The 72,089-nt window shown below is 40.2% G+C and overlaps 1 protein-coding gene across 1 annotated transcript; it reads right to left on the bottom strand.

Annotated features, from left to right (window-relative positions):
- Window positions 1–28,189: 28,189 nt before the first annotated feature.
- Window positions 28,190–28,558, bottom strand: LOC132613015 (uncharacterized mitochondrial protein AtMg00860-like). Its single transcript, XM_060327077.1, has one exon. The coding sequence runs from the start codon at window positions 28,556–28,558 to the stop codon at window positions 28,190–28,192; it is 369 nt and encodes a 122-aa protein (XP_060183060.1).
- Between the last annotated feature and the right edge of the window lie 43,531 nt (window positions 28,559–72,089).

Raw genomic sequence — 72,089 nt, 5'->3', positions numbered from 1 at the left:
GGTTGGAATAAGTGCGGATATGTGGATTTCATTTTCTCTTCCGTCTCCCAAGTCATTTCTTCTCGGTTGTTGTTTCGCCACAAGACTTTGACTGAAGCTATTTCCTTATTTTGAAGTCTTAGTACTTGCCTGTCTAAGATGGCAATAGGCACTTCTTCATATGCCTTCTTTTCTGTCACTTGGACATCATCAATCTGAACAATTCTCGTAGGATCCCCAACACACTTGCGGAGCATCGAGACATGAAAGACTGGATGAACTAATTCATGTTCTGAAGGCAATTCCAATTCATAGGCTACATGACCCACCTTGCGGATAATTTTATAAGGTCCAATGTATTGTGGACTTAACTTCCCTTTCTTGCCAAATCTCATCACTCCTTTCATTCGCGACACCTTCAAAAATACCCAATCATCAACCTGAAATTCCAAGTCTCGCTGGCGGTTGTCCGCATAACATATTTGGCGACTTTGGGCTGTCAACAATCGATCTCGGATCAGCTTGACTTTTTCTACTGCTTGCTGAATCAATTTAGGGCCTATTAGCTGTACTTTTCCTATTTCAAACCATCCAATTGGAGACCTACACTTCCTGCCGTATAAGGCTTCATACGGAGCCATTTGGATACTGGAATGATAGTAATTGTTATATGCGAACTCAATTAGAGGTAAGTGATCATCCCAACTACCACCGAAATCTAGTATACAGGCCCGTAGCATATCTTCCAAAGTCTGAATGGTACGTTCAGCCTGTCTATCGGTCTGCGGATGAAATGTCGTGCTAAGCTTCACTTGGGTATCTAGACCTTCTTGGAAGGATTTCCAGAACTTGGCTGTAAACTGTGCTCCTCTATCTGTGATAATGGATATCGTTATACCATGGAGTCGCACAATTTCTTTGAGATACAACCTTGCATAGTCTTCTGCTGAGTATGTGGTTCTGGCTGGAAGAAAATGAGCTGCTTTCGTGAGTCTGTCCATTATCACCCATATGGAATCACACTTGCCTCGGGAATGAGGTAACCCCACAATAAAATCTATGTTGATCACCTCCCATTTCCAAGTAGGGATTTCCATTGCTTGCAATAATCCTCCTGGTTTTTTATGTTCGATTTTCACTTGTTGGCAATTTGGACACTGAGCTACAAATTCTGCTATGTCTCTTTTTATGCCATCCCACCAATATATCAAATTGAGATCATGATACATCTTGGTTGCATCTGGGTGAATAGAATACCGAGAATAATGGGCTTCTTTTAGAATTCGACGGTGCAATTCCGCGACATCCGGAACACATAGCCTGCCTCGTATCTGAGAATTCCATCCATAGAAGTTTCAAATGGGGACTTCTCTTTTTCATGAAATACGTCTCTGTAATGACTCAACTGAGGAGCTTCGTATTGTCACTCTTTCACTTCCATATTCAGGGACGAAACTGTGGGATCAGTAATACCAATTCGAGCACTACCTGAATCAATTAAACATACTCCAAGATTAGCTAGCTGGTGGAGCTCATGAATCATCTCTTTCTTTTTCAAACAAACTTCACATAGGTCGCCCATTGATCGGTGGCTAAGCGCATCAGCTACTACATTTGGCTTTCCGGGGTGATATAAAATATTTACATCATAATCTTTCAATAACTCTAACCACCGCCTCTGCCACAGATTTAACTCCTTTTGCTTGAAAATGTATTGAAGACTCTTGTGATCTGTATAAATATCGACATGCACTCCATACAGGTAATGTCTCCATATTTTCAATGCATGAATAACCACAGCCAATTCGAGATCATGAGTTGGACAGTTCTTTTCATGTTTCCGCAGCTGTCTCGAAGCATAAGAAATGACTCGACCATGCTGCATTAACACGCATCCTAACCCAACGCCGGAAGCATCACAGTACACAACATAGCCATCTGGCCCTTCTGGAAGTGTTAAGACTGGAGCTGAGGTTAATCTGTTCTTCAACTCTTGGAAGCTGCGTTCACAAGCATCATTCCACTGAAATTTAGCTGACTTCTTAGCTTTGTCAATCGGGCTGAAATAGAGGAAAACCCTTCAACGAACTTTCTATAGTACCCTGCCAATCCCAGAAAACTACGGACTTCTGTAGGCGTCGTCGGCCTTGGCCAAGTCTTGACAGCTTCAATTTTTTGAGTGTCCACTCGAATACCATCATCTGAAATAGCGTGGCCCAGAAATGTTACAGAATTCAGCCAAAATTCGCACTTTGAAAATTTTGCATACAATTCTCGGGTTCGAAGAATCCCACGAACGATACGTAAATGATCGGCATATTCTGATTCTGTGCGAGAATATACCAGAATATCATCGATGAATACTATCACGAATAGATCCAAAAGTGGCCTGAATACATTATTCATCAAATTCATGAACACTGTCGGAGCATTAGTCAACCCAAACAACATCACTAGGAACTCATAGTGGCCATATCTCGTTCTGAAAGCTGTTTTGGGAATATCTTCTTCTCTAATTCTCACTTGATGATAGCCCAACCTCAAGTCTATTTTATAAAACCACTTGGCACCATGCAGTTGATCAAATAAATCATCAATCCTTGGAAGAGGATATTTGTTCTTTATTGTCACTTTATTCAACTGCCTATATTCGATGCACATTCGTAGGGAGCCATCTTTCTTTCTCATGAACAAGACTGGTGCTCCCCACGGTGATGAACTGGGTCTAATAAACCCCTTTTTAAGCAAATCTTTCAACTGTGCCTTTAGCTTTTTCAATTCTTCCGGAGCCATTCGATAAGGAGGAATAGAAATAGGCTTGGTGTCCGGTAACACATCAATAGCGAAGTCAATCTCTCTTTCTAGAGGAAGGCCTGAAGTTCATCTGGAAATACATCCGAAAATTCATTCACTACTGGAACAGATTGGAACGTTGGCGACGTTGCTTCGGTGTCATGTACTCGGATTAAGTGATAAATATAGCCTTTGGCTATCATCTTTCTTGCCTTAAGGTAGGAAATAAACCTACCCTTTGGAGATGCTGTATTACCATTCCATTCAAGTATGGGCTCTCCCGGAAATTGAAATCGAACTATTTTCATTCGGCAATCGACACTAGCATAACATGAGGCCAACCAGTCCATACCCATAATCACATCGAAATCTAGCATTTCCAGCTCAATTAAATCAGCTTTGGTCTGGCGATTGCATACCACAAGTACACAATTTTTATACACTTGTCTCGCTATCACGGAATCACCAACTGGCGTAGATACCTCAAAAGGTTTAATTGGCTCAGGTTTCACCCCAATACAACCAGCAACATACGGAGTAATATAAGAGAGTGTAGAACCCGGATCTATCAATGCATATACATCATGAGAAAATACGGATAATGTACTTGTAACCACATCCAGGGAGGACTCAAGATCTCGTCGTCCGGCTAAAGCATACACTCGGGGCTGAGTGGCACCTGAAGTAGATGCTCCCCCTCTGCCTCTGTTAGATCCCGCATTTTGTATAATCGTATAATTCAAGACAATCGCGGGAAAATGACAAGCAAGGCTTTACTTTTATCTTGTTGGGCATATGAGTCGTTTACGAAGAATTTAGAAGTGAAGATAATGAGAAGGGTCAAGAGCATAAACGGAAGCTGCAATATGACTCGTGGAAATATGGAGAAAGAGGAAGGGAAAATTTGGAAGTTGGAAGAATTGCTTCATAAATTACAAGAACTAGTCAATAATGCAAAGTGGGCTTGAAAGTAATTTTTTGGAAAATTTCTAGGCCCAACCGGCCATATATGGGACCAAGCCCACATGGGATAGAAATTTATGAATTAAATAGGTAATAAATCCATAGTTATCTCATAAGTTTCTAGAAAATTCAAGGAGAAACAAGAACAAAAGAAAGAGGAGAAAACCCCTTAGGGCTATTCGGCCATAGTGAAAATCCAAGAAACAAATTGCAAAAATTCCCTCAAAAATCATTTTCTACCAAGTAGAGGGTGCTTAACAAGGTGGAGTTGTTGTTGAAGGAAGAAAGCTTCATAATCATACAAGTTGCCAAGACATAGGCAAGTGAGAAGTTGAAGAAGAAAGGTGAGTTTTGATCTTGTTTTATGAGTTATGCATGGTTTATATGTGTTGTAGTATGCCAAAATGAATGAAATTCATGAAGGAGAGGAATATAGTATATGGCCGTGTATATATATATATGTGTAGGAGTCATACTTTAATTATTTTAATTAGTGTTTGGTGGTTATGGTTGTAAATGATATGTGGAAAATGGAAGTTGAATGAATTTGGATAGAATGTAGTTGTGTGTTCAGGATATGGCCGTGTAGTGTGTGGTGTGTATGTGGCCGTGTATACTTGATGTATAGTCGTGTATATTGGTGAGTTGTGAAAGAATAATGGGCGAGTTGTAATTAATATCTTAGTCGTTGTGTTGTAGATGTTATATCGCAAATAAAGACTTGATAAGTTTGGTGAAGTATTGGCAATTGGAAGATTGTGTATATTGAAAAATAATGTTCTTGCATGGATAGCATGTAATGATATTAGTATGATGTTGATGGAATATATTGTAAGTTTGCTATTGTGTTCATTGAAGTTGGAAGGCTTTGAAGAAAGTGGTAAATTGAGATCATGCATCTTAAATGAAATATGTGAATCGCGAGTGTAGTTGTTGAATTATGTTAATAGTTTGGCCGGGTTTGAATTCCCGGATTGTGATTGATTAGAAATTGGTTGTATTGAATGTTGAGGATGGTATATTTACAAAGGAAATGCTGCCGAAAATTCGGTAGCCAAATGTTTCCTTAAGATTCTAACTCTAAGTATCCTAATAAGGGTTTTGGTAAACATGACCAATTCGCAGATTTTGACGAGATTGCAACGTGAATTTGGAATAGCAAAAGGAGCGGAAAGAGGTATGTAAGGCTTCACCCTTCTTTCTATGGCATGTCTTAGTTGTAATAAGTTGGGTACGAGCCTCGGGGACAACTCGGTTCCCCGGAATCCGCACCTAAAGTTTTCCACTTTTTGTTAAATAGAATTGAACTAGAAAGTGTGCCAATTGTTGGAAAAACCTCCTACACCCTTAGAACTTGTATAAATGGGACCCGATTACCCTAAGACCCTCACAAGTAACGCTATGACACGTAACATACGTAAATCGTATACGCTACCTCATTCGGCCCGAGGTGGGCCCGTTACTCTCGGATTTTCCTATAGTCGTGGTTGACTTACTTGAAGTAAATCCAAAGAGGACTTTTGATCCCAATCTCGTTTCCGAATGATAAGTACTATGACTACTCTAACGAGAATGTTCTATGAGAATAATGATAATTACAATGTTAGACAAGAGAATGTACCTTTGATAAGTACGACCGGAACGACTCTATGACTAAGATGACTAAGCTAAGTATCTTATGTAAACATGAAAGTGATACACTAATTTTTGAATCGTATTTATATTTCCTAGCTATATCTTTATTTTTTTCTGACTCCAAAGCCTATGACGGTCATCTATGATGCCCACGATTTCATTCTACGGTTACTGTAATACTATTCTCCGTTGATAGTCTCGCCTTAAAATACTTGTTCCTTCAAGGTGAGACAAAGCTATAACTAGCATTCCATAACGTAATCGGAGGTCACCGACCTTACGTCACTCCGATGGATACATGATTTTCCTTGGCTCTTGTGTGCTTATATGATATATGTATATAAAACAGGTATATGTGTATGGATATGTATATATAAATAAGATAAGTAATTGTATATGAGACGTGTATATGTATAAAAAATAAGCAAATGTATATGTATATGTGTATGGGGAAAGGGGAAGGGTCACTGTTATATCACCACCTGATTCAGCTGGATTCCATCCTGGACGCGGGATGCCCGGACGCGGGATATGGGAGAGCCGTACGCGGCGTCTGTATATATATATAATGTATGCTACCTATATATGATGTAATGTGTTGGGACACCGTTGGGGAGGGGGCTTGGGAGAGCCGATGTATTCGGCGTCTGTAAATGTGAATAAAAGATACTGTTCACTGAATTGTACTGTTTTCTGTATACGAGAATAAGGGACACCGTGGGGGTGGAGCCGATTGTATTCGGCGTCTGTAAATGTGAGCAAAAGGTACTGTTACTGAAATGTACTGTTTTCTGTACACGAGAATAAGTAATATATAAATGTTAATTCCTATGCTTATGAAAAGAAACGTTTCAAAGACGAAAGGACAAGCCTACATGACAGCCGGCCTGAAAAGGGGCCTTCCTATGCACAGGTTACTTTCTCGCCTCGTTATATGCCCTGTGACTCCATGATATTATTAATCGTACTCTATGTTACTGCTTGTATTATTTTCTATGCCTTACATACTCGGTACACTATTCGTACTGACGTCCCTTCTTGTGGACGCTGCGTTCCATGCCCCGCAGGTCAGCAGACAGGTGGACTTGATCCTTAGGAGCTCTGCCAGCAGTACTCTACAGCGCTCCAGTCGTTCCGGAGCCTTATTTCAGTGGTACTATTTTGTGTATATATAATCTCGGGCACGATAGTACTCGGCCCTTTCTATGTATAAGTGTACTATGTCTAGAGGCTCGTACGCAGATATGTACAGTCAGTCAAGTATAGTTAGATATATGGTGTTTTGGCATGTTAATGTTGTTGTATAAAGTGCTAACGAAGTTTATTAGCCTATGTTCAGAATGACGCTGCTAATGTTAATGTTCAAAAAAAAAATATGGCTCTGTTTACACGGCTTGTTAAGAGGTAAAGGTAATATGATAGATAAGGAGTGCTCGGTACAAGTATTGGGTACTCGTCACGGCCCCTAGTCGGGTCGTGACAGAAGTGGTATCAGAGCAGTTCGGTCCTAGGGTTTGTCTAAGAGCCGTGTCCAGTAGAGCCTTGTTTATGAGTGTGTAGCGCGCCACGCTTATAAACAGGATGCTACAGGGCATTTAAGAAATGTGACCTTCTTTGCATTCTGAAATCGTGCGATAGAGCTAAGTTGCCAGGCTTCCATATTCCTTTTCCTAAACCTATGTTATGGTTTCAGTAATGCCGCCGAAGAGAAAGGCTACGATGGCCGAGAAAGCCAAGAGGGTGGCGTCCAGCAGAGTTGAACGGGAGCTAGAAGAAGAAGAATCTCATAATGAGGCTCCCCCTCAGACTGTTCCTGCTCCCCCTGCACCGGCAGAGCAGGGAAGAGCTCCAGCTCCAGCCCCCGCACCTCCAGTTCCACCGCCAGCAGTTCCGGGCCAGCAGATGGCAGATGCCATCCAGTTATTGACCCAGATAGTTGCCGCACGGGCTCAGCGGCAAGATGTAGACCTGGGAGATAGGGCGGTAAGCGCAGGGGCCCGTGACTTTATTACCCTGAAGCCTCCAGAGTTCTATGGATCAAAACCAGAGGAGGACCCGCAGAGTTTCATAGACGAGATGTTGAGGACACTGAGAATTATACATGCTTCGGATACGGAGTCCGTAGAGTTGGCTTCATATAGGCTGCGGGATGTGGCAGTTCTGTGGTACGGTAACTGGGTATCATCGAGGGGAGCAAATGCACCCCCTCCGGTGTGGCAGGAATTCACTGAGGCTTTCCTACGACATTTCCTACCGCCAGAGGTTCGACGCGCTCGAGCCGATATGTTCTTGAACCTGAGACAGGGAAACATGAGTGTCCGAGAATACAACCTTCGTTTCAACTCGCTAGCCAGGTATGCCCCTGCCCTGATAGCTGATAAGAGAGACCATGTGCACCGGTTTGTAAGTGGGCTAGGGCCACATTTGGTTAAGGAGTGCTTGACGGCTTCACTCCAGGACGGGATGACTATTACCCGCATCCAGTCCCACGCCCAAAATCTGGAAGAACAGTACCAGTCACGGAGAGAGGAGCGTTATCCAGATAGGGGTCGCAGAAAAAGGGGTAGATCTTCTGGGGCTAGAAGCGAGTATAGAGGGGGGCATGCATAAGAGAAGTCTAGGTATTCAGGCCAATCAGTGGCCAGTGCACCACCTCGATTTGCGGATAGAAGATTTGACCGCTCCGCCTATTCGGGATCGGATCAGGGTACTAGAGCTTCAGGATCCCAGTACAGAGCTGATTTTAGCGGGACGGGGCTTCCCCCGCCACGATGTGCTCGGTGTGGCAAGCCACACTCTGGGCAGTGCTACCTAGACACCGGTGGTTGTTTTGCCTGTGGTCGAACTGACCATTTTGTACGTGATTGCCCACTAAAGGATGAAGGAGGCCGAACTCGGCCAGCCGGATCAGCAATCGGTTCATCGTCGACCGTGCGCCCTCGTGGACAGACTTCCCAGGCTCCAGTGGGCCGCGGCCGAGGTAGAGGAGGGGCACCTAGTTCAGCCGGTCCTCCGCACCGCCTATATGCACTGACAGGATGACAGGACCCTGAACCTTCCGCAGACGCGGCCACAGGTACTTTTTCAGTATTTTCTATGATAACCGTGTGTTAATTAATTCGGATTTTATTTTACTCTATACTGTCCTCTGTATTACTGAACATATTAAGAGTTTGGAAATTTGGACGAAAAGTGGCCATACGCGTAGGTAAAAGGCGGATACTGGAGATTGCGGAGGTTAGAACTGTAAATAAAAGAAAAGATGTGTTACGCGGACGTTTCGAAACCTGCTAAGACCCCAACGCGTCCCATATTATGCGACATAAGTAGTACGGGGAAGCGGAGGTAGAAGTACTAACACCGAGACACTGAAATGCATTAAAGTTTCAAGGTTAAGCGTGCTCAGGTGGGAGTAATTCCATGATGGGTGACCCCCTGGGAAATATACTAAAAATTTCATAAATGCGGAAATAAGAGACGAGTGTAAAATTAGGCAGCCCAGAGTAAATTGGGGTGTGGAAAGCGGTTACAAACCCCACACGAGTCATATAGGCCGAGACAGACTAAACTAACAGAAAAAGGGAAGCCATGACAACAGAAAGCTTTGGGAGTGAAGGAGAAAAGTACAGGTGTCACAGGGTGAGGCCAATATTGAGTCCACACTAGCTAAGGCAAGGAATCCCTAATATGGCGGTATACGGGAACGTGTCTAGTGAGGGGATAGGCGCGGAGGATGCCAAGAAAAAGGGATTATAACTGTGAAGATCGCAAGAGGCAACCTAAGCTCCTAAGATGAATATGCTAAGTGACATGAGGCATCTACAAAGGAGACCTCCCCGAAATAATATACTACGCTATGAGGCCAGTTCAACATTCGAGGACGAATGTTCTAAAGGGGGGGAGGATGTTAGATCCCGCATTTCGTATAATCGTATAATTCAAGACAATCGCGGGAAAATGACAAGCAAGGCTTTACTTTTATCTTGTTGGGCATACGAGTCGTTTACGAAGAATTTAGAAGTGAAGATAATGAGAAGGGTCAAGAGCATAAACGGAAGCTGCAATATGACTCGTGGAAATATGGAGAAAGAGGAAGGGAAAATTTGGAAGTTGGAAGAATTGCTTCATAAATTACAAGAACTAGTCAATAATGCAAAGTGGGCTTGAAAGTAATTTTTTGGAAAATTTCTAGGCCCAACCGGCCATATATGGGACCAAGCCATATATTAGTATGATGTTGATGGAATATATTGTAAGTTTGCTATTGTGTTCATTGAAGTTGGAAGGCTTTAAAGAAAGTGGTAAATTGAGATCATGCATCTTGAATGAAATATGTGAATCGCGAGTGTAGTTGTTGAATTATGTTAATAGTTTGGCCGGGTTTGAATTCCCGGATTGTGATTGATGAGAAATTGGTTGTATTGAATGTTGAGGATGGTATATTTACAAAGGAAATGCTGCCGAAAATTCGGTAGCCAAATGTTTCCTTAAGATTCTAACTCTAAGTATCCTAATAAGGGTTTTGGTTAACATGACCAATTCGCAGATTTTGACGAGATTGCAACGTGAATTTGGAATAGCAAAAGGAGCGGAAAGAGGTATGTAAGGCTTCACCCTTCTTTCTATGGCATGTCTTAGTTGTAATAAGTTGGGTACGAGCCTCGGGGACAACTCGGTTCCCCGGAATCCGCACCTAAAGTTTTCCACTTTTTGTTAAATAGAATTGAACTAGAAAGTGTGCCAATTGTTGGAAAAACCTCCTACACCCTTAGAACTTGTATAAATAGGACCCGATTACCCTAAGACCCTCACAAGTAACGCTATGACACGTAACATACGTAAATCGTATACGCTACCTCATTCGGCCCGAGGTGGGACCGTTACTCGCGGATTTTCCTATAGTCGTGGTTGACTTACTTGAAGTAAATCCAAAGGGGACTTTTGATCCCAATCTCGTTACCGAATGATAAGTACTATGACTACTCTAACGAGAATGTTCTATGAGAATAATGATAATTACAATGTTAGACAAGAGAATGTACCTTTGATAAGTACGACCGGAACGGCTCTATGACTAAGATGACTAAGCTAAGTATCTTATGTAAACATGAAAGTGATACACTAATTTTTGAATCGTATTTATATTTCCTAGCTATATCTTTAATTTTTTCTGACTCCAAAGCCTATGACGGTCATCTATGATGCCCACGATTTCATTCTACGGTTACTGTAATACTATTCTCCGTTGATAGTCTCGCCTTAAAATACTTGTTCCTTCAAGGTGAGACAAAGCTATAACTAGCATTCCGTAACGTAATCGGAGGTCACCGACCTTACGTCACTCCGATGGATACATGATTTTCCTTGGCTCTTGTGTGCTTATATGATATATGTATATAAAACAGGTATATGTGTATGGATATGTATATATAAATAAGATAAGTAATTGTATATGAGATGTGTATATGTATAAAAGATAAGCAAATGTATATGTATATGTGTATGGGGAAAGGAGAAGGGTCACTGTTATATCACCACCTGATTCAGCTGGATTCCATCCTGGACGCGGGATGCCCGGACGCGGGATATGGGAGAGCCGTACGCGGCGTCTGTATATATATATAATGTATGCTACCTATATATGATGTAATGTGTTGGGACACCGTTGGGGAGGGGGCTTGGGAGAGCCGATGTATTCGGCGTCTGTAAATGTGAATAAAAGATACTGTTCACTGAATTGTACTGTTTTCTGTATACGAGAATAAGGGACACCGTGGGGGTGGAGCCGATTGTATTCGGCATCTGTAAATGTGAGCAAAAGGTACTGTTACTGAAATGTACTGTTTTCTGTACACGAGAATAAGTAATATATAAATGTTAATTCCTATGCTTATGAAAAGAAACGTTTCAAAGACGAAAGGACAAGCCTACATGACAGCCGGCCTGAAAAGGGGCCTTCCTATGCACAGGTTACTTTCTCGCCTCGTTATATGCCCTGTGACTCCATGATATTATTAATCGTACTCTATGTTACTGCTTGTATTATTTTCTATGCCTTACATACTCGGTACACTATTCGTACTGACGTCCCTTCTTGTGGACGCTGCGTTCCATGCCCCGCAGGTCAGCAGACAGGTGGACTTGATCCTTAGGAGCTCTGCCAGCAGTACTCTACAGCGCTCCAGTCGTTCCGGAGCCTTATTTCAGTGGTACTATTTTGTGTATATATAATCTCGGGCACGATAGTACTCGGCCCTTTCTATGTATAAGTGTACTATGTCTAGAGGCTCGTACGCAGATATGTACAGTCAGTCAAGTATAGTTAGATATATGGTGTTTTGGCATGTTAATGTTGTTGTATAAAGTGCTAACGAAGTTTATTAGCCTATGTTCAGAATGACGCTGCTAATGTTAATGTTCAAAAAAAAAATATGGCTCTGTTTACACGGCTTGTTAAGAGGTAAAGGTAATATGATAGATAAGGAGTGCTCGGTACAAGTATCGGGTACTCGTCACGGCCCCTAGTCGGGTCGTGACAGCCTCTACCTCGACCTGCTGACATCTGGGGAGGCTGACCTACCGGGCGCACTGACGATGAACCAGCCACTGATCCTGTGGGCTGAACCCCAACTCTACCACTCATCGATGGGCAATCTCGCATCATATGCCCAACCCGGCCGCAGGCATAGCAAGCATCCGAACCCTGGGGGTCTCCTCTGGCTATAATCTCCCCCAAACTGAGAATCTGGGGCCCTCGAACTCTTTCCCGATCCTGAACGAAAGGAGCGATCAAATCTCCTACCCGTAAATCGAGGAGGTGCACTAGTCACCGACTGGCCTGAGTATCTAGAATGTGTCTGCCTTGATCCCCCTCTATAATCACTGCCTGCCCCCATAGATCTGGCCCTCTTGCTTTGCCTCCTATCAATATCACGATCACCCCTTTGTGGTTGTTGTCGTCCCTCTAAATTCTGGGCATGGGCTTGCATTTGGGAAATGTCCATCCCTTCTTGTAACGAAGTCGTCAAACAATCCTTGAACAAATGTGGCCCCAAGCTACTCACAAACCTATGTACCTTATCTCCCATATCGGCCACCATAGTCGGGGCATATCTAGCCAATGAATTAAACTGAAGGATGTATTCCCGGGCACTCATATTTCCTTACTTTAAATTCAAGAACCTATCTGCTCTAGCTCGGCGGACCTCGGGTGGCAAATAATGGCGGATGAAAGAATCTACAAATTCTTGCCACACAGGAGGAGGTGCATCCTCTTTTCTTGATGCTAGCCAATTATTGTACCACAATACCGCCATATCCTGGAGTGTATAAGATGCCAACTCCACCGATTCAGTCTCGGAGGCATGGATAATCCTCAATGTTCTCAGCATCTCATCAATAAAACCTTGCGGGTCTTCCTCCGGCTTTGACCTGAAAAACTCCGGAGGATTCAAGCTCATAAAGTCACGGGCTCTGGTACTAGCTGCCCTACCACTCGGACCCGCATTATGGCGCTGTACCTGGGCGGCAACTAACTGTGTCAATAGATGAATGGCCTCGGTCACTTGTTGACCCGAAGCAACCGGTGGAGGAACTGGAGCTGAAGCTCCTCCTTGTTCTTCGACATTGGGCGGGTTGGAGGAAGTACTAGATGGAGCCTCATTATGTGACTCGCCTTCTTCTACATTCATTGGCGGCTCTCTTTCTACCTGCCTTTTCATCGTAGTATTGCCCTTCTGGGCAGCATTAGCTTTTCCCTTTGGCGGCATTTCTGAAATCATAACACACTATTACGAGGGGAAAATCCTATAACAAGCTCTATCGCACGATTTCTTAACATGAAAGATGGTCATTTTTCCTAAATGCCCTGTACCCTCCTATTTATTAGTGTGGCGCATAACACACCATAAACAAGACTCTACTAGACACGGCTCGTAGACACTTCCTAGGACTAAACTGCTCTGATACCACTTTTGTCAAGACCCGATTAGGGGCCGCGACTGGTACCCGGGGCTAACCACTAAGCACCACTCATTCTACTACTCATCATACCCATTAAGAATTATTTTATCAATTTCATACTCAATTCATAGGAAAAATCATTTTTTCATTTGAGAACATAAATACTTTTATATACATAAACCTTTCGGCTATCAAAATGATAATATGTATATCTACAGTAGTAACCTTGTGAGACCATATAACCCACAACTGCGTATCTTCAAGCCTCTACTAGAGTGCTAGACATTGGAATGGGACAGGACCCCGTAGTGCCCAAAGTATACATACATATACAAAAGAATAATCGCGGCACCTCCGGAACAATGGAGTGCTCTCAAATTAGCTACTAGCTCCTACGAGTCTTGATCAAGATCATCTCCTTGTCTACCTGTGGGCATGAACACAGCGTCCAAAGAAAACAGACGTCAGTACGAACATTGTACTGAGTATGAGAGGCACAAGTAATAATAATAATACATCAATGAGAATAAGAAAGCATCAAATAAGGAGCAACTGTAACAGACCGTCCATCACAAAGAAATGATGCATGCTGACTTACTTCATAATCGTCGTCATTTCATGTATGCATAAATGTAAAAGTGTATAAGCTGCCCGTCCATATAGGCACGGTGTGATAATAATTAACCTGCGTCCAAGCCTCCCGCGTCCGGGGTATAAGCTACCCACTGCAGTGGTGTGTCTGCCCGTGCCATATAGGCACGGTGTAATATCATCAACATATACTCATCATAATGCATGTATATATTACTCAAAGATAGCTATACTTTATCGAGGTGACATAAGGTCGTGAACCCCCGATTTCATTATGGGACATTTATCAGTGTTCTGCCTCACCTTGAAGGAAATAGTATATAAGGTGAGTGTATACAATAAATGACATCATTAACTTCATGGTATTCTTCCTCACCTTGAAGGAAATAATATATAAGGTGAGTGTATACAATATATGACATCATTAGTATTATAGGAACATCATATCATGAACTCTAGAATCTTTATACTTAACTCATCATCATCATTATTGAACTCATAATATATCTCTCATCTCATATGGCTATTCATGGACAAAGGTTATTAGTTTTTCCGGAATGTAGAAGATTCATGGAGAAGAAAGAAGAATCATGCCATCGGATTCATGCCATAGAAAGAAAGGACTAGCCTCACCTACCTTTTCCGTTTAACTAATCTATCGCTTGCTTGTTCTCCTTCAATGCCCATGTTTCTACCTTCAAGAGAAGTCGCATGAACAACTAATCGATTACTTAAACGTGCTTACTAAAGCTAAGGAAAATTGGGCAGCATTTCTTTTGTTTATACAACTTTTCCCATATTCTTATCAACTCTCAAAGATTCATAACAACATTCACAATATAATAGACCACAATCATCATTCATCTACATTATCCGCATTTCACAATTCCTCTTCAATTTCTCTATAATTGTGATTATAGTTCGCTATTGCATTTTCTCATATATAATACTTATTCCATGGTCTAAATGTCATTCACAACATATTTACAATCACAACATACCAATATCCATAATTCAACCCAAACCTTCACCCAACAATGTCACTATTCCCACATTTATGACCCACTTTCTATATCTTTCTACAATCCACGTGTTCTTAACTTTCAACACCTTAAACAACTAATAATGATCATAAAACTAACCTTAGATGATGGATGAACAACCCTTGAGTGGAACTTCTCTTCTTGCACCAAAACCCTAACTTTACTCCCAAGAGAATTCTTGACTTAGATGGACCCTAGTAAGCTTTATGCACTTGACCCAATTGAATTCTTGATATTGATCTTTATTTTCCTTTGTATTCTTGTAGATGAAGTATGTGGAACCTTCTAGAGGTCTTAAGAGAGATGAAGTAGTGTGTGGGAAATGAAATTAATGAAGTGGGATCACATTTACATAAGTGAACTTATTCAGCCCGTCGGGACTTCCACGGACACTTGTACGATCCGTGGAACATTGCACGGCCCGTACAAGTGGTCGTGGTTAACCACCTTGGAACACTTCGTTGCTGTTGGGTTATACGGACCATCATAATTCTTACCCGACACGTAACATATGCTTTACTTTATTTGACTACTATCATGACCCAACCCCGTGGGCCATGACTAGTGCCCGAACTGGACACCAGTATACGAACCTGTTAAATATAATCAAACTGAATGTATGAACAATATGGAAACTTGCAAAAGAACTCCAACAATTCATAACGTCATCATATATGTATATTCAGATAAACTGTCTCCTGAGGAGTCACAACTGATCAAATCATAAAATGATACGCAAGCCGACAAGGCTGCCACTACACATCAATATCATGTCATATGCAAGCCAACAAGGCTGCCACTACAGACTGACATCATATCATAGCACATCATGTAGACACAACTGAACAGAACTTATACACAAACCACACATATGTCTCCAGACCTCTAAGAATATCCACAGTGAAATATGATGGGACAGGGCCCTGTCGTACCCCTGGATAAACATATATATATACATCATAAGATCTGTACCAAAATTCTAGACTCTGGAACAACGGAGCCCTCCAAGACATCTGAGTAGAAGTCATATGCTGAAGGGTCACCAAACTGACTATCTGTGCATGCAGGCATGAAACGCAGCCCCCCCCCCCCCCCCCCCCCGAAGAAAGGGGGTCAGTACGGAATATGTACTGAGTATATAAAGCATGAAATACAGTAAAAAGGATCATAACTGAAATAGGGAGTAAAGAAGACAAGTACAATGTTCAGAATACCAAAACACTTGCCCTTTTGAAACATAAATCATGCATGTCAATATCATATATCATACCCGGCCCATTATGGGACTCGGTGAACATGGTCTTCACACCATCCATGGCACCATAACACAACATAACTCCATAAACACATCATAACGCCATAACACAGCATAACCCCATAAGCACATCATAACGCCATAACACAGCATACCTCCATCATATATATATCATATTCCGGCCCTCTAGTGAGGGACTCGGTGAACAATGCAGTGAGACTGTGCACGATAACATACCCGGCCCGGGACTCAGTGAAAGACATATTGAGGCATGCACGAGCAAAGTAGTGAGTAACCATATGCAATTTAAATCATTATCAAGACTCAATAGAATAAGAAGAGGAGATTAACACCCGAGTATCAATAGCGACAATCATATCAAGTATCCCTCGAATGTTAATATAGATCATATCAAAAGAGCCTTAGGAATCATAAACATGTATCAAGATGATATGAAATAGCTTATAGAAGTCAAGGACATTAGTTATCGTAGAGTCTCTAAGAATAGGAGCTTATATATATCGACTACTATCCAACGTATAGAAAACTTGAGAGGGAAGCTCAATCATTTCAAGAGTTTTAACATCAAGAGGTGAATAGGAATCATGAATCACACTCGAAACTTATGAATGGAATTACCCCAAAGCTCATATCATTCTTCACTTATATCTAAGACATGCCAAAAGAAAGAAGGGACAACTTTACATACCTGTTAAAGATTAATCGTAATCTCGTTCGCTTCGTCGCCCCTTTAGCCTATTTAATATAAAAGTAACGCTATCGTTAGTAACTATACTTTTCTAGTTCGTAAATCTGTAGCCCATCTCTTATAGAACTCATTCTTTAACTTATACTTTCTCGATTAAGGTTTTTCATTAGTTAAGGACTTAACGGAAATCGGGCAGCATTTCCCCTATATATTCGCCTAACCCGAATTTCCAATTATCCTCTTGTTCTCACAGAAATACCAATAATAACAGCAATAGAGATACACATACAAAATTCTTACAATTCAGCCCATAAGCAATTCTAACAATCCAACAACCCTTCTGAATCCTTTTCAACCCACAATTTCATATAACAACAATTTCCTGCATTTTCTTACTTCCAATTTCGTCCAATCCAATTTTTATAATTCCATTACAACACTATTAACACAATCATACTACAAAACAAGAAAATCTTACCTTAATTTTCTCGGAGGAATTTCTACACTTAATTGCTCCAATTTCACAATTTCTTCTTCCTCAATTTAATATCCAATGTTGCTATCACCTCCTTGAACTTGCAAATCACTTGAAACTTAATCAAAATGGCAACAAAATAATTTCTCCCATTCAGCCATGGGTGGCCAAGAGCAGCCATGGGAATAAAATGTTCTCTTTCTTTTTCAAGTTTGATTTTTTTTTTGTGAAATAGAAATTTGCTTCTAAATTGCTCATCCAATCTTCCATATATATCTTGCCCCTCAATGTTACACCTCGGAAATTTTTCGTGAGCCAACAATGAATAGACTAACGAAGGGCATGAGTGTGCGATGTTTTGCTAAGTAGGGAATGACTATTTATGAAATTTGGAAATAAGAAAGTTGCAGAATCTCATTTCAGCCTAGTGGTCGTAAAATGAAATACGGCCCGTAAAGTGATTTACGGACAGTAAAGTGCCATCGTCCTTCAACATTCCAAAAATTTCTACTTTCTGTCAAATGCTTCAAATGGTTAAAAACGACTTGGAATACGGACCGTAAATTGAAATACGACCCGTAAACTGAGTCGTAAACTGCCATGACCTCCAGCATGCCTTTCTGGTTTTGATATGCTTAAATACGGTCATGGAGGACAGACCGTAAACCAGTATACGACCCGTAAATTGGGTTTACGGCCACTGTACACCCCGACTTCTGTTCATTAAAAATCAGATTTTGAGTTATTAAAAAGGGACCCTAAGCTCATTTTATTTCATTTCTCACCTACACGGTTCAAGAACTCTCCAGAGTACTCCAAAACACTTCATCCACAAGAATTTAAGAGAATCAAAGGGAGATCAAGATCAACAACATTAAATCCATGAAACAAAGTGTGTGAAACTCAAGTGAAGTTCAAAAAAAAAAGTGAAGTAGGGTTTGGTGCTAGAGAAGCAATTCCACTCAAGACTTGTTCAACCATAATCTAAGGCAAGTTTCATGACTTTATCATGTTGTTTAAGGTATTGGAAGGTTAAGATACCCAAGTTGTAGAAAAAGCATAGCAAATGGATCATAAATGAGTGATTAGTGCCATGAGTGAATGGTAATAGAATTGAATCATGAATGTTAGTGTGTTGTGAGTATGAATACGTTATAAATGACATGTAAACCATGAGATAAATGTGATACATGAGAAAATACGATAGTGAACCCAAAACCATAAATGTGGCAAAAATGAAGAGAAATGGTGGAATGCGGTTAATGCATGTAAATGATGATTGTTGAATTCAACATTGAGGGTGTCATTGTGAGTGTTTGGGAGTTGACATAGAACATGGGAGAAGTAGTATAAACAAAGGGAGTTTTGTCCAATTTTTCCTAGAGTTAGTAACGCGTTCTTATAGTCGATTAACTAACGATGGTGCAAATTCTCTCTTGAAGGTAGAAACACGATATCGAAGGAGAACAAGCGAGCGATAGTTTAGTTAAACGTCAAAGGTATGTGAGGCTAGTCCCTTCTTTCTAATGGCATGAATCTTATATCGTAACTTGTTTCTTATCCATGAGCCTATGTCTATAATTAGCTACACAAGGTAATGAGTTAAAGTATAGAAAGTCTAATGATGTTATTTATCGCTTACACTCACCTTATATGCTAATTCCTTCAAGGTGAGGCAGAATGTCCATGATTGTTCCATAATGCAATTGGGGGATCACGACCTTACGTCACCCCGATAGAGTATGTATTATGATAAGCTAAGCATATTGTGATGAGCATATGATAATATTACTATTACACCGCGCCTATTTGGCCGGGCAGTCACCGCCAAGGCGGGCAGCTATACGATACACCATGGCCAGATGGCATGGGCAGACACCACTACTGGGCGGCATGAGATGTTACCCCGGACGCGGGAGGCCTGGACGTGGGCTCATGTTATTGATTATCACACCGATCCGATATGGACGGGCAACTTATACATTTTGCATACATGATATGATGATGAGTATGAGTAAGATAGCATGCATGACTTATTTTCTTTATACTTGACAGTCAAGTTCAGATGTTCCATATTGATATCATTCCCATTATCATTGTCTTATTTCATTTTTTATGCCTCTCATACTCAGTACAATGTTCGTACTGACGTCCGTTTTCTTTGGACGTTGTGTTCATGCCCACAGGTAGACAGGGAGGAGAGCTCGATCCAGATCCATAGTAGCTGTCAGCTGATTGGAAGCCCTCCATTGTCCCGGAGGCGCTTATGACTATTCTTTTGTGTATATATAGCCATGTATATGTATTTTTAGGCACGACGGGGTCTTGTCCCGTCCCTATGTTCAGTACTCCAATAGAGGCTCGTAGATACGCAGTGCGGGTTAGATGGTCTCACGAGATCGCTGCTGTATATCTATACATATATATATTATTTTGCTAGCGCAAGGGCACATGTGCATGAAAGTATTTTATGTTTCCATATGAGATATGATTTTTCCTACGCTATGACTATAAAGATGATAAAAAGGGTATAAAATGAGTAACACAAGCGATAGAACGAGTGGTGCTCGGTGGTTAGCCCCGAGTACCCGTCGCGGCCCTTAGCTGGGTCGTGACACTCAACTTGACACGTGCTACCCCTATAATGACTCACCAATTCAATGTTTTGATATGTATATTTTTTTTAATTAGTTAATCGGGTGGGGCCCATTTTAATTACCTAATTAGTTACTTAATTAATCTTAATTAGCAACTAATCCCTACTTAATAATCTAATCATAATTAATTAGTTCCTAATCTCCAATAATATTTCTACACTAAATAAAATTTATGAACAATTTTTGTTCTAATCAAAATTGAAAATTAAAAATTCCTATTTCATGTCCGAAAGTAATCCCGTCTTTAACTTGAGCCGATTTGCTTGCGAATAATTCGATGTATAAAAATACGGGTATGACATCCTTCCCCCCTTTAGAACATTCGTCCTCGAATGTTAAACTGGTCCCGAACTCCCAATACTTTCTCAAGTGTTCTCTTATTTGATTATGCCCTTCACATACCTCTTCCATTGGTCGATTCGCTACAATTCACTATAACGCATCCCAGGTCTCTACATAGTCATTCCTGTAACATTTCCTCTTTCTGTTGCTTCTCGAGGTAATAACTCAACATCATTGCCTTTACTCTCCTCTTTACTTCGCAGTCGGTCGTCAGTTGTATTGCGGGCTCTCCCGCTGAAATCTTACTCTATCCCTTGTGCGCTTAGTCATAACTCGACTCCTTCTTTTCCTATAGTTACTCCCTTAAGATATCGTTCCCTTCATCTTACCTCTTAATCTTTAAATAAGATTTTTATAACGCGCAGACGTCCCTCGTCGGTTTGTTAGACTTTAATATCCCTGCAGTATTGCATGCTTCTGGTAACCTGTAGACCCTTCGCAGGTTCTACGAGTAAAATGAAATTTCCCGGAGGGTAACATTTTTCTATTCCAATATCCTTACTTTACTCCGCTGTTACAATCCGTATTCTGGAATCCTCAGTATCATGTGTCTCTTTCTGACTTCCCTTTAAAGGTTTTTAACTATCACTTGTTTTTAGTTCTTGATCTCGATCTTTAGGGTTGGCTATCAAATGGTGCTAGGGTTCCCTCGCATTATAACTTCACTGTCATCCAATAACCCGCTTGTTCTGATTGTCTCGGTTAAATCATTTTGTAATTTCCCTTAACCTACTTGTAACATCTTAGGCATATTATCTCGTGTCGTTTCTTTATCTTTACTTTAAACTCTTCTATTACCCCTTTACTTAAATTTGCTCTTAGTTCTCCTATCACGCATCATATTGCAATCTTTACAAGAGTATATGTAGGTGCTCAAATCAACCCGAAAAATACCTTAGCATCGTCTCACCAGTCTTCATGATTTACCTTGCATTCTCCTCTTGTATCTTACAATTGGGATCGGGGTAAATTTTTGGCTCAACCATGGTCATGTCCTATTTTCCCTCAGGACTAATTCTATCTCGGTAATTTGGCTCAAACCACCTTATGACTCTCCTTAATGTATCCAAAATATCACAATCACGTTGTTAGTACTGAATCCTTATTCTTCTTATCAAGTACTCACTTGGTCTCATTCTTAGCATATAAATATTCGTAGGTTGCATAACTATTCTTGTAAAACTTGTATAAAGTGTAGCTAATCTTAGTCAGAGTCTTCCCTTTTCCTGGTTCATTCTGCTTTACATATCCGTACTAAAACTCGTTCGTAGCCCTTCTTGTCATACTCCTTTCCTTTCCATTCTCCTTTGCTACTTATGTGTCACAATGTCACTAGCCAATAACTTCGTTGCCAACATCTTAACCTCTAATCCAGTATAGCCTTGCTATCTTTTATAATAACTTTTTAAGTTACTCGGTACCATTCTCTTGTCGCATTCTCCCTTTTTATAAGCATATACTTTCTAATGTCATATTATCCAAGGTCCTTAGGACAAATAATTCTCAGCACTGTCTCAAATACCATCTTGACTACTATTCGTTTATCGCTGCCTTTCAAATCTTACCAACTTGTTTCAGCATGGGATCTCACTTGAAGTTTGAGTATCCATATTGGATATACTATAGTGTCAATTGTTCCCACTCGTACTTACTTTGCTTTCACTCGCTTCCCCCCTTTGGGGTTGTACTTATACCATATCCATGTCTTTTCTTTATCATTTATAACTTTGATCCCCCACGTGCGAAACCTTAACCAAATCACGAAGCGATGAGAACTCTCGATATATAGTACAAAATCTTATCTGATGGTTGGTACTCGAGTAATATAATCAATGTAACGATTTATCCAAAGCCACATTCCATTTATTCCGATCAGTAATTAGCTAGTGCTTATAGTCGTTTCAAATTCTCAATTAGGTAGCACTTATATTCTGATGATAAGTGTCCCAAACTTTCTTATAACACTATCTTTATCCCAACGGATATCATCTGTTTCTTTTAGTAAATTCACAATGCATCAGTTGTTTCGTAGATCCACAATCCTTGTCCTTTAAGGATTTCACCATTTCCGAGGTGAAGTCACATACACGCAGTACTCCTTTACGCCTCATGCTCTTTCACCCTTATAGTATACCCAACGCTAACTTCTAACTTACTCAAAATCACATCAAATTCGTTTTAATAGTGGTCTTGTCTTATCACCTTTTCGTCGTACTACACCTTATGTTTGTAGCTATATATTTCCCTTTTATCCTATACTCATACTCAATTAATTACGTCTATCTTGAGTGCTTCCTTTAGTATTCCTTTCATTTCTCCAATATATGTCCATCTTTTATTTTGTGCACGAGGAATCTCATGCTACTCCCGTATCCTTCGGAAAACACTACTTCTACATAACCCCTTTCTCATTTTCAAAGAACATTCTGTTCATCCCTATTTGTTCTTATCATACCAGTCATTTCTGGCATTCATTCTGTCCCGTTGCTCGTCTTCCTTTAGTTCGGTCTTTCATAATTTTGTCGCTTATATTACTCATTTTCTCAGCTATACGTGTCATAACACATTGATACATTGTAATCCCACTCGCTTTCTTCTTATCTTCTTCTTTCTATTAACCCTTTCTCTTCCTGTGCTCGCTTTCACTTTCGTTGCCACTTGATCTCTATTCTGAACTTCCCTATAAGACTTTGTAAGTTTTTTTTTTTGTTCTATATTTTCTTTTCTGTTTCACACTGATCACATCATATCCTTTAGTTATTTCTTTTCTAGGCTTTACTCATTTTTATAACAATCCTTATGGTATTCACATTACATCCTGTACGTAATCCATCCTATAACGTAACACTTCCTAACCTTATTCACAATTCTTACTATGTTTTAATTGCACTCTGTGGAGTAGGCGTATAACCCTTCACCCTTTTTGATCAATCTTATCCTTAATATCTCACAAGCTGTCTTATCAATACCTTCATAATTTATCATAATTCTTCCTCCTCCGTACTTTTATCCCAATCATACTATCACTCCTTTTAACTGTAAACTCGTCGTAATTTATCCCTACTTATCAGTTCACTCGATACCTCAATAAAATGTTTGGTTAAGATTTGCCACCCTTTTCTAAATCATCCCTTAGTATCACAAGCCCTTCCGAATTATTCTAGCATTTCATCAACAACATATGAAACACATGATCCTAGATAGCCTACAAGTTTGAGTTTTCCTTCCACAAATTCCATCTCCAATTAGTTTATTAATAACTAATAAAATGTCACCATGAGGCTCCAACCAGCACCAGAAGAAAAACTAGAATCTGACAAGCACCACAGGACTTCTAGTGCTTGATTCACATGGTTTATCTCCAAATTTATTCTTGAGTCGTGAACGAATCATTTAGTTCATAAACTACTTGCTGTATGCTTTGTATTCTTCAAATAAAAGTGAAACTTAATTGCTGGATGTGTTTTTCTCTTCAACATGAGCTTTTCTAAGGTAAAAATGTGGCTGGAAAGTATTCTGGTCCGTTCAAATGAATTCCAAACTTTGTTGCTCATATATGCTTCTTCGAAATAAAATTTTCCAAATAAGAATGGTGCCCCTTACGGATGACATGGAGGGTATCTCTTAAAGCTTTAGTCCAACATAATAAATTTTCCCCTATCGGTATCGACTTTCAAGACATATTATGAACTTATTTCTCATTCTCTTCTCTTTCTATTACTGGGAAAATTTGGGCAGAGTTTCCTATGTACTTTTTACTATCCCAAAACCTACACGCAGGAAATACCAACAATACCTCACAGGGCCAACATATATACGTATATATCATAGCGTATCATAGCCACACAGGGCTCCCAATTTCCAGTAAAAAGTATAAAGGTGTCGGAACTTACCTCACATATCGCACCTCGAGACGTACCTGATCCTTTAACGATCTATCCTGTTATACCTTCCGATCTACCTCCCCTTTCATTCTTCAACTTTGCATGTCGATCATACCTCAATATTCTTACATTATCCGACATGCGTCTTTCGCACCGTTACTTACCTGTGTACTTTGTAACTTCCAACATCATCAGTCGCTTCCTTCTGTCGATGTCGTTCTTTAGCTGAAATCAAAGGTTAGTATAAGGAATTTCATTTCCTATGGCTGGGCTCTATCGCACGATATAGGATAAGAAGGAAAGATAACATCCTAGATGTCCTATAGCTTTCTGTTTATAGATGCGGTGCACAACACACCGATAAACAAGACTCTACTAGACACGGTCTGTAGACACTCTGAGGATGAACTGCTCTGATACCAATTTTGTCACGACCCAACCCCGTGGGCCATGACTAGTGCCCGAACTAGACACCCTTATACGAACCTGTTAAATATAATCAAACTGAATCTATGAACAATATGGAAACTTGCAAAAGAACTCCAACGGTTCATAACGTCATCATATATGTATATTCAGATAAACTGTCTCCTGAGGAGTCACAACTGATCAAATCATAAAATGATACGCAAGCCAACAAGGCTGCCACTACACATCAATATCATGTCGTATGCAAGCCGACAAAGCTGCCACTACAGACGGACATCATATCATAGCACATCCTGTAGACACAGCTGAACAGATCTTATACCCAACCCACACATATGTCTACAAACCTCTAAGAATATCAACAGTGAAATATGACGGGACAGGGCCCCGTCGTACCCCTGGATAAACATATATATATACATCATAAGATCTGTACCAAAAGTCTAGACTCCGGAACAACGGAGCCCTCCAAGACAGCTGAGTAGAAGTCCTATGCTGAAGGGTCACCAAACCGACTATCTGTACCTGCGGGCATGAAACGCAGCCCCCCGAAGAAAGGGGGTCAATACGGAATATGTACTGAGTATATAAAGCATGAAATACAGTAAAAAGGATCATAACTGAAATAGGGAGTCCAGAAGACAAGTACAATGTTCAGAATACCAAAACACTTGCCCTTTTGAAACATAAATCATGCATGTCAATATCATATATCATACCCGGCCCATTATGGGACTCGGTGAACATGGTCGCCACACCATCCTTGGCGCCATAACACAGCATAAATCCATAAACACATCATAACGCCATAACACAGCATAACTCCATAAACACATCATAACTCCATAACACAGCATAACTCCATAAACACGTCATAACGCAATAACACAGCATAACTCCATCATATATATATATATATATATATCATATTCCGGCCCTCTAGTGAGGGACTCGGTGAACAATGCAGTGAGACTGTGCACGATAACATACCCGGCCCGGGACTCGGTGAAAGACATATTGAGGCATGCATGAGCAGAGTAGTGAGCAACCATATGCAATTTAAATCATTATCAAGACTCAACAGAATAAGAAGAAGAGATTAACACCCGAGTATCAATAGCGACAATCATATCAAGTATCCCTCGAACGTCAATATAGATCATATCAAAAGAGCCTTAGGAATCATAGACATGTATCAAGATAATATGAAATAGCTTATAGAAGTCAAGGACATTAGTTATCGTAGAGTCTCTAAGAATAGGAGCTTATATATATCGACTACTATCCAACGTATAGAAAACTTGAGAGGGAAGCTCAATCATTTCAAGAGTTTTAACATCAAGAGGTGAATAGGAATCATGAATCACACTCGAAACGTATGAATGGAATTACCCCAAAGCTCATATCATTCTTCACTTATATCTAAGACATGCCAAAAGAAAGAAGGGACAACTTTACATACCTGTTAAAGATTAATCGTAATCTCGTTCGCTTCGTCGCCCCTTTAGCCTATTTAATATAAAAGTAACGCTATCGTTAGTAACTATACTTTCTAGTTCGTAAATCTGTAGCCCATCCCTTATAGAACTCATTCTTTAACTTATACTTTCACGATTAAGGTTTTTCATTAGTTAAGGATTTAACGGAAATCGGGCAGCATTTCCCCTATATATTTGCCTAACCCGAATTTCCAATTATCCTCCTGTTATCACAGAAATACCAATAATAACAGCAATAGAGATATACATACAAATTTCTTACAATTCAGCCCATAAGCAATTCTAACAATCCAACAACCCTTCTGAATCCTTTTCAACCCACAATTTCTTATAACAACGATTTCCTGCATTTTCTTACTTCCAATTTCGTCCAATCCAATTTTTATAATTCCATTACAACACTATTAACACAATCATACTACAAAACAAGAAAATCTTACCTTAATTTTCTCAGAGGAATTTCTACACTTAATTGCTCCAATTTCACAATTTCTTCTTCCTCAATTTAATATCCAATGTTGCTATCACCTCCTTGAAGTTGCAAATCACTTGAAACTTAATCAAAATGGAAACAAAATAATTTCTCCCATTCAGCCATGGCTGGCCGAGAGCAGCCATGGGAATAAAATGTTCTCTTTCTTTTTCAAGTTTGATTTTTTTTTTTTTGTGAAATGGAAATTTGCTTCTAAATTGCTCATCCAATCTTCCATATATATGTTGCCCCTCAACTTGACACGTGCTACCCCTATAATGAACCAATTCAATGTTTTGATATGTATATTTTTTTTTAATTAGTAAATCGAGTGGGGCCCTCTTTAATTACCTAATTAGTTACTTAATTAATCTTAATTAGCAACTAATCCCCACTTAATAATCTAATCATAATTAATTAGTTCCTAATCTCCAATAATATTTCTACACTAAATAAAATTTATGAACAATTTGTGTTCTAATTAAAATTGAAAATTAAAAATTCCTATTTCATGTCCGAAAGTAATCCCGTCTTTAACTTGAGCCGATTTTCTTGCTAATAATTCGACGTATAAAAATACGGGGTATAACAACTACCTTCTTCCCTTACGTCAAATGTCCTTGGATTTTGATTGGGATCCTCAAATGTTATTAAGAACTTATCGAAACATCGTATACATCGTGCTCTTCGCTAGCCTATTCACTGTACGTTAACGGGAGATTTTTCGAGTTGTAACAGGTGTAACACTTGGACTTGGCTTGCTTGCATTCCAAACATTGACCACATAGTTTTTCCACATCATGCCGCATCTTGGGCCAATAGAATTGTTCATTCAAAATGTCAAGTGTCTTGGCCACTCCAAAATGGCCCATCATTCCACCACTATACGCTTCCTTGACCAATAATTCTCTCCATGAGCTCATTGGAACACAAACTCTACCATCATTGAATAGGAACCCATCTACAAGTTTGAACCTATCAACCCTCCTCCCTTGGGTCAACTCCGCACAAATTGCCTTAAAGTCGGGATCTTGAGAATAGAATCCCTTATGGCTTTCAAAACCCATTAATCTAGAAGTCATTGTATTGAGCAAGACATACCTTCTAGACAAAGCATCCGCCACCACATTTTCTTTTCCCCATTTTTAATGGATCACATAAGGAAAAGTTTCAATCAATTCTACCCACTTGGCATGTCTTTTGTTGAGTTTGGATTGGCCTTTCAAATGCTTCAAAGACTCATGATCCGAACAAATCACAAACTCTTTGTGCCACAAGTAGTGTTGCCAATAGGTTAATACCCTCACAACTACATACAACACTTTGTCATAGGTTGAATGGTTCAATGATGCCCCCTTAAGCTTCTCACTAAAATAAGTTAATGGTTTGCCTTCTTGCATAAAGACACCACCTATGCCAACTCCGGAAGCATCACACTCTACTTCAAACGTCTTTTTAAAATTAGGCAATTACAACAAAGGTGTCGAACTCAAAATAGACTTCAATTCTTGGAATGCCTTTTCTTGCTCATCTCCCCACACAAAAAGAACATCCTTTTTATCAATTCGGTCATTGAGGAGGCAATTGTACTAAAGCCCTTCACAAATCTTCTATAGAAGCTTCCCAACCCATGGAAACTCCTTACATCAGTTGCATTTTTGGGAGTTGGCCAAGTTCTAATGGACTCCACTTTCTCTTCATCAACCTCAACACCGTTAACACTCACCACAAAACCCAAGAACACCACTTTATCAACCCCAACAACACATTTCTTGACATTAGCAAACAACTTTTCAATTAGAAAGACATCAAACACTTGCCTCAAGTGGCTCACATTCTTCCATAGATTTACTATACACAAGAATGTCATCAAAGTAGACAACAACAAATTTATTGATAAAGGATTTTAAAACATGGTTCATTAAGCGCATGAAAGTTCTAGGTGCATTGGTTAGGCCGAATGACATAACAAGCCACTCATAGAGGCCAAACTTGGTCTTGAAGGCCATTTTCCATTGATCACCCGGATTCGTACGAATTTAGTGATTGCCTTTGCAATTCCTTTGTTTCCTCCGGATTGCTCATATATGACGTCTTGTTCGGGATTTGAGAACACAGTACAAAAATAAGTTGGTGCTCAATACCTCTTAAGGGAGGTAAGCCATCGGGCATTTCTTCCGGGAACAATGCTCCATATTCCAGCAAAAGAGAAGATATACTACTAGGCAAAGTGGTAGTAGCTAGTTGACAAGACACACCAAGAAGCGTCTCTCATCAACCCTTTTTGAGCAATTACTTGGTTTGGCCAATAAATATTTCTTGGAATCATCTTGAGATGTTGTTACACCTCAAAAATTCCGTATGTGTTGATTTGTGGATACGTTAATGTGAGATTGAGGTGATTATGAAATCCCTACGAGGTAAGCGAAGGATTAGATAGCTTGAGGTTCATCTAATAAGATTTTGAAGTTCTATGAATAGGTGAAGTTTAGTTTGTTGAAGAGAGCGAAACGTAAGTCGTGTTCGGAAAGATTCCGCTATGATTGAGCTAATGCTTATATGGTGATGCTTTAAAGGGATAATATAGAGCCTATTGTACAGTTAATGAAGTATTATAAAAGTGTTAAGAAGGTTCCATAAGGATTGGAGATCGAACGAAACGACGGAAACCAATTCAGGGAAGTGGAGTTATACGACCACTTATACGGTATGTATAACTTCATACGGTCCATATAAGGTGTCCGTATAACTCCCAGCAGGGAGTTGATTTTCTGTTTGGTGAACCACGACCACTTCTACGGTCCGTACAATATTATACGGACCGTATAAGTGTCCGTGAAAGTCCCGACGGGCTGATTTTCAATGAACAGAATCAGGAGCGGAATGAATAGTACAAATGATTAGTACAGAAAGTAAGCACGATATGCAAAATAATAAAACAACTTAGCGGAAACACAAATCATGCATGCCAAGAACGGTATCCGGTCCTCTGCGGGACCCGGGGAACGTGGCGCCACCCCAACTTTGGCGCCACACACATCATACTCCAGAAGGTTTGCTTCGTAATCTTCGTCATACATAACACATCATAACATATACATGGTACCCCGGGAGCCGGACAAATATACACGAGAACCCGGGAACCGGACACATTATACTCCATAACATATACACGGTAACCGGGGACCGGACACATATACATGGAACCCCGGAACCGGACACATCATACTCCGGAATATATATATAGAACCCAGTCCCTAAGCGAGGGACTCGGCGAACCATACGCACGATACATACCGGCCCGGGACTCGGCGAAAGAAGTAATGACACATGCACGAGCAGAGTAGTGAGAAACTAAATGCACATAAATCAAGACTCGATGGATGAGTACACTTACTGACCCCTGAAGGCTCAGAAACAAGTTTTGGGTCGATCCGACCTAGTATGAAAAAGTTACTAGCGTTTGAAGTACAGAACGTTCTATAAGCGTTTCAGAAGCCATTTTTGGAAATTCAAAACCATAATCATGTCAAAAATCTTTTGGATATCGTTATGGCTCAAATCAAATAGAACTCTTGGAATCTTATGTACGTATCAAAACATGTCAAAGGCTCGATGGAACAATCGAATGTGTTAACATTTGGAAGGTCAAAACTATAGTCATATCATTTGTCTATCAAATACTATTCGGAAACATATTGGCCAAACTTCGGACATCATAGATTCACATCATCGGACATCATGGATACATATCAAAATCATATGGAACAGCTTATGGGAAGTCAAGAACGTTAGCCATCCTAGTGGCTCTAGGAATAAGGATCTTTCTGAAGTCATACATATACGTCATATACTTATCTCATAAGGATCATGCCAAAGAAGAAAAGGTTAAGCCTTACATACCTCGCTCGCCTCCTACGCTAATTCCAACTCAAGTCTCAGGCTCCCCAAGATCTACAATAACGTCATTAATTACCAAACGTTAGCTACAAGTACTTAGAAATTCAATTCTAACTAGTACTTGTCTACAGAAATTTCGGCAGCATCTCCCCTGTAAATACAACAACCCCGAGAATTCAACTCGGCCAAACTTATCAACAACCATACCAACAATCATTTCAACAATACCAACAATCAATTTGGAACATATTCTAACATTAGTAACTCGCACAACATTCAAAACGATTCAACCAAACTCCATTCCACCCGAAACTCTACAAATGCAAGAAAAGCTACAACAATACATTTTCTTCTTTCAAATTCATAAACTACAACAACAATTCATACTTTAGCAACTTCATTCTCACAACTACGTAAAACCATATTAAAATCACATAATTTCCTACAACAACCTACAACCAATTTCCATGCCAACTTGAACCATTAGTCTTTCATTGGCGTCATAAAGTCCACAACAACACAACTAACATATTAAATAAACTTAATTCACCTCTCCTCCACCATTTAACAACCACACGGCCACCATTCAACATACACACCAACACGGCCACACACACAACATACACTATTTCCATGATTTTCATTCAATTCTACTTACTGCAACATATATAAACCTTCCATAACATATAAAAGAATATGAATTCTTACCTTTTTCCTCAACTTTCCACTTGACTAGAATTTTGAACTTGCCACCAAGAGTAGTTTTCTTGCTTTAATAATTATACCACGTTAAAGAGGACCTTTGAATTAGTAGGAATACTAGAAGAAATAAATTTTTGGATCAAGATTAATGGCTTCAAGATTTTTTTTTCTTTCCTTGGCCGAAAGGCCCCTTGTTCTTGGCTCTCAATTTCTTTTTCTTGAAGGTTCTTGAATGATGAATAATGGTGGACCTTTCTCCTTTTTATTTACTTAATTTGGCCCTTACATGGGCCTTGGCCCATTCCCCTTACGGTCGGCCACCTTGGGCCTTTTTTTTTTTTTTTTGTTTTCCAAGCCCAATTATTCATGACTAATTTTTGGTGATTCATGAAACTATTTTCCAAATTTCCACTTTTTCCCTTAGCCTTCCTCGATATTTCCATGAGTCATCTTGCGTATTCCCCTTTTTACCCCTAGCCTTTCTTAATATTTCCACATCAAGATTTTCATAAGCAACTTGTGTGTGCTAAACCAATATTAAAATATAACCTTGTCCTTAACTTCCCGCAATTATCTTGAGTTATTCAAATGTACAAAATGCGGGATATAACAACTTTGTATTCGGGTGGAAGATCAATTTTTTATGTATTATCATTGAGCCGTTCAAGTACTTCAAATAGACCATCTCCTCTAGGAATCAACGTGGTCTTTCTTTTGATGAGAAACCTCTCTTTCCGAAAATGTACCCAAACCCAATCACCTAGTTCTAGCACAACTCTTTTGAGGCCCTTTTTTGCTCGCTTGGCTGTGTCTTGGTTCTTCTTCTCAAGGTGAAGCCTCACCTTCTCATGCAACTTCTTCATGGCCTCGGCTCGTTTGTTGCTATCTAAACTCAAAACAACATCTTGAGACAAAGGGGTTAGATCTAAAGGGGTTAGGGGGTTAAAACCAAAAACCACTTCAAAAGGTGACATGCCAATAGTGCTATGAATGACTCTATCATAAGCAAATTCAACCAAACGCAATTGATTTTCCCAAGATGCTAGTTTCCCTTTAACCGTGTCCCTAGGCATAGAACCCAAGGTCCTATTGAAAACTTAGGTTTGGCCATCGGTTTGTGGGAGACGAGGTAGAGAACAACAATTTAGTACTAAGTCGTCCCCACAATTCTTTCCAAAAGTGGCTAAGGAATTTGGGATCCCTATCGCTCACTATAGTTTTGGGAATACCATGCAACTTTACCACATGTTCAATAAACAAAGAAGCAACATAAGGAGCATCATTAACTTTATGGCAAGCAATGAAATGAGCCATTTTAGAAAATCGATCAACCACAAAGAAGATGCTATCTTTACCTCTTTTGGTTCTAGGCAAATGATACGAATCAAATTGGGGAAAGAACCCAATTGAATCCAAAACACGAAAATTAAGGGGATACTAAGAAAAAGGGATGTGAAGGGAGGGGTAAAGAAAGACCTCTAGATAATGACTCTATGGACAAATTTGGATATGTTAAATCCAATCCCTCCCAATTGGAATCAAACGTAAAAACCTATACTATTTGAAATCAAGGCAAGAGAAGATTCAATTGAATCCACAAATGAACAATCTCTTCATGAAATAAATGGAAACAAAGGTTCAAAACCATTCAATGGAATCCACTATCACAATAGTTAACTAAGCTAAACCCTAACTACAAACTATCTGTTACACCTCAAAAATTTCATATCGTTGTGCGGTGAATAGACTAATGCAAGTTAAGATGTATATGATGTCCCTAAAAGTAAGAAGGGATACTTAATGAATATAATTAATATTCCAAAGACACTTGATTCAAGAGAATAAAGTTCGTTGAAGGAAGTGAAGTATAAGTTGTGTTCGGAAGGGGTTTTGTAACAACCGAGCTAAGGTTGATTTAGGAATGTCTTGAAGAGAAGCTATAAGGCTTCTTAGAGGGTTAATGAAGTATTATACAAGTGCCAAGGATATTCCATAAGCATTAGAGATCAAACAAATTGACGAGAGCAATTTCGAAAAAATGTGAGTTGTACGACCATTTATACGGTTCGTATAACTTTATACGGTCGTATAAAGGTCCGTACAGCGGTCATAGTGAGGGGTCAGTCTTGGTGAGATTATACGGTCACTTATATGGACCTTATAAGTGTCCGTATAATAGTTACAGTATCGGTTGATTGTTCATGCAATTCTACGGCCACTTATACGGACCTTATAAGATTATACGGACCGTATAAATGTCCGTATAAATCATGTTGGGTCAGATTTTCTAATTTATAAATATAATATCCCAAAGTTCTTATTTTCATTTCTCATTTCCTCCACACTTCTTGAGACCTCTAGAACCCTCTACACATCTTATTAACACAAATCCAAGGGAGATCAAAGATCAAATGCCAAAAATTGGTGGAATCAAGTGTAAGGATGCTAGCTAGGGTTATGGGAAGCTAGAAATTCCTTTGGAATCAAAGTTGGGGTTTTCTCCAAGTGAAGTATTTTCATCCAAATCCCATTCCTACATAATCAAAGGTGAGTTTTTCGTTTATTGAATGGTTGAAAGACTTGGATTATGGAAGAAAATAGAGTATGAAGTGCAAATATGGAAAAGGTGAATGGTAACATGACATGGTAACATGACATGAATCATAGTTCTTGTTATGCCATAAGTATAATCTTGTTATGAATGATATTACGGATGTCGAAGAAGCATTATATGTGAATGAATATGATATTGTGTTGTAATTATGGTAGTGGATACCCTTGAAGGGGGAATTGTGAGAATTAGATAATGCTTAACTTGAAGAGGTTTATTGATTATAACATTGTGGGTGCTATTGATGATGTTTGGGAGTTGTATATTATATGGAGGAAGTTGTTGAAACAAAGGAAATGCTGCCCAATTTTCATTAGCTTCTAGTTGCTTTAGTTTAAGCTCATGTCTGTTTCCGGTTATGTGATCTTAGTACAAATTCTCTTGAATTTAGAATCGTGAGCTTAGAGGGAAAGCGTTCGGTCGATAAAGTTGGAGAGACGTAAAGGTGTGTAAGGCTAGCCCCCTTCTTTCAAGGCATGACTTCTGAGTTATGATTTCTTTTCTATAATCCATGATCTTATTACATCCTATGAGTGAAAGTTCATGATTCTCAGGAATTTCTTATGAAGTAAAGATGAGATGTCCATGATAATGATGATATGAGCTTGATAGTCCTATCCTTATGCTTACATTGATGTTGTTCCTTACTGCTGTCTCACCTCATGACACTAGTTCCTTCAAGGCGAGACGTAGCAATGATGACTATTTCATAATGTAATCGGAGGTTACCGACCTTACGTCACTCTGATAGAGTCATAGCTTTCATTTGGGCTCTCATGCATGCTTTATGTTATTTTCATGTATGATCACACCGTGCCTATATGGACGGGCAGTATAACACTGCGCCGCCCTATAGGCGGCCGGGCAGACACACCACTGCAGTGGGCAGCTTACGCCCCAAACGCGGGAGGCCTGGACACGGGCTAATGATGATCACACCGTACCTATATGGTCGGGCAGCTTATATATGTATGTATGATATGATATTATTTTTACTATAAAAGTTAGCATGCATGACTCCGCCTTAAGAGGCAATCAGTTACAGGTTTGCTCTTCCTCTTATGCTCCTTTATTTCCTTATTATGCTGTTGTACATGCCTTACATACTCAGTACATTGCTCGTACTGACGTCCTTTCTTTTATGGACGCTGTGTTCATGCCCACAGGTAGACAGGGAGACGACGCTGACGCTTAGGAGCTTACTCAGCAGATTCGCAGGAGCACTCCACTACTTTGGAGTTGCCATTCTTTGGTATATTCTTTTTTGTACATAGTGGGGCATGGCGGGGTCCTATCCTGTCCTTATGATTTCAGCACTTCAGTTAGAGGCTCGTAGATGCTTATATGTGGGATGTAGATGTTATGGGACTTCTTCCGTGTATGTTCTATACATCATTTTTGTAGCCCCTTAGGCTTACGCATATATACATATTTTGGGAGATATTTGGATATTGTTTCATGATAAGCCTGTGTTGAGGTTGATGTATGTTCAGGTTGAGTATGATAGATAGCATGATAAGTGGTGCTCGGTAGTAAGCTCCGGGTACCCGTCATGGCTCACTAGTTGGGTCGTGACAAAACGGGTATCAGAGCAGTTCCGTCCTAGGGTGTGTCTACGAGTCGTGTCCAGTAGAGTCTTGATTATGGGTGTGAAGCGCGCCACACTTATAAACAAGAAGCTGCGGGGCATTTTGGAATAATGACCGTCTTTTTCCTTTATGATAAATGATTTCCTTTTTCCCTAATTGTGCGTTATGATTTCAGCGATGCCGGTAAAGAGGAAAGCGACAGCCGCCCAGAAGGGCGAGACTGTGGCAGGAAGGCGGGTTGAACAGGAGCTGCCGGTAAATATAGAGGAGGGTGATTCTTATAACGAGGCTCCATCTTGGACTTCTCACACTCCGCTTATTATAGAGGGGCATGAAGGGGCCTCAGCTCCAGCTCCAGTGCCTCTAGTCCTCCACCGGGTGCGTTGGGTCTGCAGATGATAGAGGCTATTCAGCTAGTGACTCAACTAGTTGCTGCTCAAGCTCAACTTCAGAGTGCAGGTCCAGGTGATAGGGCGACAAGTGCTAGAGCCCGTGATTTTATGAGTTTGAATCCTCCAGAATTTTTCGGTGCAAAGCTGGATGAAGACCTGCAGGGTTTCATAGATGAGGTGTTGAGGACTGTGAGACTAATAAATGCTTTTAATACCGAGTTAGTGGAGTTAGCGTCCAATAGGTTGAGGGATGTAGCGGTTCTATGGTATAATAACTGGATATCTTCAAGAAAGAAAGATGCTCCTCCCCGGGTTGGCAGGAGTTTGTGGATGCTTTTATTCACCACTATTTACCGCCCGAGGTCCGTCGGGCCCGAGCTAATAGGTTCTTGAATCTAAAGCAAGGGAATATGAGTGCTCGGAAGTATAGTCTTCGTTTCAATTCATTGGCCCGGTATGCTCCGACCATGGTAGCCGAGATGGGAGACCGGGTGTATATATTTGTGAGTAGCTTAGGGCCACATTTGATCAAAGATTGCTTGACAGCTTCACTCTAGGAAGGAATGTACATTTCCCGTATTCAGGCCCACACCCAAAATTTAGAGGAGCAACAACAACCGCAAAGGGGTGAGCGTGATATAGATAGAGGGGGCAGAGCAAGAGGGCCAGATCTGCCGGTGCTAGTAGTGAGTATAGAGGGGGTCAGCAAAAATAGTACTCCAGATATTTAGGTCAGTCTGCAGCTAGTGCACTTCCTCGATTTGCAGGCAGGAGATTTGATCGCCCCGTTTATTCTGGACCAGGTCAGAGTTCGAGAATTTTGTGTTCCCGGTTTGGAAGTGACCCCAGTCAGAGGAGACCACCGTTACCACAGTGCAGCCAGTGTGGTAGATTTCACTTGTGTCCGTGTCGCCGAGGCTCCGATGCTTGTTATGCATGTGGTCAGATTGGGCACATGATGCGTGATTGTCCCTCTATAAGTGGTAGAGATAGGGCTCAGCCTACAGCATCAGTAGCCAGTTCTTCTTCGTCTGTACGCCCCGTAGGGCATACTCCCCAGATTTCAGCAGGCTGTGGCAGGGGCAGAGGGGGAGTATCCGGCTCAGGTGGCTCCCAGCCCTATATTTATACTTTAGCTGGGCGCCAGGATCTTGAGTCCTCTCCTGATGTGGTTACAGGTATACTATCCATATTCTCTCATGATGTTTATGCATTGATTGATCCGGGTTCTACCTTATCGTATATCACTCCTTATATTACTGGTCGTATTGGGGTGAAATCCGAGCCAATTAAACCTTTTGAGGTGTCTACTCCTGTTGGCGACCCGGTAATAGCTAGACAAGTGTATAGAAATTGTGTCATTGTGGTTTGTGATCGTCAGACTAAAGCAGATTTTATTGAGCTGGAAATGTTAGATTTTGATGTGATCATGGGCATGGATTGGTTGGCCTCTTGCTCTGCTAATGTGGATTGCAGAACAAAGATGGTCCGATTCCAATTCTCGAGAGAACCAATGCTTGAATGGAAGGGTAACATAGCATCCCCAAGAGGTAAGTTTATTTCCTATCTCTAAGTAAGGAAGATGATTGCAAAAGGCTATATTTATCATTTGGTCCGGGTTCATGACACCGAAGCAAAGCCGCAAACTCTTCAATCCGTCCCGGTAGTAAATGAGTGAAGGATGGTATTTCCAAATGAACTTCCAGGCCTTCCACCGGAATGAGAAATTGATTTTTTTATCGTTGTGTTGCCAGACACCGAACCTATATCCATTCCTCCTTATAGAATGGCTCCAGCAGAACTGAAAGATTTGCTCGAGAAAGGGTTCATTAGACCCAGTTCATCGCCATGGGGAGCACCTTTCTTATTTGTAAGAAGTAAAGATGGTTTTTTACGAATGTGCACTGACTATAGGCAGTTGAACAACGTGACGATAAAGAATAAATATCTGCTTCAATGAATCGACGATTTGTTTGATCAGTTGTAGGGTGCTAAGTGGTTTTCCAAGATTGATCTGAGATCGGGATATCATCAAGTGAGAGTTAGAGAAGATGATATTCCGAAAACGGCTTTCAGAACTAGATATGGCCATTATGAATTTCGGGTGATGTCATTTGGGTTGACAAATGCTCCGGCAGTGTTTATGAATTTGATGTCATTACTGTCCAAGCACTCATATGCTTGCATTTAATTATCACTGACTTTCCTGGGCCCATGTACAATCTGTAACTGCGCTATACTATCTCCCGAACAATCGTCATAAAAGACAGTACCTGGAACTCACGGCCAACGCATACATATAAACATAAACACTGAGAATAACAGCGTGAGCCGATTTGGCCGCCACACATATATACTGTACAACAAAATACACGCCGACGAGGCTGCATAATATCATGACTACATAGCACTGTCTACAGACCTCTATGGAATACAAAGTGTGGAAAGTACAGGACAAGGCCCTGCCGTACCTATATATGTACGTAACAAGATGGCATACCAAACGGACTGAAGCTCCAAACAAATGGAGCGTACTGATTGTCACTGAGGGAAGGTCCTACTACTGTGAATCGTCGAACTGGCTACCTGAACCTGCGGGCATGAACTTGGGCAACATCCACAAGAAGGGACGTTAGTACGAATAATGTACCGAGTATGTAAGGCATGAACGATAGTATAATAACATACGAGGGATACATAGCATGAATAATAACATAAAGGAAATATAGAGCATATCGTATGATAAAAGAGTAACATGTACGCATGAGTGCCTCTTAGGGCGGATGCCATGCATGCTTAGTGCTGCGGAACGTGCAGCCCGATCCACATATATACATATATTCATAGTAATGCTTTCTTTGAAAAACATTTCTTGTTCATGTATACATAAAATAGAACATATCATGTTGCCGAGGCGTCGACTCCGATCCATTTAGCCACATATGTCCCGCGTCCGGAATGATATCATGTCATATAATACAAACTGATCAGGTGGATACGCGTCTATAGCGCTCTGGCCCTCTTTCCCATATTCATATACATGTATAATATAAGCAGCATGCAGGAGAGCCCAAGGAAAGTTATGCCTCTATCGGAGTGACGTAAGATCGGTAACCTCCGATTATATTATGGAGTAATCATGGTCGCTTTGTCTCACCTTGAAGGAACAATTATTATAAGGTGAGACCATAAATGAAGAATAACATCAAGAGAAAATATAGAATAGGATCATAAATCTCATAAGGCATCAATTCATATACTTTGGAATCTTTAAAAATAGTTATCATCCATGAATAAAATTTAGAAATCAAGAAATAGCTCAACATTCTTATATCATCATTGAAATCGTAACTTGGAATCTTTAAACATGAAATCGTTCTCATCATAGTCATCATAGAAAAATATTCTCATCTTTGGCATCATTGTCATGATGATAGAAATATGTCCATCATTGTTGTCATAAGAGCTTAGAAAATCAGAAACCTCTAGTTTGGAAAAATGCGGGCATTTTGGAAAACATTTATGGGTTATCGGGAAAGGAATCATGACTTGGGATCATAAACATCTAACCTTGAAAGCAAGGAGGCTATGAAAACATTTATGGAATAATAATCATAGGAGTCATGCCTTTGAAAGAAAGGGACGAGTCTTAACATACCTGTTCGACCTCCAATTATCTACACTTATTCGTCCGAGCTCGCAAGTCTACATTTACGAGGATTCGCACAATCGTTAGAATCATCGTAGTATATTTGTGCTAAGCTTTCAAGTCAAACTATTTTATATCCTGCTGAAAATCGAGCAGCATCTCCCTTGTTTGTATGCCTAGCCCGAAATCACAATCCAACAACTAATAACAATAACAAAAATACCAACATCAATAACATCATTTCCAACACCAATATGTACCATAAAACATTCCACACGATGTTTTCCCAATTTCCACAACCAACCAACTCGCTATACAATTATTTAACGACTTTATCTCTGTAAATAAACGTAAATTAACATTAATAATAGGGGATTCATACGTTAATCTTGTTAATACAGAGATATCTTCAATATCTACCTTGAATCCATCGCAAAACCATACTAGAATCACATCCATGCGTTTATCCGAGCTTCGATTAATACTCCTCGCTTGAAAATTTCTCACTTTGTGATCCCCCCTCTCTCTCTCTCTTCAATTTTCTGGAAATTTCTGGGAAAATCTGGTGAAAAAAAAGGGTGTTCTTACCCTTTTTATAAGGGTCAAATTCGGGTCAGGTCACTGTAGCATTTTACCGTAGCTGTACTGTAGCACATGTTTCTGCTCTGTCAGCTGAACTTGTAACGTCCATAATTCTCTACTCCGATGTCCTATCGACGAGAAGTTTGTTGCGTTGGAAACTAGACTCGATGAACTTCATTTTAGGGCTTTGTGTCACCTTTATACACTTCATATGCTCAGAGATATTCGTCCCCCAAGTTGGATACAAATTTTCACACAAAACATTACCCATCCTTTCTCCAAAGTCATACTACATTTCTTCCACTCATTTCCTTATAAAACCTTCCGGTATACCTTATATACATTCTTCGATCATTAAATATACTTGATAATGCTTGCTCCTTATACTCCAAAGTGGTTTTACTTATACCTAACTCAACGTACTTATGTTTCAAATTTGATAAGTGCTCTTTGAAGATACGGGGTGTAACATCCTTCCCCCCTTAGAAACATTCGTCCTCGAATGTTGATGTATCGCCAACCCACGACACCATCTTTGATTCGTTAGAACAAATATTTTTCCTTTAGGGTCCGATTACCATTTGCTTAAACTATAACTTGGGTCAGTCTCTTCTTATTCTTTCTTAACTCTTTTATTGCCTTCAGTCATCTCCTTTCACTTCTTTGTCCTCATGTACATGATCGAAAATTAACTAGCATCCCGCTCTTGTCCTTTCTCCATTATGGTAGTCTTGACTTGCCGTGCCATAACTATTCATCGTCGTGTAAGTACACTTTTTTTTTCTCGCTCCTTGTTTCCTTGTTAGTGGGTAGGTACCTTTCTCTCTTTACGGCGCCCTCTTTGCGTTTACTCCTTCGGTGCCATCTCGGGCTATCCTTTTTTTACCCATTGATCTTAGATATACACTTTACCGATTTTTGTAGTCCATTAGTCAGGCTTTCTAATCCTTACCTCCTTGTCGCCATCTCTTTTACCCTTACATTCCAAATATTTACCCAGCATAACTGTGTCGCTAGTGAACCTAATGGTTATGTTCCTTTCTAAGGCCAGTTATATCATTATCCGAAATGTGTATATACGTAAAGTTTCTTCGCCATTTATTGTCCTTCGCAGTCCAGTTACACTTATGGCAGACTTATAATCCGAGTTCAACTAATTTCATAGTTCGCAACATCTTTGAGCTCCTATTACAACTTTTTCTTTACTTCCTTCCCTCACATCTATCAATACAATCCCAGAAGCATAGGACTATGGAAATTCTTTTATTATGACTCTCTTGCAGTATACTTATCTTCGATTTCATTGTATCGGTGATCGTTTCGTCAGTCGTTATTCCTTGTTGGCTTTTCGGTGTGGCCTTCTTACAATTGTAGTTTGGCATAGGTTTCACGTTGACGGTTCATATAATTACATAGCATATGCTCTCATGTTCAGTATAATTAGTGGTCCATGAACTATTTTCTAATATCTGGTGAACTCTTTTATTTCCATTCATAGGAGCAGCGTTCTTTCTTTCCTTCAAAATTTTCCAAACTACCAATCGTTGTTCCTTTTATAACAATTGTCATTGTTATCCCAAGTGTTCCTTGGGTTCATCATCCTCTCTAACACCCTTTGTGAATTTATCTTGGAGACCTTTCTTTCTCTTTTCATTACCCTTTAGGGCATGTCACTACATACTTAGGTACGGCATAATTTTTGCCCGATACGAGGGATTCAAATCATGGTCTAAAAATATCGTAGTTCATCTTGGCGTAAAGTGCTCTCTTGAGTTATCTTCCATACTTTCTCCCTATGTCTGCCTCATGGTACACTTATTGTCAATTTATTTCTATTTCTTTCCATTACCTTCCCGATATGCCAATACGCCTCGAACTCTGGTCCTGAGCTAATAAATATTCTTTTCTGGGGCTTGAAACGTCATAGCTCCTTTCAAGTCTAGTATGTTCTTCCCCCCTTATTAAGGAGGTCCTTATACGCCTATAGCCTTTGAGTAACCGTCGTCTTCGATAATTATCTGCCGCTCTTCACGATCTTCTTAGGGCCGGGGCTCCGTCATCGTATGGTCTGACTTGTCTATCTTCTTGCTAGTTACAGTCTTGTATCCAATCGGAATACTTATAAGGGTTAGATCCAATTCTGATGCCTTCTTTTCCATTTTTTCACACCTCTGTCTTTTTATGACTAACGGTTTTCCGGACCTGCAAGTTAATGAGGACATCAAGATTCACCACGTCTTTTATGAAGTCTTCGATTATACCTTACTCCTTGTTTTTCTATTCCCGACTTTGCTTATAACATACAAAGAATTCTTCTTATTTTGAGTTCTTCTTCCATTTATGTCTATATCATCATTTGTTTTTCAACATTTCCATACCCTTCCATCCACTACTACTCCTTTCGCCCGCTTACCTCACTTACTCATAATCCTTCTTAACTACGCGTTTGTGTTGCAGCTGTGCATCCAAGTTTTTCGAGTGTTCTGCTACTTTTGCTCTTAGCACAGAATTCTTACTGGCCAAGCACTCCTATGCTTGCATTTACTTCTCACTGACTATCCTGGGCCCATGTACAATCTGTAACTGTGCTATACTATCTCCCGAACAATCATCATAAAAGACACAGTACCTGGAACTCACGGCCAACGCATACATAGAAACATAAACACTGAGAATAATAGCGTGAGCCGATTTGGCCGCCACACATATATACTGTACAACAAAATACATGCCGACGAGGCTGCATAATATCACAGCTACATATTACTGTCTACAGACCTCTATGGAATACAAACTGTGGAAAGGACAGGACAAGGCTCTGTCGTACCCATATATGTACGAAACAAGATGGCATACCAAACGGACTGAAGCTCCGGACCAATGGAGCGTACCGATTGCCGCTGAGGGAATGTCCTACTGTTGTGAATCGTCCGACTGGCTACCTGATCCTGCGGGCATGAACACAGCATCCACAAGAAGGGACGTCAGTATGAATAATGTACCGAGTATGTAAGGCATGAACGATAGTATAGTAACATACGAGGGATACATAGCATGAATAATATCATAAAGGAAATATAGAGCATATCGTATGATAAAAGAGTAACCTGTACATATGAGTGCCTCTTAGGGCGGATGCCATGCATGCTTAGTGCTGCGGAACGTGCAGTCCGATCCACATATATACATATATTCATAGTAATGATTTCTTAGAAAAACATTTCTTGTTCATGTATACATAAAATAGAACATATCATGTTGCCGAGGGGTTGGCTCCGATCCATTTAGCCACATATGTCCCGTGTCCGGGATGATATCATGTCATATAATACTAACTGATCAGGTGGATACGCGTCTATAGCGCTTTGGCCCTCTTTCCCATATTCATATACATGTATCATGTTCATGTATCATATACATATATCATATAAGCAGCATGCTCGCCCTACCGAAGTACCAAAGGCTTTCGAGGCTTACACCTCCCTATTACAGGACCTAAAAAAAGGCTTTCAGGCCCAAGGAAAGTTATGCCTCTATCGGAGTGACGTAAGGTGGGTAACCTCCGATTATATTATGGAGTAATCATGGTCGCTTTGTGTCACCTTGAAGGAACAATTATTATAAGGTGAGACCATCAATGAAGAATAACATCAAGAGAAAATATAGAATATGATAATAAATCTCATAAGGCATCAATTCATATACTTTGGAATCTTTAAAAATAGTCATCATCCATGAATAAAATTGAGAAATCAAGAAATAGCTCAACATTCTTATATCGTCATTGAAATCGTAACTTGGAACCTTTAAACATGAAATCGTTCTAATCATAGTCATCATAGAAAAATATTCTTATCTTTGGCAGCATTGTCATCATGATAGAAATATGTCCATCATTGTTGTCATAAGAGCTTAGAAAATCAGAAACCTCGAGTTTGGAAAAATGCGGGCATTTTGGAAAACATTTACGGGTTATCGGGAAAGGAATCATGACTTGGGATCATAAACATCTAACCTTGAAAGCAAGGAGGCTATGAAAACATTTACGGAATTATAATCATAGGAATCATGCCTTTGAAAGAAAGGGACGAGCCTTATCATACCTGTTCGGCCTCCAATTATCTACACTTATTCGTCCGAGTTCGCAAGTCTACATTTACGAGGATTCACACAATCGTTAGACTCATCGTAGTATATTTGTGCTAAGCTTTCAAGTCAAACTATTTTATATCCTGCTGAAAATCGGGCAACATCTCCCCTATTTGTATGCCTAGCCCGAAATCACAATCCAACAACCAATAACAACAACAAAAGTACCAACATCAATAACATCATTTTCCAACACCAATATGTACCATAAAACATTCCACACGATGTTTTCCCAATTTCCACAACCAACCAACTCGCTATACAATTATTTAACGACTTTATCTCCGTAAATAAACAAAAATTAACATTAATAATAGGGGATTCATACCTTATTCTTGTTAAGACAGAGATATCTTGAATATCTACCTTGAATCCATCGCAATACTAGAATCACATCCATGCGTTTATCCGCGCTTCGATTAATACTCCTTGCTTGAAAATTGCTAACTTTGTGATCCCCCCTTTCTCTCTCTCTTCAATTTTTTGGGCAAAAAAAGGGGGGGGGGGGGGGGGGGTTCTCACCCTTTTTATAACGGTCAAATTCGGGTCGGGTCACGGTAGCATTTTACTGTAGCAGTACTGTAGCAAGTCAGTACTGTAGCAGTACTTAGCACGCGTTTCTTCTCTGTCAGCTAAACTTGTAACGTCCATAATTCTCTACTCCGATATTCTATCGACGAGCAGTTTATTGCGTTGGAAACTAGACTCGACGAACTTCATTGTAGGCTTTTGTTTCACCTTAAAACCCTTCATATGCTCCGAGATATTTGTCCCCCAAGTTGGACCAAAATTTTCACACAAAACATTACCCATCCTTTCTCCAAAGTCATACTACATTTCTTCCACTCATTTCCTTATTAAACCTTCCGGTATACCTTATATACATCCTTTACTGATTAAATATACTTAATAATGCTTGCTCCTTATATTCCAAAGTGGTTTTACTTAACCCTAACTCAACGTACTTATGTTTCAAATTTGATAAGTGCTCTTTGAAGATACGGGGTGTAACAGATCATCTACGTACTGTCCTTGGAATTCTTCGAACCTGTGAGCTATATGCTAAATTTTCAAAATGTGAGTTCCGGTTGAATTTTGTGACGTTTCTGGGTCATATCATCTCAGCTGATGGTATTCGCGTAAATACTCAGAAAATTGAAGCCGTGAAGACTTGGCCAAGGCCTACAATACCTACAGAAGTCCATAGCTTTTTGGGGTTAGCGGGATAATATAGAAGATTTGTGGAAGGTTTTTCTTCTATTTCTGCACCGTTGACGAGACTATCTCAAAAATAAATAAAATTTCAGTGGACCGATGCTTGTGAGCATAGCTTCCAGGAATTGAAAAATAGACTGACTTCAGCCCCAGTCCCGACGCTTCCTGAAGGGTCAGAAGGTTATGTTGTTTATTGTGATGCCTCCGGTGTTGGGTTGGGTTGTGTGTTGATGTAGCACGGTAGGGTCATAGCCTATGCTTCCAGGCAGTTAAGGAAACATGAGAAGAATTACCCGACCCATGATCTTGAATTAGCTGCGGTTATTCATGCACTTAAGATGTGGAGACACTATTTGTATGGTGTACATGTTGATATTTATACAGATCATAAGAGTCTACAGTATATTTTCAAGCAGAAGCAGTTGAGCCACTATATAGATACACTTCCTTAGAGAGAAAAGTCACCATTTGAGGTTTCTACCGATGGAGTTCCCAGGTATCGAGGCAGGCTATGTGTTCCAGATGTTGCAAGACTACATCGTGAAATTCTGAAAGAAGCTTATTACTCTTGCTATTATATTCATCCAGGAGCAAAAAATATGTATCATGATCTTAAGTCAATCTATTGGTGGGATGGAATGAAGAAGGATATAGCGGAGTTGTAGCTCAATGCCCGAATTGCCAACAAGTGAAAATTGAGCATCAAAAGCTAGGAGGATTGTTGCAAGCCATGGAAATTCCAACCTGGAAATGGGAGGTGATCAATTTGGATTTTATTGTAGGTTTACCTTGTTCTCGGCCTAAGTATGATTCCATATAGGTAATCGTGGACATATTTATAAAATCAGCCCATTTTCTTCCGGTCAAAACTATATACTCAACAGAGGATTATGCAAGACTATATCTTAAAGAAATAGTGCGACTTCATGGTATCCCTGTATCTATTATCACTAACAGAGGAGCGCAATTCACAGTCAAATTCTGGAAATCCTTTCAAGAAGGTTTGGGAATGCAAGTGAGACTCAGCGCAGCATTTCATCCACAGACCGATGGACAAGCTCAATACACTATTCAAACCTTGGAAGACATGTTGCGGGCATGTGTATTATATTTCGGAGGCAATTGGGACCCCGACCTTATAAGGCCGGTCAAGATATGTAAATAAGTACGTATATGACTACATAATGCGCGCACACCTTTGCAGATGGTACGGATAACCCAGACGCCTTGGTAGGGCTAGGTAGATGTAACCCTGACGCCTTGGTAGGGCCAGGTAGATGTAACCCTGAAGCCTTGGTAGGGCCAGGTATGAGTAACCTTGAGCCTTGGTTGGCCAAGTACGTATGAAACACCGATCTTGCATGCTCGGGTATATATGCTATATAAATGCTATGTATATGATATGGTTACGAGTATGAATACGAATATGATACGATATGAATGTGAATAAAGGTATGTATACGAATACGAGTATAAATACGGAATGGAAAGATCCTATGCACGGCAAGTAAGTGCCTATGATGATGATATTACTATCTCCCATCTTGTGCTATTTCTCATGTTGCTTATTATTCTTCTATATTGATATTGATCATGCTTTACATACTCAGTACATTCTTCGTACTGACGTCCTTTTGTTTGTGGACGCTGCGTCATGCCCGCAGATGCACAGGGAGACAGGCTCGATCCATAGCGGTATTCTCAGAGACTACCTAGCAGAGCTCCATTTCATTCGGAGCCATAGCTTTTGGGTACTTATTCTTTTGTGTATATAATTACGGGCATAGCGGGGTCCTGTCCCGCTTATGTGATATGTTATACTCTTCTTAGAGGCTCGTAGACATGTGAATATGGTTAGATGTCGGTCTATATTTTGTATATTATTTTCATAGCCTTGATGGCTCATGTACATTGACGTGGTATAGATGCCAACCATGATTTCACACCCTAATCATACTAGGGTGTGATGGGCACCCGACCCCATATTCGGAGTCGGGCGAACCTTCAGACTCTTATTTCATACATACTCTTTTCAGACTTTCAAATCAAATAAACATGAAACTCATAGTAAGGCTTTTAAAAACTTTCTTTCTATCATTCCCAAATCAAACAAAACCTATAATCATATAGAATCTGTAACATATCACAAAGTGTCACATCGGCTGATGAAGCCGCTTACAAAACTGATGTTCTGTACCCACAACTCTGTCTGCAAAGTCTCTAACACAAATCAGAAATCACAACTTATATACGCTCTGACTCAGCAACACTCCGGAAGGAAGTGGAGTTCGCCAATCTCGCTGAAACACCTCCTAGCAAAGTCTTCTACAGCATCTGGGTGTACCTGCGTGGCATGAAACGCAGCCCCAGAAGAAAGGGGGTCAGTACGAAATATGTACTGAGCATGTAAGGCATAGAGTAATATGAACAGAATCACAAGCAGAATAAATAGTTCAAAAGATTAGAACCGAAAGTAAATACGATATGCAAAGTAATAAAAACACTTATTGTAAACACAAACCATGCATGCCAAGAACGGTATCCGGTCCCTTGCGGGACCCGGGGAAACGTGGCGCCACCCTGCCTTTGGCGCCACACACATCATACTCCAGAAGATTTGCTCCGTAATCTCCGTCACACATCATAATATCACATCATAATATCACATCAAATATGGTTCGGCGAACCATAAACACATCATAACATCGTAACACATCTAACTCCGGAATACATATATGGCACCCGGCCCTCAAGCGGGGGACCCGACCAACCATTCGCACGAGGCATACCGGCCCGGGACTCGGTGAAAGAGGTCATGACACATGCACGAGCAGAGTAGTGAGAGACTATATGCATATAAATCAAGACTCGATAAATAAGTATACTTACCGACACATGAAGGCTCAGAAACAAGTTTCAGGTCAATCCGACTTAGTATAAGAAAGTTATGAGCGTTTGAAGTACAGAACCTTCTACGAACGTTTCAGAAGCTATTTTTGGAAAATCAGAGCAACAATCATATCAAGTACCTTTCGGATATCGTTATGGATCAAATCAAATAAAGATTTTGGAACCATATATAAGTATCAAAATGTATCAAAGACTCGAGGGAGTAATCAAACTTGCTTTCATTTGAAATTCAAAACTTTAGTCATATCAATTTGTCTTTCGAATGCCATTCGGAACATATCAAATAGATTTTCGGATATCATAGATACACGTCCAAACCATATGAACTAGCTTATGGAAGTAAAGAATATTGGCCATCCTAGTGGCTCTAAGAATAGGAATTCCTTTGAGATCACACATATACGTCATTTGCTTGTTTCATAAGGATCATGCCAAAAGAAAGAAAGGGTAAGCCTTACATACCTGCTCCACGTCCTATTAGCTACGCTTATTTGTCCCAACTTGCTTGTCTACATTCAAGAGAATTGACATAATCATTAGATTCATCGACATATACTTGTCTTAGTATTTCAAATGAATTCACTTATATTCTACCGAAATTTCGGCAGCATTTCCCCTGTAAATACACCATCCCCGAGAATCTAACTAGGCCAATTTTAACAACAACAATACCAACAATCATATCTCTAACTTCAACAATTATTTCAAAGTAAATTCTAACATTAACAATTCTTTCTACACAATCCGACGGCATTCCATTTATATTCAATTCAATCACATGTAATTAAGCCAATACCAATGGTCTCGCATTCAAGTACTAATCCGAAATCTTTCTAACATGATTCAAGAATACTCCAAACAATTCTCATAACATTCTACTTCAACCGAGACCTTCCAAATTCAACAAAAACAATAACAACACATTTTCTTCTTTCAATTCAAACACAACACCCAACTCACAATCTTCCAAACACATGTTTCACTTCTAAATTCATGAATTATATTTTCAACCTACACATTAACAACTCTATTGTTATAATTATAAGGAACCATACTAATGTCACATTAACTTATTCCATAATCCACAATGATTCCAACTTCATTTCAAACAATCAAACTTTCATTTTTATTATGGAATTCACAACATCAACAATCAAACTATTAAATAAAATCATTTCATCATGTCTACACCATGCAATCCCATTCGGCCACCACCACTATATATCTATTTCATGAATTTCGTCCGTTTCTTCATGCTACAATACTTACAAATCATCCATAACACATGTAAAAGAAGATTGAATACATACCTTCTTCACTTAACTCTTCTTGCTCGGCTAGGTTCCCATCTTGCATAACAAGTGCTCTACTTACTCCAACAATTACTCCATGTTAATTAGGGCCTTCCAATTGGTGGGATTGCTAGAATAAAATATTTTTTTTGACCAATTTTTCCTAGGCCCTTGCTCGGCTTCACCTTGGCCGGATGGCCTTGTGTGTTTCTCTCCTTCTCCAAGCTTCTTCATCTTTCTAAAAGATGAAGATCAATGTGTCTTATTTATCCTTTTTTCTCCCACCATTTAACCATATTTATACTTTAGTCCCTCAAGTAAGAATATGGACACATGGCCCTATTCTTTCTCTCAAAGGTTCTAGAATTTTTGTGGAGAAATATGACCAATATATCTTATATATATACACATAATTCATCTAGGTGGGCCAAGGACCACCTTAAGTTGGACGGCCACCATGGTTCATTTAAGAAATTTCTTGAATACTTTGTGAAATTCCCATTTTTTCCCTTAGCCTTCCACAATATTACCTTGAGCCACTTTGCGAATTTCCCTTTTTGCCCTTAGCCTTCCTAAATATTTCCATACTAATAATGTTCATACATAATATTCATAAACAACTTGTACATTAAAATAATTTTTTTTTGAACATGGCCTTGCCCTTAACTTACCACGACTATCTCGAAATATCCAAACGTATAAAATACGGGCTATAACAAAAGCGTTGTCGTCCAATGGGACTAGCATGAATGATGAGTAGAAATGTATGTTTAATTATGTGGCTCACCTAGATGTAAGTATAAGTGTAAGCCAAGGGGTGCCCGGATGGGCTAGCACCGGGTGCTCGTCACGGCCCTCTAGACGGGTCGTGAAAGGCTAATATTCTTGATTTCCCGAAGCTATTTCATTATGTCCTGATACGTTTCTATGATTCCTGAAGTCCTATTTTTATATAATCCATAGTGACATTCGAGGGTGCTTCCAGGTTATTCAAAGAGTTTCAGAAATAATCTTATGAGTCTCACTTGCATTCATTTGCTTCTATATATATGTATACACTATTTTACTTCACCGAGCCACGCTATAGTTGGCCGGGTACGGCACATAAATGTTCAACCACTAATCAGTTAGCTATTCATACCGAGTCCTGACACAGGCTGGGTACGGTATATATTTACATTTCACCGAGTCCCTTACTAAAGGGACAAGTACGGTATATATTTGCATTTCACCGAGTCCCTTATTAAAGGGCCGGGTACGGTATATCATTTCACCGAGTCCCTTACTAAAGGGTCGGGTACGGTATATATTTACATTTCTAGTCATTGCCTTCGGGGCTATCCATATTACATGTTCTTTCTCGTACTTCTATTATGATTTATAATTCATTCCTTATGGTTACTGCTGCCTTACATACTCGGTACATTGTTCGTACTGAAGTCCCTTTGCCTAGGGACGCTATGTTTCATGCCACACAGTCCCATATTGCTTTGTAGGAAAGTTATACAGGAAACTAACTATAGGGTATTCCTAGGCTATCAGCTGGATTGGTAAACTCCATTTCATTCTGAGTATGGGCGAGTCAGAGTATTTCTTTATGATTTGAGTCAGATGCATTATGGGTCTGTTGGGGCCCTGTCCCAACATATGTTTTGATATCATGTTCTACGTTAGAGACTTTTGAAGACAGAGTCATGTATACAGTATGTCAGTCCTGTAAGCGGCTATGTAAGTCGATGTATCATTATGCAATACTTTACAGATTTCATATGATTACAGATTTTACTTGTTTCAGAAAAACAAAAAGAATATTTTTGAAAAGTTTTCATTATGCATTTCATTTCATGATTTAAGAGTCCAGTGAGATTATGAGTATAACGAGAACCAGCAGGTTCGCTCGGCTCTAAGTAAGGGTCGGATGCCCATGCCCTATCAGGATTGGGGTGTGACAAAGTGGTATTAGAGCAGTTCGTCCTAGGGGTTGTCTGCAAAGTCGTGTCTAGTAGAGTTTTGTTTATGGTGTGTTGCGCGCCACATTAAAAAATAGGAGGCTACATGGCATTTAGGATGGTTACTTTTGTTTCATATCTAAGATCGTGCAATAGAGCCAAGCCATAGGAAATGAGATTCCTTATACTAACCCTTGATTTCAGCAGAAGAACAATATCGATAGAAGAAAGTGAGTGATGATATTGGAAGTTACAGAGGTAAGTCACTTCGTTGAGGCTACGTTATCAGAATATGCATTTATATGATAATGGATTGGTTGTCATAGAGGCACGTCAGTGTTAGTACGACAGAGGAATCGATTAAATGTATCTCTTGATGATAAGTTTAGTTATAAGTGTTATATCCCCCATTTTTGTACAGTCGGATAATTCAAGAAAATCGCGGGAAGACTGAAGGCCATATTTTTATTTTGTTAAGCATATGAGTTGCTTATGAAAAATTTAGAAGCGAAAATATTAAGAAAGGATAGGGGCAAAAAGGTAAAATGGCAATATGACTCGTGGAGATGTGGAGGAAGACGAAGGGTAAATTTGGAATTTGGAAAATAATTTTTCATGAATTGCAAGACACAAAAAAAAAAAAAAAAAAAAGTGGGCTAGGGTTTGGGCCATGTTTGGCCGTCCACTTGGTGTGGGCTTAAGCCCACATCAAGGTCTAAGGAGTCAACATAAAAAGGATGACTAAGTCATCTTTTCCATTGAGTTCTCTAGAATTTTCAAGAAATTGAAGAACAAGAAAGAAGGAGAAACTTCTCCAAGGCCATTCGGCCCCCTTAAACTTGCAACAACTTTGAGCAATTTTTCACCAAAAATCATTCTCTTCTAGCCAAACAATTCCTTAAAGGGCCCTTAGCAAGGTGGAGTATTCATTGGAGCAAGAAAAACATATATTTACAAGTTGGAAATTCAAGCAAGTTGGAGAATCAAAAAAGGAGGTAAGAATTCATTCTCTTTACATGTTATGGATATTTTTGCATGTTGTTGTATACAAAAATGAGTGAAATTCATAAGGAATATGGAAGTGGGGGTGGTGGCCGTGTATGTGCATATGTGTGTGTAGAAATTATGTGCTAATTATTTTATTTAGTGTTTGGTTGTTATTGTGGTGAATGTTATGTTGATAATGGAAGTTGAATGATTTTGGAGAGGTTGTAGTTGTATATCACATATATAGCCGTGTATATTTGGTGAATCATGAAGGAATGGTGAGAAAATTTTATTTAGTATGTTGGTTGTTGTGTTGTGGATATTATATTGCAAATAAAAGCCTAATGAGCTTAGTGAAGTATTAGTAGTTGGAGGCTTGTCTTGGAAGATTATGTAAATTTAATATTATGTTCTTACATGTTTGGAAGATAATGGTATTAGTATGGTGTTGTTGGAATATATATTATAAGGTTGTTATTGTTTTTATTGGAGTTGGAAGGTTTTGAAGGAAGTAATAAATTGATTAAGTTGTTATAATGTATCTTGGATTGAATATGGAAATTGTTAGTATGGTTGTTGACATTATGTTGATAGTTTGGCCGGGTTGAATTCCCGGATTATTGTTGATTAAAAATTGGCTGAGTTGAACTTTGGGGATGGTGTATTTACAGGGGAAGTGCTGCCGAAATTTCGGTAGCCAGGTGTCACTTTAAGAATCCAATTCTAAATGTTCTAATTAAGGTTTGGTAAATGTGACCAATTTGTAGATTGTGGCGGATTTGCAACTTGAATTTGGAGTAGTATAAGGAGCGGAAAGAGGTATGTAAGGCTTTACTCTTCCTTCTATGGCATGTCTTAGACGTAATAGGTCGGATACGAGCCTTGGGGACAACTCTATTCTCCGGAATCCGCACCTAAAGTTACCCCTCTTTCATTCAGAAGAATTGAATTAAAAATTGTGTGAAATGTTGGAAAAATTTCCTAAACCCATAGAACTTGCATAAATAGGACCCGACTATCTTAAAACCCTCACAAGTAACGCCATGACATGTAACATATGTAAATTGTGCACGCTACCTCACTCGGCCCGAGGTGGGCCCATTGTTCCCTGATTTTCCTTATTGTTCCGCTTGACTTATTTTGAAGCAGAATCCAACTGAAACTTTGATCCTTATCCCGATTATCAAACGATAAGTACTGTACCATTCTAATGGAAATATGTCTATGATGACCATGATAACGATGATGCTAAGGAGGAGAATACGTCTATGATAACTATGACAAAAGTGATTCCATGACTAAGAGTCTTAAGCTAAGGATTCAATATGAGTATGAAAGTGTCCAACTAATTCTTGATCTTTAATTCTATTCCTTGGTCATGACACTATTTTCTAAAGATTTCAAAACATGAATTGATGTCTATGATGCCCCTGGTTTCATACTATGTTATCTTCTAGTGCTATTCTCCGTTGATAGTCTCGCCTTAAAATACTCGTTCCTTCAAGGTGAGAAAAAGAGATCCCGGTTATTCCATAATGTAATTGTAGGTCACCGATCTTACGTCACTCCGATGGATACATGATTTTTCTTTGGGCTTTCCTGCATGCTTATATGACATATGTATATGAGATATGAATATGTACATGGGGTGGGGGGAAGGGATACATGGGGATGGGAAGGGAAACATGTTTCATTGCCACCTGGTCAGCTGGCTTATCATCCCGGACGCGGGATGCCCGGACGCGGGATATATGGGCGAGCCGATGTATTTCGGTGCAATGTGGGCGAGCCGACATTGTTCGGTGCTATGCTATGACCTGTTATGATATGACATGATATGATATGACACGATATGATATGACATGATCTCATATGATATGATACGATATGATATGATATAATAAGGCATGACATGATATAAGTTCTATTTTCTATGTCTATGAAAATGAAACGTTCTTTTTAAAGGGAAAGACAAGCATGCATGGTATCCGGCCTGAAAATGGTATTCCTATTTACAGGTTACTTTCTTGTATCACTATATGTCCTATGATCCCATGATATTGTTAATCATACCTTATGTTTCTGTTTGTATTATCTTCCATGCCTTACATACTCGGTACACTATTCGTACTGACGTCCCTTCTTGTGGACGTTGCGTTCCATGCCGCGCAGGTCAGCAGGTAGACAGACTTGACTCTTAGGAGCTTCATCAGCAGTATTGTAGCAGCGCTCTAGTTGTTCCGGAGCCTCAATTTCTTGGTACTATTTTGTGTATATATGTTCCGGCACGGCAGTACCCTTCCTATGTATATGTGTACTATGTTTAGAGGCTCGTAGACAGATATGTACAGTTAGATGTTTTGTACTTTTGAGGGTCCTCGTCGCTGTACAATGTGTTAACAAAGCTTATTTGCCTATGCTTATAATTATGCTACTGATGTTAGTGTTAAGCAACAAAAAAAAATATGGTATAGTTCATACGGCCCACTCAGTAATAGAGGTAAAATGATAGATAAGGGGTGCTCGGTACAAGTATCGGGTACTCGTCGCGGCCCCTAGTTGGGTCGTGATAGAAGTGGTATCAGAGCAGGCGGTCCTAGGGGTTTGTCTACGAGCCGTGTCCAGTAGAGTCCTGTTTATAGGTGTGTAGCGCGCCACACTTATAGGCAGGAGGCTGCAGGGCATTTAGGAAATATGACCTTCTTTGTACTCTAGATCGTGCGATAGAGCTATGCTACCAGGTTTCCATATTATTTTCTTAATCCTATGTTATGGTTTCAGTAATGCCGATGAAGAAGAAGACTACGGCGGCCCAGAAGGGCGGAAGGGTGGCCGGGGACAGAGTTGAACGGGAGCTAGAAGAAGACGAGTCGTATAATGAAGCTCCCCATCGGACTTCTCCTGCTTCCCCGGTATCGGCAGAGAAGGAAAGAGTTCCAGCCCCAACCCCAGCACCTCCAGTTCCACCGCCAGCGGCTCCGGGCCAGCAGGTGACAGAGGCCATCCAGTTATTGACCCAGCTAGTTGCCGCACAGGTTCAGCGGCAAGATGTAGACCCGGGAGACAGGACGGTGAATGCAAGGGCCCGCGAGTTTATCACTCTGAGACCTCCGGAGTTTTATGGATCAAAACCAGAGGAAGACCCGCAGAGTTTCATAGACGAGATGCTGAGTCCGTAGAGTTGGCTTCATACAGGCTGCGGGATGTGGCCGTTCTGTGGTATAATAACTGCGTATCTTTGAGGGGAGCGAATGCACCCCCTCCGGTTTGGCAGGAATTTACTGAGGCATTTCTGCGACACTTCCTACCACCGGAAGTTCGACGGGATCGAGCCGACATGTTCTTGAACCTTAGACAGGGAAATATGAGCGTTCGAGAATACAGTCTTCATTTTAACTCGTTAGCCAGGTATGCCCCAGTCATGATAGCTGATATGGGAGATCACGTGCACCGGTTTGTGAGTGGGCTAGGGCCACATTTAGTCAAGGAGTGCTTGACGGCTTCACTCTAGGATGGGATGACTATTACTAGTATCCAGGCCCACGGCCAAAACCTGGAGGAGCAGTATCAGTTACAGAGAGGGGAGCGTTATCCAGAAAGGGGTTCCAAAAAAAAGAGGCAGATCTTCCGGGGCTAGAAGCGAGTACAGAAGGGGGCAGGCACAGGAGCAATCTAGGTATTCAGGCCAATCAGTGGCCAGTGCGCCACCTCGATTTTCGGATAGGGGATTTGATCATTGTACTTATTCGGGACCAGATCAGGGTACTAGAGCTTCGGGGTCCCAGTATAGAGCTGATTCCAGCAGGACGGGGCAACCCCCACTACTGTGTACTCGGTGTGGCAGGCCACACTCTGGACAGTGTTACCGGGATACAGGTGCATGTTATGCCTGCGGACGGACCGACCATTTGATGCGAGATTTTCCGCTAAGGAGTGAGGGAAGTAGAGCTCAGCCCGCCGGGTCAGCAGTGGGTTCGTCACCGTCCGTGCGCCCTCCGGGATAGGCCTCCCAGGCTCCAGCAGGCCGTGGTCGAGGCAGAGGAGGGGCCCCCAGTTCAGCTAGCCCTCCGCACCGTATATACGCATTGGCAGGACGGCAGGATCCTGATCCTTCCGCAGATGCGGCCACAGGTACACTTTCGGCATTTTCTATGATATGTGGGTGTTAAATTGAACTGGATTTTGGTTTATCATGCACCGTTCCTTGTATTACTGAACGAATTAGGAATTCGGGAAATTTAGGACAAAAGTAGCCATATACATAGGTAAAAAGACGAATACTAGGGATTACGGAGGTTAGAATTGTAACTGAAAGAAAAGACGTGTTACGCGGGCGTTTTGAAAACTGCTAAGACCCCAACTTGTCCCATATTATGTGATATAGATAGTGCGGGGGAGTGGAGGCGAAAATACTAACACTAAGAAACTGAAATGCATTAAAGTTTCAAGATTAAGCGTGCTAATGCGGGAGGATAGGTGACCCCCTGGGAAACAGGCTGAAAATTTCGTAAATGTGGGGAGAAGAGACGAATGTGAAATTAGGTAGTCTAATGTAAATTAGAGTGTGTGAAGTGGTTAGAAACTCTATAGAAGTCGTGTAGGCTGTGACGGACTAGACCAGCAGAAGGGGAGAAAGCATGACAGAGCTTCAGGACTAAAGAAAGTTTGATTAGCTTTTGGAAGTGTTTGTAAGAAAAAGAGTGGTGGAAATGTATATATGTATATGGCATCTTATCTGTGACTGTTGAACCCTAACAAACAGTGTCGCGATACATAGAACATGCTAGCTGGATGAAATTCGAAAGACGTAATGAAGGATATAAGTACGGATGTTACAGGGTAAGACCGATATTGAATCCACACTAGTTAAGGCTAGAAAGCTCTAATGCGGTGCTATACGGGAACATATCTAGCAAGGGAATAGACGCACAAACTCCGTGAAGAAGGAATTACAATTGTAAAAGATCGCGGAAGGCGACGATTATTTAAAACGCATAGGCGTGTGCAGACCTTCTTAATGAAGGAAGGGCGTGCTAGACCTAAAATGAACTACGACGATGTAGACTTCATAAAAAGGGACCTAGTAACTCAGGACTAGAGTCTGAAGTATGTTGGTTTATTGTGAAGGTTACGAAAGGACGCAAAAATAAGTTGACAGCGGGTGTAATATGAGCTACAAGAGATACCTGGAAAGGTCGCCGAATATAAGCGACAACTGAGACGACACTAGGTGAGGATTGGTATAGTAGGATGTGTGAGTCATTAATCGGTTGGGTTGGTATTAGGGGAGCTAAGTCACTTGGCCGACAAGCAGCTTGAGCTTCTAAAACGAATATACCGAGTGATCGTACGTGACGGCTATAAGGGAGACCCCCCGAAGTATTGTAATACACTATGAGGCTAGTTTAACATTCGAGGACGAATGTTCTAAAGGGGGGGAGGATGTTATATCCCGCATTTTTGTACAGTCGGATAATTCAATACAATCGTGGGAAGACAACAAGCAAGGCCATATTTTTATTTTGTTAAGCATATGAGTTGCTTATGAAAAATTTAGAAGCGGAAATATTAAGAAAGGATAGGGGCAAAAAGGTAAAATGGAAATATGACTCGTGGAGATATGGAGGAAGACGAAGGGTAAATTTGGAATTTGGAAAATAATTTTTCATGAATTGCAAGACACAAAAAAAAAAAAAAAAAAGTGGGCTAGTGTTTGAGCCATGTTTGGCCGTCCACTTGGTGTGGGCTTAAGCCCACATCAAGGTCTAAGGAGTCAACATAAAAAGGATGACTAAGTCATCTTTTCCATTGAGTTCTCTAGAATTTTCAAGAAATTGAAGAACAAGAAAGAAGGTGAAACTTCTCCAAGGCCATTCGGCCCCCTTAAACTTGCAACAACTTTGAGCAATTTTTCACCAAAAATCATTCTCTTCTAGCCAAACAATTCCTTAAAGGGCCCTTAGCAAGGTGGAGTATTCATTGGAGCAAGAAAAACATATATTCACAAGTTGGAAATTCAAGCAAGTTGGAGAAACAAAGAAGGAGGTAAGAATTCATTCTCTTTACATGTTATGGATATTTTTGCATGTTGTTGTATACAAAAATGAGTGAAATTCATGAGGAATATGGAAGTGGGGGTGGTGGTCGTGTATGTGCATATGTGTGTGTAGAAATTATGTGCTAATTATTTTATTTAGTGTTTGGTTGTTATTGTGGTGAATGTTATGTCGATAATGGAAGTTGAATGATTTTGGAGAGGTTGTAGTTGTATATCACATATATAGCCGTGTATATTTGGTGAATCATGAAGGAATGGTGAGCAAATTTTATTTAGTATGTTGGTTGTTGTGTTGTGGATATTATATTGCAAATAAAAGCCTAATGAGCTTAGTGAAGTATTAGTAGTTGGAGGCTTGTCTTGGAAGATTATGTAAATTTAATATTATGTTCTTACATGTATGGAAGATAATGGTATTAGTATGGTGTTGTTGGAATATATATTATAAGGTTGTTATTGTTTTTATTGGAGTTGGAAGGTTTCGAAGGAAGTAATAAATTGATTAAGTTGTTATAATGTATCTTGGATTGAATATGGAAATTGTTAGTATGGTTGTTGACATTATGTTGATAGTTTGGCCGGGTTGAATTCTCGGATTGTTGTTGATTAAAAATTGGTTGAGTTGAACTTTGGGGATGGTGTATTTATAGGGGAAGTGCTGCCGAAATTTCGGTAGCTAGGTGTCACTTTAAGAATCCAATTCTAAATGTTCTAATTAAGGTTTGGTAAATGTGACCAATTTGTAGACTGTGGCGGATTTGCAACTTGAATTTGGAGTAGCATAAGGAGCGGAAAGAGGTATGTAAGGCTTTACTCTTCCTTCTATGGCATGTCTTAGACGTAATAGGTCGGATACGAGCCTTGGGGACAACTCTATTCTCCGGAATCCGCACCTAAAGTTACCCCTTTTTCATTAAGAAGAATTGAATGAAAAATTGTGTGAAATGTTGGTAAAACTTCCTAAACCTCTAGAACTTGCATAAATAGGACCCGACTACCTTAAAACCCTCACAAGTAACGCCATGACATGTAACATATGTAAATTGTGTACGCTACCTCACTCGGCCCGAGGTGGGCCCATTGTTCTCGGATTTTCCTTATTGTTCCGCTTGACTTATTTTGAAGCAGAATCCAAAGCAAACTTTGATCCTTATCCCGATTATCAAACGATAAGTACTGTACCATTCTAATGGAAATATGTCTATGATGACCATGATAACGATGATGCTAAGGAAGAGAATACGTCTATGATAAGTATGACAATAATGATTCCATGACTAAGAGTCTTAAGCTAAGGATTCAATATGAGTATGAAAGTGTCCAACTAGTTCTTTATCTTTAATTCTATTCCTTGGTCATGACACTATTTTCTAAAGATTTCAAAACATGAATTGATGTCTATGATGCCCCCGGTTTCATACTATGTTATCTTCTAGTGCTATTCTCCGTTGATAGTCTCGCCTTAAAATACTCGTTCCTTCAAGGTGAGACAAAGCGATCCCGGTTATTCCATAATGTAATCGGAGGTCACCGACCTTACGTCACTCCGATGGATACATGATTTTTCTTTGGGCTCTCCTGCATGCTTATATGACATATGTATATGAGATATGAATATGTACATGGGGTGGGGGAAGGGATACATGGGGATGGGAAGGGAAACATGTTTCATTGCCACCTGGTCAGCTGGCTTATCATCCCGGACGCGGGATATATGGGTGAGCCGATGTATTTCGGTGCTATGTGGGCGAGCCGACATTGTTCGGTGCTATGCTATGAACTGTTATGATATGACATGATATGATATGACACGATATGATATGACATGATCTCATATGATATGATACGATATGATATGATATGATAAGGCATGACATGATATAAGTTCTATTTTCTATGTCTATGAAAAAGAAACGTTCTTTTTAAAGGGAAAGACAAGCATGCATGGTATCCGGCCTGAAAAGGGTATTCCTATGTACAGGTTACTTTGTTGTATCACTATATGTCCTATGATCCCATGATATTGTTAATCATACCTTATGTTTCTGTTTGTATTATCTTCCATGCCTTACATACTCGGTACACTATTCGTACTGACGTCCCTTCTTGTGGACGCTGCGTTCCATGCCGCGCAGGTCAGCAGGTAGACAGACTTGACTCCTAGGAGCTTCATCAGCAGTATTGTAGCAGCGCTTCAGTTGTTCCGGAGCCTCAGTTTCTTGGTACTATTTTGTGTATATATGTTCGGGCACGGCAGTACTCGGCCCTTCCTATGTATATGTGTACTATGTTTAGAGACTCGTAGACAGATATGTACAATTAGATGTTTTGTACTTTTGAGGGTCCTAGTCGCTGTACAATGTGTTAACAAAGCTTATTTGCCTATGTTTATAATTATGCTACTGATGTTAGTGTTAAGCAACAAAAAAAAATATGGTATAGTTCATACGGCCCACTGAGTAATAGAGGTAAAATGATAGATAAGGGGTGCTCGGTACAAGTATCGGGTACTCGTCGCGGCCCCTAGTTGGGTCGTGACAGAAGTGGTTTCAGAGCAGGCGGTCCGAAGGGTTTGTCTACAAGTCGTGTCCAGTAGAGTCCTGTTTATGGGTGTGTAGCGCGCCACACTTATAGGCAGGTGGCTGCAGGGCATTTAGGAAATATGACCTTCTTTGTAATCTAGATCGTGCGATAGAGCTCTGCTACCAGGTTTCCATATTATTTTCCTAATCCTATGTTATGGTTTCAGTAATGCCGATGAAGAAGAAGACTACGGCGGCCCAGAAGGGCGGAAGGGTGGCCGGGGACAGAGTTGAACGGGAGCTAGAAGAAGACGAGTCTTATAATGAAGCTCCCCCTCGGACTTCTCCTGCTTCCCCGGTATCGGCAGAGCAGGAAAGAGTTCCAGCCCTAACCCCAGCACCTCTAGTTCCACCGCCAGCGGCTTCGGGCCAGCAGGTGACAGAGGCCATCCAGTTATTGACCCAGCTAGTTGCCGCACAGGTTCAGCGGCAAGATGTAGACCCGGGAGACAGGGCGGTGAGTGCAAGGGCCCGCGACTTTATCACTCTGAGACCTCCGGAGTTTTATGGATCAAAACCAGAGGAAGACCCGCAGAGTTTCATAGACGAGATGCCGAGGACTCTGAGGATCATACATGCTTCGGATACGGAGTCCGTAGAGTTGGCTTCATACAGGCTGCGGGATGTGGCAGTTCTGTGGTATAATAACTTGGTATCTTCGAGGGGAGCGAATGCACCCCCTCCGGTTTGGCAGGAATTTACTGAGGCATTTCTGCGACACTTCCTACCACCGGAAGTTCGACGGGCTCGAGCCGACATGTTCTTGAACCTTAGACAGGGAAATATGAGCGTTCGAGAATACAGTCTTCGTTTTAACTCGTTAGCCAGGTATGCCCCAGTCATGATAGCTGATATGGGAGATCACGTGCACCGGTTTGTGAGTGGGCTAGGGCCACATTTAGTCAAGGAGTGCTTGACGGCTTCACTCCAGGATGGGATGACTATTACTCGTATCCAGGCCCACGCCCAAAACCTGGAGGAGCAGTATAAGTTACAGAGAGGGGAGCGTTATCCAGAGAGGGGTTCCAAAAAAAGGGGCATATCTTCTGGGGCTAGAAGCGAGTACAGAAGGGGGCAGGCACAGGAGCAATCTAGGTATTCAGGCCAATCAGTGGCCAGTGCGCCACCTTGATTTGCGGATAGGGGATTTGATCATTCTACTTATTCGGGACCAGATCAGGGTACTAGAGCTTCGGGGTTCCAGTATAGAGCTGATTCCAGCAGGACGGGGCAACCCCCACTACGGTGTACTCGGTGTGGCAGGCCACACTCTGGACAGTGTTACCGGGATATAGGTGCATGTTATACCTGCGGACGGACTGACCATTTGATGCGAGATTGTCCGCTAAGGAATGAGGGAAGTAGAGCTCAGCCCGCCGAGTAAGCAGTGGGTTCGTCACCGTCCGTGCGTCCTCCGGGACAGGCCTCCCAGGCTCCAGCAGGCCGTGGTCGAGGCAGAGGAGGGGCCCCCAGTTCATCCGGCCCTCCGCACCGTATATTCGCATTGGCAGGACGGCAGGATCCCGATCCTTCCACAGATGCGGCCACAGGTACACTTTCGGCATTTTCTATGATATGTGGGTGTTAAATTGAACGTGATTTTGCTTTATCATGCACCGTTTCTTGTATTACTGAACGTATTAGGAATTCGGGAAATTTAGGACAAAAGTAGCCATATACATAGGTCAAAAAGATGAATACTAAGGATTACGGAGGTTAGAATTGTAACTGAAAGAAAAGACGTGTTACGCGGGCGTTTTGAAAACTGCTAAGACCCCAACTTGTCTCATATTATGTGATATAGATAGTGCGGGGGAGTGGAGGCGAAAATACTAACACTAAGAAACTGAAATGCATTAAAGTTTCAAGATTAAGCGTGCTAATGCGGGAGGATGGGTGACCCCCTGGGAAACAGGCTGAAAATTTCGTAAATGTGGGGACAAGAGACGAATGTGAAATAAGGTAGCCTAAAGTAAATTAGAGTGTGTGAAGTGGTTAGAAACTCTATAGAAGTCGTGTAGGCTGGGATGGACTAGACCAGCAGAAGGGGAGAAAGCATGACAGAGCTTCAGGACTAAAGAAAGTTTGATTAGCTTTTGGAAGTGTTTGTAAGAAAAAGAGTGGTGGAAATGTATATATGTATATGGCATCTTATCTGTGACATGAGAACCCTAACAAACAGTGTCGCGATACATAGAACATGCTAGCTGGATGAAATTCGAAAGACGTGATGAAGGATATAAGTACGGATGTTACAGGGTAAGACCGATATTGAATCCACACTAGTTAAGGCTAGAAAGCTCTAATGCGGTGATATACGGGAACATATCTAGCAAGGGAATAGACGCACAAACTCCGCGAAGAAGGAATTACAATTGTAAAAGATCGCGGAAGGCGACGATTATTTAAAACGCATAGGCGTGTGCAGACCTTCTTAATGAAGGAAGGGAGAACGTGCTAGACCTAAAATGAACTACGACGATGTAGACTTCATAAAAAGGGACCTAGTAACTCAGGACAAGAGTCTGAAGTATGTTGGTTTATTGTGAAGGTTACGAAAGGACGCAAAAATAAGTTGACAGCGGGTGTAATATGAGCTACAAGAGATACCTGGAAAGGTCACCGAATATAAGCGACAACTGAGACGGCACTAGGTGAGGATTGGTATAGTAGGATGTGTGAGTCATTAATCGGTTGGGTTGGTATTAGCGGAGCTAAGTCACTTGGCCGACATGCAGCTTGAGCTTCTAAAACGAATATACCGAGTGATCGTACGTGACGGCTATAAGGGAGACCCCCCGAAGTATTGTAATACACTATGAGGCTAGTTTAACATTCGAGGACGAATGTTCTAAAGGGGGGGAGGATGTTATATCCCGCATTTTTGTACAGTCGGATAATTCAAGACAATCGCGGGAAGACAACAAGCAAGGCCATATTTTTATTTTGTTAAGCATATGAGTTGTTTATGAAAAATTTAGAAGCGGAAATATTATGAAAGGATAGGGGCAAAAAGGTAAACTGGCAATATGACTCGTGGAGATGTGGAGGAAGACGAAGGGTAAATTTGGAATTTGGAAAATAATTTTTCATGAATTGCAAGACACAAAAAAAAAAAAAAAAAAAAAAAAAAAGTGGGCTAGGGTTTGGGCCATGTTTGGCCGTCCACTTGGTGTGGGCTTAAGCCCACATCAAGGTCTAAGGAGTCAACATAAAAAGGATGACTAAGTCATCTTTTCCATTGAGTTCTCTAGAATTTTCAAGAAAGAAGGAGAACAAGAAAGAAGGAGAAACTTCTCCAAGGCCATTCGGCCCCCTCAAACTTGCAACAACTTTGAGCAATTTTTCACCAAAAATCATTCTCTTCTAGCCAAACAATTCCTTAAAGGGCCCTTAGCAAGGTGGAGTATTCATTGGAGCAAGAAAAACATATATTCACAAGTTGGAAATTCAAGCAAGTTGGAGAAACAAAGAAGGAGGTAAGAATTCATTCTCTTTACATGTTATGGATATTTTTGCATGTTGTTGTATACAAAAATGAGTGAAATTCATGAGGAATATGGAAGTGGGGGTGGTGGTCGTGTATGTGCATATGTGTGTGTAGAAATTATGTGCTAATTATTTTATTTAGTGTTTGGTTGTTATTGCGGTGAATGTTATGTCGATAATGGAAGTTGAATGATTTTGGAGAGGTTGTAGTTGTATATCACATATATAGCCGTGTATATTTGGTGAATCATGAAGGAATGGTGAGCAAATTTTATTTAGTATGTTGGTTGTTGTGTTGTGGATATTATATTGCAAATAAAAGCCTAATGAGCTTAGTGAAGTATTAGTAGTTGGAGGCTTGTCTTGGAAGATTATGTAAATTTAATATTATGTTCTTACATGTATGGAAGATAATGGTATTAGTATGGTGTTGTTGGAATATATATTATAAGGTTGTTATTGTTTTTATTGGAGTTGGAAGGTTTTGAAGGAAGTAATAAATTGATTAAGTTGTTATAATGTATCTTGGATTGAATATGGAAATTGTTAGTATGGTTGTTGACATTATGTTGATAGTTTGGCAGGGTTGAATTCCCGGATTGTTGTTGATTAAAAATTGGCTGAGTTGAACTTTGGGGATGGTGTATTTACAGGGGAAGTGCTGCCGAAATATCGGTAGCCAGGTGTCACTTTAAGAATCCAATTCTAAATGTTCTAATTAAGGTTTGGTAAATGTGACCAATTTGTAGATTGTGGCGGATTCGCAACTTGAATTTGGAGTAGCATAAGGAGCGGAAAGAGGTATGTAAGGCTTTACTCTTCCTTCTATGACATGTCTTAGACGTAATAGGTCGGATACGAGCCTTGGGGACAGTTCTATTCTCCGGAATCCGTACCTAAAGTTACCTCTTTTTCATTCAGAAGAATTGAATTAAAAATTGTGTGAAATGTTGGAAAAACTTCCTAAACCCCTAGAACTTGCAGAAATAGGACCCGACTACCTTAAAACCCTCACAAGTAACGCCATGACATGTAACATATGTAAATTGTGTACGCTACCTCACTCGGCCCGAGGTGGGCTCATTGTTCCCGGATTTTCCTTATTGTTCCGCTTGACTTATTTTGAAGCAGAATCCAAAGGAAACTTTGATCCTTATCCCGATTATCAAACGATAAGTACTGTACCATTCTAATGGAAATATGTCTATGATGACCATGATAACGATGATGCTAAGGAAGAGAATACGTCTATGATAAGTATGACAAGAGTGATTCCATGACAAAGAGTCTTAAGCTAAGGATTCAATATGAGTATGAAAGTGTCCAACTAGTTCTTGATCTTTAATTCTATTCCTTGGTCATGACACTATTTTCTAAAGATTTCAAAACATGAATTGATGTCTATGATGCCCCCGGTTTCATACTATGTTATCTTCTAGTGCTATTCTCCGTTGATAGTCTCGCCTTAAAATACTCGTTCCTTCAAGGTGAGACAAAGCGATCCCGGTTATTCCATAATGTAATCGGAGGTCACCGACCTTACGTCACTCCGATGGATACATGATTTTTCTTTGGGCTCTCCTGCATGCTTATATGACATATGTATATGAGATATAAATATGTACATGGGGTGGGGGAAGGGATACATGGGGATGGGAAGGGAAACATGTTTCATTGCCACCTGGTCAACTGGCTTATCATCCCGGACGCGGGATGCCTAGACGCGGGATATATGGGCGAGCCGATGTATTTCGGTGCTATGTGGGCGAGCCGACATTGTTCGGTGCTATGCTATGACCTATTATGATATGACATGATATGATATGACACGATATGATATGACATGATCTCATATGATATGATACGATATGATATGATATGATAAGGCATGACATGATATAAGTTCTATTTTCTATGTCTATGAAAAAGAAACGTTCTTTTTAAAGGGAAAGACAAGCATGCATGGTATCCGGCCTGAAAAGGGTATTCCTAGGTACAGGTTACTTTCTTGTATCACTATATGTCCTATGATCCCATGATATTGTTAATCATACCTTATGTTTCTGTTTGTATTATCTTCCATGCCTTACATACTCGGTACACTATTCGTACTGACGTCCCTTCTTGTGGACGCTGCGTTCCATGCCGCGCAGGTCAGCAGGTAGACAGACTTGACTCCTAGGAGCTTCATCAGCAGTATTGTAGCAGCACTCCAGTTGTTCCGGAGCGTCAGTTTCTTGGTACTATTTTGTGTATTTATGTTCGGGCACGGCAGTACTCGGCCCTTCCTATGTATATGTGTACTATGTTTAGAGGCTTGTAGAAAGATATGTACAGTTAGATGTTTTGTACTTTTGAGGGTCCTCGTCGCTGTACAATGTGTTAACAAAGCTTATTTGCCTATGTTTATAATTATGCTACTTATGTTAGTGTTAAGCAACAAAAAAAAATATGGTATAGTTCATACGGCCCACTCAGTAATAGAGGTAAAATGATAGATAAGGGGTGCTCGGTACAAGTATCGGGTACTCGTCGCGGCCCCTAGTTGAGTCATGACAATAAGTTTGTGAACTAAACAAATTGAATGAATCAGTACAAAGGTAAGCCACAGTGCGAAAGACGTATGTCGGGCAAGGTAAGAATATTGAGGTATGATTGAAATGCAAGGTTGAACAATGAAAGGGAAAGTAAATAGGAAGGTATAACAGGTACAGTTTGAGTTGGACATACAAGGTAAGTTCATCATTTTCATACTGTTGTTGATATTGGGAGCCCTGTGTGGCTATGATATGATATGATTTATATATGTTGGCCGTGTGAGGCATTGTTGGTATTTCCTGCGTGCAGATTTTGGGATAGTGAGAAATATAGAGGAAACTCTGCCAAAATTTTCCTAGAAATAAAAAAAGAATGAGATATAAGTTTGTAACATGTCTTGAAAGGCCGTATAAGAGTTACAGTATGTGTGGATTGTTGATGCAATTCTACGGTCACTTATACGGACCGTATAAATGTCTGTATAAATCATGTCGGGTTAGATTTTCAAATTTATAAATATAAGACCCCAAAGTTCTTATTTTCATTTCTCATTTCCTCCACACTTCTTGAAACCTCTAGAACCCTCTACACATCTTGTTAACACAAATCCAAGGGAGATTAAAGATCAAATGCCAAAAATTGGTGGAATCAAGTGCAAGGATGCTAGCTAGGGTTATGGGAAGCTAGAAATTCCTTTGGAATTGAAGTTGGAATTTTCTTTAAGTGAAGTATTTTCATCCAAAGCCCATTCCTACATAATCAAAGGTGAGTTTTTTGTTTATTTCATGTTATTAAGAGTATTGAATGGTTGAAAGACTTAGATTATGGAAGAAAATAGAGTATGAAGTGCAAATATGGAAAAGGTGAAATTCTTGAATGGTAACATGACATGAATCATAGTTCTTGCTATGCCATGAGCATAATCTTGTTATGAATGACATGAGGGATGTCGAAGAAGCATTATATGTGAATGAATATGACGTTGTGATGTAATTATGGTTATGGATACCCTTGAAGGGGAATTGTGAGAATTAGATAATGCTTAACTTGAAGAGGTTTATTGATCATGACATTGTGGGTGCTATTGATGATGTTTGGGAGTTGTATATTATATAGAGTAATTTGTTGAAACAAAGGAAATGCTGCCCAATTTTCATTAGCTCCTAGTTGCTTTAGTTTAAGCTCAAAGATGTTTCCGGTTATGTGATCTTAGTACAAATTCTCTTGAATGTAGAATCGTGAGCTTAGAAGGAAAGCGTTAGGTCGATAAAGTTGGAGAGACATAAAGGTGTGTAAGGCTAGTCCCCTTCTTTCAAGGCATGACTTTTGTGTCATGATTTCTTTTCTATATTCCATGATCTTATTATATCCTACGAGTGAAAGTTCATGATTCTCAGAAATTTTTTATGAAGTAAAGATGAGATATGTTCCATGCTAATGATGATGATAATGATGCTAATATGAGCTTGATAGTCCTATCCTTATGCTTACATTGATGTTGTTCCTTACTGATGTCTCACCTCATGACATTAGTTCCTTCAAGGTGAGACGTAGCGATGATGACTATTTCATAATGTAATCGGAGGTTACCGACCTTACGTCACTCCGATAGAGTCATAGCTTTCATTTGGGATCTCATGCATGTTTTATGTTATTTTCATGTATGATCACACCATGCCTACATGGCCGGGCAGTATAACACCGCACCGCCCTATACGCGGCCGGGCAGACACACCACTGCAGTGGGCAGCTTACGCCCTGGATGCGGGAGGCCTGGACGTAGGCTAATGATGATCACACCACGCCTATATGGTCGGGCATCTTATATATGTATGTATGATATGATATTATTTTTACTATAAAAGTTAGCATGAATGACTCCGCCTTAAGAGGCAATCAGTTACAGGTTTGCTCTTCCTCTTATGCTCCTTTATTTCCTTATTATGCTGTTGTACATGCCTTACATACTCAGTACATTACTCGTACTGACGTCCTTTCTTTTATGGACACTGTATTCATGCCCACAGGTAGACAGGGAGACAGCGCAGATGCTTCGGAGCTTACTCAGCAGATTTGTAGGAGCACTCCTCTACTCCGGAGTCGCCATTCCTTGGTATATTCTTTTGTGTACATAGTAGGGGCATGGCGGGGTCCTGTCCCGTCCTTATGATTTCACCACTTCAGTTAGAGGCTCGTAGATGCTTATATGTGGGTTGTAGATGTTACGGGACCTCTTCCGTGTATGTTCTGTACATCATTTTTATAGCCCCGTGGGCTTATGCATACATACATATTTTGGGATATATTTGGAGATTGTTTCATGATAAGTCTTGTGTTGAGGTTGATTTATGTCCAGGTCGAGTATGATAGATAGCATGATAAGTGGTGCTCGATAGTCAGCTCTGGGTACCCGTCATGACCCACTAGTCGGGTCGTGACACTATCAACTCACAAGAGTCTCTCATATCAATCATCATTCATAAACTAAGTGTAAACATGAGTTAAGTCTAATATTTATACTCTTAGAAATAAAAGACAAATAGCTATTACATATTTGTCCTTAATGAGGCAAGGGCCTTGTTTGGCTAGTTGGAATTTTGGCTTGGAATTCAAAATGTCTCTTCTTTGTTGATATGATCCTATTTGGCACACCTTATTTCAAGACTTACATCCAAGGCCAAGATAAGGAACTTCAAGCTGTACAAGAGGCATGGATGATAAGGATGGCGTTGAAGGCCTTTGGAGGCCCATACAAGCCCCGCAATGAGGTTTATGATGTGTGGGAGGTGGCTTGGGCGAGGCTTGAAGATAAGGCTAGAAAAGAAGGCCAGCAATCAAAAGTGGCTAGAAGGGCAAAAGGATAGAAACGCAAAAGTGGCCGAACATGCAAGTCAAGGGGCATAAATGCATTTGGTCACAATTACAAGCTTTGTGGACTGGATGAGGGCTAGTTGTGCAAATAAGAGACATTTTGAATTCCAAGCCAACATCCCAACTAGCCAAACAAGGCCTTTGCCTCATTAAGGGAAAATATGTAATAGCTAGTTGTCTTTTATTTCTAGGAGTATAAATATTAGACTTAACTCATTTTTAAATTTATATTTTGATGATGAATATTTGAGAGATACTCATATTTTGAGTGATAGATTGTTAGGTAGATTCTAGGGCTATTTTCGTCATATGATGGTGGATTCTATTGTTGGCTGTAGAACCTTTATTTTCCAATGAATTCATGAAAATTGTTCATTTGTGGATTTCAAGTGACCTTCTTTCCTTGATTCATATTGCTTTGGTTCTTGTGGATTCGAGTTCATATTAGAAGGATTTAGGTTTCGTATACCTAGGTTTGTCTATAGAATTTTACCATTCGGGTCAAGTATTTATCTCTATTGTTACACCTCCGAATTTCATATTGTTGTGTCGTACGTAGACTAATGTCAGCTTAAGGTGAACATGGAGTTCTTATGACATTAAGAAGGGTATTTGGTAGTTTTAAAGTGTATACGATAAGATTTTGAAGTTGTATGAATTAGAGGAACAAAGTTCATCGAAGGAAAGTGAGGTATAAGTCGCATTTGGGGAAAAGGTTTCGTAAGTATCAAGTTAAAGATTATTTAGTAAGGTCTTGTGAATGAGTTATCGGGATGTTTAGATTGTTAATGAAGTGCTAAACAAGTTCTAAAAAGGTTCCATGAGGATTGGAGATCAAACGAATCGACGAGAACAAGTTCGGGAGAAAAGTGGGTTATACGATAATTTATACGATCCGTATAACTTTATACGGTCCGTATAATGGTCCGTATAACAGTTACAGAATGGACCAGTCTCTGATGGACTTATACGGTCACTTATACGGACCGTATAAGTGTCCGTATAAAACCATGTCGGGTCAGATTTTTGCAAGTATATATAATAGACCCAATTTCTTATTTTTCATTTCTCTCATTTCCGCCACACTTCTTGAGAGCTCTAGAATATTCTATACACCCTACTAACATAAATCCAAGGCAAATCAAAGATCAAACATCATTAATCCAAGGAAATCAAGTGCAAGGATGCTCTCTAGGGTTGCTTGAAGCCAAGAAGCCCTTTGGAATTGAAGTTGGGGCTTTTCTCAAATGGAATATTTTCATCCAAGGACCATTCCTATGTGATAAAAGGTGAGTTTCACATTTAATCCATGTTAATAAGAGTATTTGGTTGTAGAATAACTTGAATAAAGCAAAGGAGTAAAATATGAAGCTCAAAGGTGGAATTAATTGTATTCTTGGATAGTGGCTTGACATGAATCATAGTTCTTGATGTGCCATGAGTATGATCTTGTGGTGTATGATATTAAGAATGTTGAAGGAGCATTATATGTGAACGAATATGGTGGTACGCCATAGTTATGGTTATGGATGACATTGGAAGGGCATTTTAAGAATCGAATAATGTTTAACTTGAAGAAGTTTATTGATTATGATGTCTTGAGTGTTTTTAATGGTGTTTGGAAGTTGTTTATTATATGGAGAAAGTTGTAAAAACAAAGGAAATGCTGCCCAATTTTCATTAGCTCGCAGTCGCATTAGCTTAAGCTTAAGTATGTTTTCGATTATCTAATTATAGTGCAAACTCTCTTGAATGTAGAATCGTAAGCTTGGAAGAAGAGCGTTTAGTGTTAAAGAGACATAAAGGTATGTAAGGCTAGTCCCCCTTTCTTTAAAAAGGCATGACTCGTATATTACTATCTCTATTTATGATTTCCATGACTTTCCTTCATTTCAAATGTTACAAGTCTATGATTATCAAGAGCTTCTCATGAGAT

This window comes from Lycium barbarum, chromosome 10, assembly GCF_019175385.1.
Source record: "Lycium barbarum isolate Lr01 chromosome 10, ASM1917538v2, whole genome shotgun sequence".
Taxonomy (NCBI): Eukaryota; Viridiplantae; Streptophyta; class Magnoliopsida; order Solanales; family Solanaceae; genus Lycium; species Lycium barbarum.
Note: the sequence above shows the minus strand (reverse complement) of the source record. Positions and strands in the feature narration are given on the sequence as shown.

Coding starts and splice junctions, on each gene's coding strand:
- LOC132613015 (XM_060327077.1), bottom strand. CDS start 28,558: ATGACATTCTTGTGTATAGTAAATCTATGGAAGAATGTGAGCCACTTG.